The 70,646-nt window shown below is 38.9% G+C and overlaps 3 pseudogenes; all 3 read right to left on the reverse strand.

Annotated features, from left to right (window-relative positions):
- Position 1: 1 nt before the first annotated feature.
- On the reverse strand, positions 2-14,020 carry LOC140694327 (olfactory receptor 9G19-like; annotated as a pseudogene).
- Positions 14,021-24,240: 10,220 nt separating this feature from the next.
- LOC140694535 (olfactory receptor 5G9-like) lies at positions 24,241-25,248 on the reverse strand (annotated as a pseudogene).
- Positions 25,249-39,147: 13,899 nt separating this feature from the next.
- On the reverse strand, positions 39,148-40,097 carry LOC140694328 (olfactory receptor 5G3-like; annotated as a pseudogene).
- Between the last annotated feature and the right edge of the window lie 30,549 nt (positions 40,098-70,646).

A 70,646-nucleotide genomic window follows, 5' to 3' on the forward strand; every position in this document is an offset into this window, starting at 1 on the left:
CTCAGGGCATCTTTAACATCTTTATTCTTAAGCTGCAGATCAAGGGATTCAACATGGGAATCACCACCATGTAGAACACCAACACCACTTTATCCCTTTCCAGGGCATAGCTAGTACTTGGCCGGGAGTGAATGAAGAGAATGGAACCATAGTACAAGGTGACAGCTGTCAAGTGAGAGCCACAGGTGGAGAAGGCCTTGAGGTGGCCTTGGGTGGGGCGGATCTTCAGGATGGCAGCAATGATGAAGAGATAGCAGGCCAGGATAAGCACAGAGGGAGTGATGACATTGGAGGCAAGCATAAAATAGAGCACCACCTGGTCACTCTCCTCCACATCACTAGCCAACTTGACAAGTGGAGGCAAATCACAGAAAAAATCATCAATGAGGTTGTCCCCACTGAAGCTCAGGGCAAATGTTTCACTGGTGATGATGGCTGAGTTCAGAAAGCCACAAAAGTATGAAGCTACAATGAGACTGGCACATAACCATGGGGACATCACCTGGGAATAAAGCGAGGGGTTGGAGATGGCCACAAAGTGGTCATAAGCCATGGCGACCAACAGATGACACTCACTGTAGGTGAGACCAGCTGAGAAGAAGAACTGAGCTGCACAGCCAGCAAAGGAGATGCTTTTGTCATCAGAAATGCAGGTTATCAGGATTTTGGGGGCATAGACGAAAGCATACCAGAGATCCAGGAATGAAAGTTTCCAATGAATAAATACATGGGCATATGGAGCTCAGAATCCGCACAGATCAGAGAAATCAGGATGATATTCCCTAAGAGACTGAAGATGTAAATGATGAGGAAAATGCCAAAGAGAGCTCTCTGTAACCAGAGATCTGTCGTGAACCCTAAAAGCATGAACTCCTTCACTGTGGTGAAGTTTCTCTCGTCCGCTGATTTTGGGTCTCTTTGGTTCCTTCCTGTGAAAAGATTAGTCAACAAATCATGATTTAAGATACAGCGATGTCAGCTCCCCATCATCTGTCATTGTAGATCACTGAAGAACTCAACTGATGTGCAGACACATTGTTCATTATAGGACATGTTTATACTGAGCTGGGTGTCATTTTTGTCAGATAACTGAGGATTATTCTATGCTGTCTTGAAAGATATAGTCATTATGCACAGAACATAGTATGTGTCAAACATGTATTTTTAATCTAATTGTCCTCCTTTTGAGAGATGGTGACTTGTTCATCTTCTCTTCTGTTTGCACTTAGGGTGATTAGGGACCATGTGGAAGATAGGAAAAAGGGACTTTGTTTTCTCTTCACATCCTTGAATCTTTTGTCTTTACTAGAGAATTACATGGAGAAACATACTTTTATTATTCTAACCATATTCTGGAATATCCTTCGAAGTGCATTTACTATAATTTTCTTGAAGACAACACTTATATTTTATTCAATATTTTCTCCACAAAGTCAAGAAGACAGCTATACATAAAGTCAAAAAAAATGTGTAACTTGAGAATAGAGTTTCTTATATTATAGGAATTTGAGACCATAGTCACCAGTATGACACTCAAATGTATGCTGAAAGGAAGCAAAAATATTAATCCATGGGTAATTGTGTTCAAAATGTGGTTGAATTGCTGATAGAATCAGAGGTTTAAAATAAAATAAAATAAAATAAAATAAAATAAACTGGCCAAACTGAATGATTTAGGGGAATATGGTAGGCTGTATATGATCCATAAAGATATTCAAGTTCTTTTTTTAAATTGAAGTACAGTTGATTTACAAAGTTATATTAATTTAAGATGTACAACATAGTGATTCAGTATTTTTACAGTTTGTACTCTATCTAAAGTTATGACAAGACATTTGCTATAATTCTCTGTGCTGTATAATATATCCTTGTTGATAATCTATTTTATACGTAGTAATTTGTATCTCAGTCTCATAACCCTAATTTGCCCCTCCTCCTTCCTTTTCCCTGTTGGTAACCACCAGCTTGTTTCCTGTACCTGTGAGTCTATTTCTGTTTTGCATATATATTCACTTGTATTATTTTTTAAATTCCACATATAAGTGATCTCATACAGTATTTGAATGTCTCTGTCTGAGTTAGTTCACTAAGCATAATATTCTCTAGGTCCATCTACATTGCCACAAATGGCAGAATTTCATTCTTTTTTATGGTTGAGTAGTAGTCCATTGTGTGTGTGTGTGTGTGTGTGTGTGTGTGTGTGTGTGTGAGCATGCGCACACGTGAGCATGTGTATACATCTTTATCGATTCATCTGTTGATGGGCACTTAGGGTGTTTCCACACCATGGCTAAACAATGCTGCTGTGAACACTGGGGTGCATGTATTTTTTCAAGTCCATATTTTCCTAATTCCTGGAACCTAGGGCTGTTACTTAATGGAGAGAGTTATTAAGTTAAAAAATAAGAGTTTTCAGAAAAGAATATTATCAGGGTGAGCCCTGAATACAACTGTAAATGTCCCTGTAAGCAGGAGGGAGAGGGAGTTCTGACTTCAGACGCCAGAGAAGGAAGCAGTATGACCACAGACGCAGAGATTTGGTGACTCAACCATGAGGAATGCCAGCCCCCACAGAAAGCTTGAGAGGGAAGAGAAGGGTTCTCCTGTAGAGCCTCTGGGTAGAGTGTGATCCTGCCAACACCTTGGTTTTAGCCCCTGATACTGAGTTCTGACTTCCAGAACTGTGAGGGAATACATTTTTGTTGCTTTAAGCCACCAAGTTTATGGCAGTTTGTTAATACAGGATGTATGGAATTCAACCTCTAACCATCTTCTTTCCTTCAAAATTAGAAGCAGGAGACTGGACTGCTGCCTGCAATGGAGGAAGGAAGCACCATCTCTGCTTGTCTATGTCACAACCCACAGGGACCGTCCAGCCACCCAGCACAATCCAAAAAGGAGTAAATTACAATTGTCAGGGTTTTGAATATAACATTTCTGCTATTAGATCCAAGGCTTTCAAAATCTCTTATGCTTGGGGAGAAAGAAAATATTCTTTTTAAGTGATAGACTTAAAAGTAAGCTAGAAAAATAAAGGATTGCTCTCTTGGAACTTATCTGTTTGATGGATGGATGGAATCTACAACTTTTAGCTTTAAAATAAATGCCAATGCTACATTTATTATCAAAGTAGAAATGATTCGTAATAAGCAAAAGAAGACTGGAATAAGTAACGTTTCAAAACCTTAGACTTTCAAGGCTGTCAGGGGCTAAGATCTTTTTTCATGCAGCACATTCTTAGAGGCAGCTTAAGATCAGGAGTCAATAGACCCGGGTTCTCATCTGAGTCAGCTGCTGTCAATTTTAAATAAAATTATAACCTCTAAAACTTTATTTCCTCACCTACCTTGCTTAGTTCAGTGAGACTTACATGAGATCACCAATGTGATTTTGCACTTTGAAAACTGGAAGTTAAAACTACATGTTGCATTCTGTATAACTTCATGATTTCTTCATCTCTGTAACCTATCATTCAGTTCTATATACTTTACAACTGTATTCTTTAATGCATGGCTTTTGTGCAAGCTGGGAAAACGCTGAGCTCACTTGCAGAACTGCAATTGGGAATGTAAACTGCAAAATATATTTCTTCCCTAATCTCTCTCATTTTCCTCTACAGGTATTAAAACATGAAATAGACATACATGTGAATGTCTACATATATGGCATCTCTATCAATGCTTTTACAAATAAAAATGGGTTGAAGATATCTTAATGCTAGACACAGGGCACGATAAATGGCACAAATTTTAAAAATGGAAAAAGAGAAACAAGCTCCAGACATAGCGTGGAGGCAAGGATAAAACTTACTTACACACCATCAGGTCCTGCCCACTGCTCTGGGCAAGCCACGAATCTGACCCAAAACTTTCGAGCAGCCCATATACACAGTTAGTAGCATCCAAAAGACAAGCAAATCAACCAAAAGGTTGCTGTTCTTGCTACCAACTTCAAAATCATTTCTCCCAAAGATCCTTGTACAGAGAATGATTACAGTGTAATGAATAAGCTAATATATTGAATAGTAGTCTTATATATGTAGACACCAAAAACCAGAGTTTTCTTGAGATACCTTGACTTGTCATTCATTCACAGATTTAAAGCTGGCTGCATGCCTTGTTAGATTCAAGAGACACTCAGAGATCTCCCCACAGAATATCTCTCCTCTTCATCTCTGAAACATCTCCCTTCATCAGGAGAACTTTGTAAGATGGAGATGCTTCTAGGAGTGCTCATCCAAAAGGAGCTGATGTCTTAGTGATCTCTCAATTCTCTCCAGGCTTGAAGCACTTGCCGTCTGTGTCATTCTGTTCAATACTTTAATCAGATACTTCTTGAGTTATATATGAAGTATAATAGTACAGTATGACCCCAAGGACATAGCTATATATAAAATCTATCCATATCTATATTTTATATGCAGATCTGAGGTGTTAAAAAAGTGACCTATATAGACAGAAATACAACTACAGGGATATATTATATACTGAAATAGATACAGATACTTAAATAAATGCCAATAGAGACATAGAGATAAATAGATACAGATGAGTGGAGATAAAATTGTACTCCTTCTCTTAAAGAGCCCTGTCCCACTCATTTCTTCACATAGAAAAAGAAATATTTCAAAGTCATGAAAATATTCACCCATACAAATATTTCCGCACTCTGGGAACAAATGAGTTTGCGGCAAGATAACAGGAGGGGAAACGGGGCCACGCAGAGAGCTACACGTAACTACAGAGGGTTTGTGAGACTGAAAACATCTATCAAGTACACATCGAATTGTCTGTTTCACTGAAAAGGAGGATAAGAATGGAACAAAAGACATTCGGAGACATTTCAGCTTTCTCCATCAAAAATAATCACAGGAGAGAAAACCTTATTGTATTTCATGAAGTAGAAATATGTTATGGTTGGGTTATACTAAAACATGTTTTGTTTTTGTCCATATGGTGATTTATTGACCTTTTACACCAGGTTAATTATTAACGTAGTACTTACCTCATGAAGATGAACAGTTACTTCATTTGAATTTCAACTCAAGTTCAGATTTTTGCACAGTACCTTAGAATAAAAAGTGCCTTCTTTCAAACCACAAAAATCCTATTTCCAAAGGCAACAATACTGGGAGAAAACATAAAACCTGAGCAGGCCGCTGGGATATGCTGCTAAAAGCAAAGATCTCCGTGAGCTACTCTGGTGCCAAGTGACCAGTTATAATGCTTAGTTACCTTTCTGGAATGAAGTAGAGACAGATCATTCATCATGAATATAATTGGTCCAATTAACCTGTAAAGTCCTTGGCTTTGAGTTTCATTCATGCATTTGTGATAAAAGAGAATTCAGCAGATGGGAATAACCCACACAAGAGACACTCAGGAATTATTCGCAGCCCACAAGGGATAATGATAGTGATAATGATAAACCACACCACATCTCTCTCTGCTTCTAGGTCCAGGTGGAGAGCACAAGGGCTTCCCTGGGAGGGCATGTGCACACACCTGAGGTGCCGTGGGACTGTGCAAATTTTCGCTGCAAGGTCTGGGAAGTTTGCCAGGAAGGCAGACTAAGGAAGCTGAACAAAGATAGATAAACCATGAAATAATAGCAACAGAAGTCCACAGTCAATACAGCTGAGATGCAAGACTGTCCTTTACACACTGTAAAGGAAGGAGTCTAAAGCTTGGGGAGGCAGGAATGGTGGTGTAGTTTAAGCATGTGCAACCTATTCAACCATCAGCTAAAACTGTGATTCTGAAAACTTTTGACCTAAGCCACCCTACACTCTTAAAAAAATTACTGAAGACCCCAAAGAGATGTTGTTTATGTAGGTTTTATCAATCAATATTTACCATTTCATTCAGATATAAAAATAAGAAATGTTTTTATTAATTCATTTAAAATAAAGAATATACCCATTGCATGTTAACATAAAATAGATTAATAAATACAGATAACTATATTCCCATACCAAGAAAAATATGGTGAGCAGAGTTCTATATTTTTAATTATATTATATTATATTATATTATATTATATTATATTATAATTATATTTATAAATGTCTGGCTTTAACAAGACAGCTGAATTCATATATATGTTCTCAATTCAGTGTACAGTTTATCTTAGGACAACGCAGATGTTATGGACACCCACCCTCCATGGAGTCAAAAATCCACATGTAATTTATAGTCAGCCCTCCATATACACGGCGCCTTTGTATCTGCAGTTTCGCGTTGTGGATTCAAACAGGGGACTGGACTGTAGTATTTACTATTGAAAACAATTCACATAGAGATGGACCCACGCAGTTTGAACACCTGCTGTTCAAGGGTCAACTGTCTCAAGATACATTGTTTGGGTTGTTTGGGTTGAAGCATATGAAGAAAATTCAGCCTTAAACACACAGGCAATTAGAAAAGAGGAGAATATTTAAATCGTCTCCAGACAATTGTGATACTCTTTTCTGACACTATAACAAAACCCAAATAGTATTCTTCAAGTTAACTTCAATGTAAAATATACAGCCAGTATCTGTAAAATCACGGGTTCTGATGAAAATACTGAGCGTATGGACTCCATGAAAGTGTCAAGACCACCCCACCCCCCGCAGCAAGTTCCCTAATCTGCGCTCTGAGAACCCGTCATGAAATAAGCACAGGAAATGTGTGAGAGATGTAATTATAGATTTATGTAAAACGTACAGTGAGAGGAAAGTGAGAGAGTCAGCATCAGATTTATAAGGGAAATAAAATAGTGTAATGGTCTGGCAAGGTTTGTACAAAGGAAGAGAGATTAATTTGTGCTGAGACATCGTAAACACTGATTGACTAGTAAGCTGTTGCTTCTCAGCTTCAAGCCCACTCGCATACTGCGCTTCAGGATACTTTGACTGGGACATTGCAAACCGCTAGGCAGAGGGAGGCTGGAGGCCTGGAGAGGAGGAACAGACTTGCTCCTTTCTGCTTTCACTTTCTGTTCCATGAGTGTCACCCTAGAGATGCTTCTTCACCCCAATATAGCAATGTTGTTCCTGCAGTAGCATTTGATGCCAGCTTGCAGTCTTTCCAACACCTTGTTACAGCACCTCAAAGACACACACCTCAAATATATGGGACTCAAGATCATGTGGTAGGTGAGGAGGGGAGGGCCCCTGAACTTCCCTGAAGAGCTACAGTTTCTCTGAGGTAGGTGTGTTAGCTTTTCAGGCTCTTCAAATATTTTAAGTTTTAATAATCTCAACTTTTTCCCCTTTTTTTGCCCCAGCCCTACATGCTGTAGCTGCTTCCTAAAGTTGCTACTTCTTTCATACTCAAGTTTTCCTCTTGGTCTTTTCAGTGCTTCAGCCATTCAAATAGCAATTCTTTTCACTTAAATTTTCTCTGTCAATATAATTGCTGGGGTTTCTGTCTCCTGGTAAGACCCTCACTGATACAAAAAAAAATTTTTTCTTAACAAGAAAACCATAAATGCAGACTTGGAAGTATGCAAAAATTAACTCATGAATGAATGAATTATAATACATTGAGTCCATTTAATACATGAGTCCTTTTCCTCAAAACCCTTAAAGTTTATTGGAGAGAAGACTTGTTTCAAAACCTGCTCTCTTTTGTTAAAGTTCTTAGCACATTCTGTCTTTTATTCCCCTGATTGGCTCCCGCACAAATTAAATCCAGAAAGCCCTAACTTGAGGCAGGCGTGGTAATAATCATTCTTAATCTCATTTATCCTCCCTGGAATCCCATATCTACCACTATCTCCATGTACAGGTAGGAGACTGGTTTAGGAAGCTTAGATCACTTACCTGAGGCACCCAGATGGCAGGAGCCGGAACTGGGGATTGAAATTAGGCCCTCTGTCTGCAGACACTCCAGATAAAGGAAAACAAAATCTTCCTTGGAGATTGCTTTCATCGTTGCAATAACAAGTTGTAATAAAATATGAAAAATTTAAAAATGGAACTACATTTGCTTTCACGCCCCCAACTAAGAGGGATGCTGCTGGCAGGCTGATCCAGTACCCCACTTCACACACACCAGATAGACTATTCACATGAAGACAGCAGGTCTTGTCTGATTTTCTCCCAGAGGTTTATCTCGGATTTAACAGTTTTCAGTTTCTGTAACCCTTGCTGAACCTGCTGCAATGCATTATCTTGAAAGCGTCAGCTCCATCTGGCTGTCACCCTTTCATGTTTAGACTCTTGTGCCATCAGTGGACTTCTGGCCACTGGTTCCTCCTGCTTTCCATCCTGCCTCCACACAGCTACTCTGATGATTCTCCAAGAACTTATACCATATTTTCACTCTAGTATCTTAAGGTCTATCCTATTGGTTCCCCATTTTCTACAAAATTGAAACCGTTCTGTATATGGGTGAACTTAAGCTGTGTGCCTGTTTTAATTCAAGTTATTTCAGGGACCATAAGGAGAGACACAAGTGTGGGGGCATAAATGTAAATTTACACACAGAACCAAGGAGCTTCCTTGGGCAGCGCTCAGCCTCGGGGAAAAAGGAGTCCAGTTGTGCAGACTTCATCCAAGAGCATGGGGGCAGAGGTGATTGTGGAACATCGTGGACTAAGTCGTTATTCAGCCATCAAAGGGAAGGAAACCTTGCTATTGTGAAAACAAACGTGGAGGACACATTGCTGAATAGAAAGATTCTGAGGCAGAAAGAAAAATACTGCAGGAACTCACCTATGTGTTAAGTCAAAAAAGTCAAACTCCTAGAAGAGGGTAGGATGGTAGTTGCTGGGGCTGGGCAGTGGGAGAAATGGGGAAATGTTGGTCTAAGGGTACAAACTATCAGTTTTAAGATTAAGTTCTGGGGGTATAACCTACAATGTGGTGACTGTAGTAAATAATACTGTATTGTACACTTGAAATCACCTAAGTGCTCTTACACAAAAATATGGTAACTACATGAAGTGATGGATGTGCTAATCAGCTTAATGGTCACAATCATTTCACAATGCATATTAAAGCATCATGTTGTACATCTTAAATATATAAAATGTGTTTTGTTTGTAAATTTCAAAAGCATTGCCTTTTGATGGCGTATGCAAGGATTCGTATCTGAACCTTGGAAAGAAAAGGAAGAAACGATAGTATGTCGGTCAAAGTGCTGTATCTTAGAGCCTCTGTAAAATCTACAAATCTCTCCTGCATCATGACTTCAAGTCTTTCATCACGACAGGTGGGATAGGAGAGCACCAAATACAATTAGTGACATTGTGCACGAATGACATGTTTACAGATTTTACTTTTCTGTATAATTATTTATGTCCACATGTGCACAGTCAAAAAATACATTCCGACTTCATCCTAGCAAGGAAAGACACTTTCCTTGGAGAACTTTTGCCACCTTGTGGTGTGTAAGAATAACGCCATGTGCAGAGTATCTGTACAAGAGGCACCTTCCACCAGCCAGGCTCTGCCGCTCCAAATACTCACAGAATCCAAGTCCTCCCAAGCGTCCACGACCAAGAACCCCAACCTCGTAGCCCTTATCATGCTGAACAATTTACATGTATTTGCAGCTGTCTGTTTCCCTGCCTCTTCCCTAAACCACAACCCCCAGGAAAGCTGGGTCCAAATTTACCTTTGCTCACCAGTGCGTTATACCCCTGCCCTGGCCCGGCCCCCTGCATGGTACCCAGCATGGGAGCACATGATAAATTCATGCTGAGCGAGTGAGTTAGTTAATATGCTGAAACATATTCATCTCTGAGTTATTGTTTAAGTTAAAAAAAATGCCACAGTGTGTACAGTATCTTCCCATCTGCCAGGGTATGCAAAGATATATCCATACATATTCCTGTAAATGGATACAAATCCTCTGAGAGGAAACACAGAACTGTTTATACTGACCCATGTCATACAGGGAAGTGGGAGGTCTGGGCTGCAACCATCACTTCTTATCATGTACTCATTTGCATAACTTATTGGAATATTTACTGTGTGTATATTATTTTTAATATAAATGCATTAACAATAAAAATTATAGTGACTGCTGAATGTAGACAACAAATTACTCGTACAATTTTATGATGTGAAAGGGAGAAACTAAACCTCCCCATTCTTCTTTAATTTTTTTTACCTGTATATAGTTAAGGTGTATAACATGATGAGTGGCATACATATACACAGTGAGATAATTATTACAGTCCAGCTGATGAACATATCTATTTCCTCACATTATTATCATTTTTGGGGTGTGGTGAGAACACCTGAGATCCAACCTCTTCACAAATTTCCAGTATAATATGCAGAAACTATTAACTAGAGCCACCATGCCGTACATTCAATTTCTAGAACTTATTCATCCTTACACAACTGAAACCTTGCACCCTGTGACTAAGATCCCTCTATTTCCCCCATATCTCTGCCCCCGGTAACCTCTGTTCTAACCTCTACCCCTATGGATTTGACCTTTTTAGATTTCACATGTAAGTGAGATCATACATTATTTGTCTAAGTCTGGCTTATTTCACTTAAGATAATATTCTCCAGATTCATCCATGCTATTGCAAAACACAAGATCTCCCTCATTTTTAAAGCAAATTATATAGGCATAGATACATAGATATAATTATGATTTCTTTACCCATTTATCCATCAAGGACATTTAGATTATTCAAGGCATTGCTTTTATTTTCTTTGTGTACTGAGGAGTGGGATTGCTGGATCACATGGTAGCTCTGTTTTTAGAGGAAGCCCCATACTCTTCCATAATGCCTGCAACAATTTACATTCCCATCAAAAGTGCACAGGGTTTGCTTTTACCCACACTTAGACTACACTTATCTTTTGTCATTTTGGTAATAGTCATCCCAACAGGTTTGAGGTGATATCTCACTGTGGGTTTAATTTGCGTTTTCCTGATGACTAGTGATGCTGAGCATAGTTTTATACACCTATTGGTCATTTGTATGTCTTCTTTGGGAAAAAAAATGTCTATTCAAGTCTTCTGTCCATTTTTCAGTCGAGTTGTTTGTTTTTTGTTGTTATTGTTGTTTATTTATCTATTTATTTATTTATTTATTTATTTACTATTAAGATGTTTGAGTCCCTTAACTATTTTGAATATTAACTCCCTACCAGATCTATGATTTGCAAATATTTTCTCCCAACACATATGCTGTCTTTATATCATGTTGATTGTCTTCTTTGCTGTGCAGAAGCATCTTAATTGGCTATAGTTCATTTTAGCTTTTGTTTATTTTAGCTTTTGTTTTCTGGGCTTCGGTGCCATATTCAAAAAACCATTGCAAACACCAGTGTCAGGGATCTTTCCCCTACATTTTCTTCTAGTTTTTACAGTTTCAAGTCTTACATTTACATCTTTAATCCATTTTGAGTTGATTAGTGCATATGCTGTAAGACCGGGGTCCCCCATCTCTCCTTTGCATAATGACACATGCGTTTTTATTGCAACCTTCTCATTTTTATCTTAAACCTTAGCACCGTAATGTCTATTTGGACTTATGTCATCACTTCAGGACCCCCCTCCAAGCTAGTTTAAGGTTTGCTCTGTCACATGTTTGCTCTACTTAGTGTGTGTATGTGTGTGCATAGTATGCATGTGTGTATGTATCTGTCTACACATGCCTTGCATTGGCTAAACTACATTTTCTGCATTTTTTTAACTTTCAAGTCAGAAGCATCTGACCAATAAGTATAAATGTCACATATATCATTATGAAAATAATATTGCTGTGAGATAATAAGCCATATATGAATGTTGTATTCAGCTTTAGGGTTTGCATTTAATTTTAAAGTGTTCACCTCCTTTCACATTTATTTACACTATATTCCTATTTACCACGTGGGGAGGGGGCTTTTTTATATAACACCTCATTGTTAATAAGTCAATACCTGTTCTGTTTCTGGCACGTTCTTTTTGTGAATTAATTCTTTTTTTAATTTTGAAAGACATATATATTACATGTCTTAAAAAAGTAAAATATATTTGCATAGCTATGTCCATTAAGAATATTATATCAATCAAATATATTACAGAGGAGAGATTCATTTAAAATTCATTTGGATACAAAAGAGAACAATGTAGAGGTAATAGAGAACAAGGGTCATTATGTCATTATTCCCCTGAGTGCTCAAAACTATTCTCTTCCCTTTATTGGCTTCATCAGAAAGGACCAGGAAGCACTGACTTTCTTTTCAAAAGTTCTTCTTAAATGCTCTATCATAAATTTCTAAAATTCCACAAAGACATGATTATCTTTTTTTTGATGGCGTATGCCATCAAAAAAGTTCCTTTGGGAATAGTCATGAGTTAATCATAAAAACTTTCATATTCCCTTTCAGTGTGATTAGCTTTTTGAGTTTTCCTTCCTTCTTTCTTTCCTCTCTTGTTTTATGAACAGGTACCATGTACCCTACAAGGAATGATTGCTCTAAATATCAGGAGGGCCAGGTTCTTAACCAGACTGAGCTTCCAGCTAACCCCATGACTCTGAGCAGATCAATTCTCTACTTCTTAGCAGATCATCTCTAAGGTAGTTTTCACTTCTAACATCTCTGTGACTCAAAAACAAAAAACAAAAACAAAAACAAAAACAAACCCTATACATGAGTTTGGAACCTGAGCATTCAGTAGTTAACTCTTCAGAGAAATAATTAGAGCAAAAAGATGAAGTAAAATATGCCAGTGTGAGACTAAGGCTGCAAGACCCAACATTTTTACTGATCTTTCTAACAAGATGGCCTTGGGCATTATTAAGACTGATTGGGTGCTCAGAGATGGGCAATTAATAAACTAAAAAGAAATTATTTGCCTCACCCCTAAACAAGTTTCAGAGGAGCTAATTAATGAAGACACTTCAAAGTAAGAAAACTTCTTGGGTGATAATTGCTGTTCCGCATCAAAGTTAGCTCCTGGGGCCTGATACAAGTCAGACAACAAACCACTGGCCCTGGGGATAGGCAATGCCTTTGTAAATTGATGGAAGGCAGGAAAGCGGCTTTCTAACAGTATCAGCTCATTGATCACTATCCTGGCTTCTTGGATTAGATCTTTTTCCCTACAAAACAAACAACAGAAAACTTCATTCCAATTTAGAAAAAAGTGGCAAACCCAGAAGATTAAATTAATTGGAAAAATCAGAAGATGAAGACAAGGTCGTAATTCAAAATATTCCTATGTTGAAGAACATGTGTCTTGATCCGAAAGGGCTATATATTTCATTTTTTCCATTACATGACATTTCAGAAAAGGCAAAAAATCAGACAGAGAAAAAGATCAGTGATTGCCAGGGGTTCAGAGGACAATGGATATGCTGAGCAGGTGAAGCACAAGAGATGTTACCATGGAAAATTAGGTAAAGGATACATGTGATCTCTGTATTATTTCTTACTGTTGCATGTGAGTCTACAATTATCTCAAAATAAAAAGCTTAATTAAAACAGAACAAAACAAAGTAACGTGTGTCTAAATTGGAATACCGGCTCTTGATCTCAAGCAAGTTATTTAAACCTCTTGAGCATCAGTTTCTTCAACTGTAGCAACAGGTTAGATAATGGTGCCTGCAATGAAGAATTAAAGGAGGCAGTGTGTATACTGTGCCTGTATCACAGTAAGAACTCAATAAACATTCATCATCATTTTATTGTTTAATCATCACTCTTATTCTCACTCAGGCTGTTGCACTAGTTCCTCCCAGGTCCGCTCACCTCTACCCATTCTTCACCCCTGACCATTGTACACAAAGCCACCTCTCCGACTGGGTAGCCCTGCATGTTAGAAATGTTGACCTCTTCCTGGAAAAGGAATAATGTCCCAACTCCCCAAACTAATTAGACCATAATCTGACTCCATCTTTTTTGCCTTTCACACGCCACACTTTACGTCACAGTTCCTGTAATCCCGGTGACCCCTTACTTGTCATCATTATGCACTTCCATGTGCCAATCTTTCCACCTGGCACTCTCCTCACCTTTGCCGGATGTCCACATCCTACCGTCACTGCCAATCTCAAGGGTTACCTCCTCCACCATGGTTAGTCACCGCCTAGTCTGATATGAAGTTTCCTTGTTTCCTTCCTTCCCTCCTTACTTCCTTTGGGTCATCATCACTGTGTTTCCTTCTTATGACACTTACATTTCATGATGAATTTTAGTTATTTGTACATTAGCTGTGCTTTATTGGGTTGGGAATTTACTAAGGATAGAGACTATCTTTTTGGCTATTTTTGTTAAAAGTAAAAGCAAATGCCAACAAATGGTAAAGCAGTTTAGACTTCGTAAATGATCCTTAGTTTGTTCCTCAGAAATGGCTGTAATTCTGTTCTATAAATGAGAAAATGAGGCCTTCCTAGGAGCGAGGTAGCTTCTGGAGATCACAGATAAAATGAGTGACAAAGTTAAGTCTTAAACTCTACTCTGTGACTTCCTATGCAGTCATCTTCCCAAGCCAGTATTTTCTTAATCTTATGTGTACAAGGTCAAGGGTCCTGTATCAGTGTTGTCAACGGTCTCACTCCCTCAGGCTTCCCACATAAACACATATCTGCCAGGGGATTAGTTGGATCTCAATTTTACAAAATTATGCAAAAATTACAGGCATTTAACTTTCCCAGTCCTCTCCTCTCTCCCCACTTTCTGCTCCTTCCCTCTCCCCAAACACAGTCTTTCCCACCAGCGGGTCCACAGGCCCAGAACCTCCTAAGAGCCTGTAGAAGGACCTCATCATGACACTGGGGCCTCAAGGTTAAAACCAGGGAAGTAAAAATGTGGAGCAGAGTAGTGAATGTTTCTTTTACATGAGGAAATGATAATAAATTAAATATCTGAAGCCTGCACTCTGTCAAGGCAACATTTAAAACAATGTTATTGACTGATAATGAGTAATAAATAGATTAACCAGGCTTCTTCTCAAATTCCAGCCTAAACCAAAACTGAGTAAAAGGAGAGTTACTACCCTTGAAAAGGACAGTGGTGAATTAAGTAGACACTCTGAAGAGAATTTCAGGGTCCTTTTTAAGTAGATAGTATTAAAACACTCTCATTCTAGAAAGCTTAAACAATAATGAAACAGAGAGAAAAAGTTTTAAAGTCATATGTGATCTCATTATACGAATAAAACTGCTACTAATTTAGATGGCTCATTTTTCTTCTTTTTTTTTTTAATATTTCTTCCTTGTTTAGTGTTTTGAAAACAGGTATATAACATTTTATTTTTACTTCTTATTTAACCAGGTAACAAATAATACCTTCATGGTTTTGTAGACACTTGATTGAGACTGGTAATAGCCAAATCATATTTCTTTATAAAGGACATAATGCTCTAGTTCACTGGGCTTAAATGTTCAATAGAGGGAAATAACTATTTTAGTAGTTCATTTTCCCATCTGTCACTCGGAGCATCTGGGCCTGCAACTTTTACTTTCAAGGATGAAAGTCATAAAAAGACATTTTCAAATCATTATGAAGTTCCCCCCCCCCTTTTTTTTTTTTTACAAAAAATAGAGACTTGGATACTTCATTAAGGCAGAGTATGTTCCCTTAGTCTACATAAATCCTGTCAGTTTTTTTTTAATCATCATAAAATATGTACAACATAAAATTTATCATTTTAACCACTCAGGTGTATAATTCGGTGACATTAAGTAAATTCACTCTGCCCCACAACCACCATCCATCCCCAGAATTATTTTTTCACCATCCCAAACAAACGCTGCACCTGTCATCAATAACTCCATGCTATCCCTTCCCCCGCCCGGTGACCACAGCTCTCCTTGCTGTGTGTGTGAACTTGACTACTCTTAGTACCTCTTCTAAGTGGAGTCACACAGTATTTGTCCTGGCTTATTTCACTTAGCTTAATGTCTTAAACTCCATTTGTGATGTAGCACATGTCAGAATTGCATTCCTTTTAAGGTTGAATCATATTCCACTGTATGGATATATATTTGATTATCCATTTTTTGTCAGTGGGTATTTGGGCTGTTTCCACATTTTCGACTACAGTGAATAGTATCGCTATCAGTATCAGTCGCCTTTTTAGACATGCAAAGAGAGAGCAAGGATTTTCTGCTGAGATAAGGATGAATATGATCACAAAAATATTAGTCAATTATAAACATTCATTCAAAAAATAGTCTTAAGCAACTACTCTGTACCATAGGAATGATAGTGAACAAAAAGAGCTTTTCAATAGATGTACCATTTTCATTAGAATGAGAAATCCCAACATTGCATTTGTCAAAAAGAGAAAACAAAACAGCTTTAACATCATGTCTTTCAATTTAATGTCAGGTCTTTAAATATTTAAGTGATGTAAAAATTGAATTTTAAATTATTACTAAAAATTATTCTTCATGCTGTACACCAGAAATTAACACAACATTGGAAACATACTACAATTCAATTTAAAAAGAATTTTAATTATTCCTCAGACATTGTTCACAGTCATTTCAACCAAAAACCTAAGGTAAAACTGTTGGAAACAAACTCAAGTTTTCCATTCAAAATTTTGGAAAAAATTATTTATAGCTTTTATATAAATTCAAAACATCTTCCCCATCATTTTGTATATTGTTATTATATATTTTAAAATAATAAAATATCTGAACAAGTCCCATTTAGATACCTGAGTCTTCTTCCACTGTCTTCAGGGTGCTGAAGAGTTATCATTTTTTTCTTTTACTGTGACATGGACTATGTTGAGCACTGCCATGATTAATTTTATATGTTAATGTGGCTGAAACACAGTGCCCACATATGTGGTCAAACATTATTCTGGATGCTTCTGTGAGGGGGGTTTTGGATAAGATTAACATTTAAGTGAACTTGGAGTAAAATTAACTGCACTCCAGCATGTGGGTAGGACTCATACAATCAGGTGAAGGCTTGAATAGAATAAAAGACTGATCTTCCCTGAGCAAGAGGGAATCCTGCCGCAGATGGCTTCTTTCAGATCTGAACTACAACATCGGCTCCTCCTGGGTCTTTAGCCTGATGGTCAGATCAGACATGAACTGTCTCGTGGACTCTTCCCTGCACCTCCAGTCTGCCATCCACACTGCAGCTCCTGCAGCATCTCGAGTTAATGCCTTAAAGTAAACCTCATTCTACCTTTACACCCACCTCCTATTGGTTCTGTTTCTCTAGAGGACCCTGACAAACACAAACATCAGTGCTAATAGCAAACAACTAGTGCTCGTTACCTACCAAGGCACCATTCTGGTCGTTTTACAAAAATAACTATGTAACCATGGTTATCATCATCCCCACTCTATATATGTGGTTATAGAAGCTCAGAGAGGTTAAGTAACTTGCCCAGGTTCACACAGCTAGTAGGTGCCACAGACAAAACATGAACCCATGTTTGGCTATTATCTAATATTTCCTATACTGCCTCTCTAGAGCTAAATGAGAATACCACTTTTCAAACTGCAATTGAAGCCCTATTAATGGAAATATTCATAAAATCAGTTTAGTAGGTCATGACCAACATTGTTTAAAGGAATAGAATAGAATAAAATAAAGCAAGAGTCATCAGAGTTTTTCTATAAAGGGCTACTAGTAAATATTTTAGGACTTACTGGAATGCTGTCTCTGTGACAACTACCCAGCTCTGCCCTTGTCACCCCAAAGCAGCTATGGACAAGCATAAATCAGTGGCTCTGGTTTACATATTTTTGTCCCACAGAGGACATCCAGATACATTTTTGTTGTAATGACCGGAGTGAAGGAAGCTATAAGTGTCTAAAAACTAGAGGCTAGGTAGTGATTAAACATCTTACAATGCAAAGAATGGTGCCCACAGCCAGTTATCCAGCCCAAAATGTCAATAATGGTGCTGCTGAGAAACTCTAACGTAAAGATGGCTGTCTTCTAATAGAACTTTATTTATGGACACCCCAATTGGAACTCCAAATAATTTTCTTAGGTGATTATTCTGCTTTTGATTTCCATTTAAAAATGTGAAAGCCATTCTTAGCTTGCACGCTGTACACACGCAGGTGGTGGGCTGGATTTGTCCCACCAGCCATGGTCTGTCAGTTCCTGAATGGTTTTCAGCACAGTTTTACATCTTGTCAAAGCAAAGAACATTAAACATGACAGGAGTACATTCCATCAAGATTTCAAAAAAGTCAGATCAGCTCATACACAGCGAATCAGTAAGGCCTTGGTGCCTGGAAAGGGAGTCTTATCATCAAAGGAGTACCAGCATTGGCATCCCAGGACAGGAGGCATTTCATCTTTATGCTTAAAAACCAGGAGGTTTTTACTTCTGATCAGTGCACCCTTTTCTCTTATGGTTAACACAAATGTACAATGTATGTCTAACAGGCCACAAAGTAAGCTGCTCCAATTAGCATAAAGTTTAAGTTAAATCATGTATAAGCCAAAAAGACTTCTCCAAACCTCAGTATATGAAAATTTATGCCATCAGAATATAATCTATAAAAATATCGAATTATTGTGCTGTACATCTGAAACTAATGTAATACTGTAAGTCAACTATACTCAATAAAAAATAATTTGAAGAATATTCCTTCCTCATGACTTTCTCTTTTCAATTTCTAAGAAACAAAGAAAAATTTAGAAGACACGAGTAAAGAATATTGGCAAATCTTCTCTTTGTCACTCCTCAAAGTGCGATTAATTCTACCTCAAGTGGAAGGAAATATCTGTATCTCAACCACATCTTCCCTTTCCCTATGAGACAATGGTTTTCAAACTGTGACCTGGAACAGTATTTCCACCATGTGCATGTTACGAAGAGTTCTTCACAAGAGGCTCTACTTCCAAACAAGTTTGGGAAACACTAACTTCATCAAATATAAACAAGTTACTTAGTGTCAGATGTCTATGAACATTCTGTATGAGTCACCAAGGGGTGGGGCGGTGAAGCATGTAAGATGCAGTCTTCCTCAATTTATTTCATTATGATCTTTTTCTATGTCTATTAATTACTCTCAGAGTTGGGGGGCATGCTACTTTGGGAAGATTCACTAGTCCATGTGGTATCTTCTGCTCCCTCCGTCCCAATCACACAAAAGGCCAAAGAATGAAGAAGACTGACATATGATAGGCATTGATTATTGATTATTGATTATTAATGCCGATGACAGGCATTGATTATTGATTATCAATGCCTATCACAGGCATGATACTGCCTGTGATTAAGGCACTGGCTACAGTGGAGACCTGCCTATGAATCAGGGTAGCCCCCACAGCTCACTGGTTTCCTTAGAGGACACAATCCGCATAACGGATCAGCAGTTACCAACCCACTTGGCAGGCTGGGTTTCATTAAAGTCTATTTGGAGTATGTGACAGTGTCACAAGGAGCCGTCTGTGCCCAAAGTAAGTCAGTCAATAGAACAGGAGCAGTAGTCATGCAGATGTGGGTCTCTAGGCTGCAATGTCTGGGGGCAGCACGAGGCAATACAAGATCAATACAAATCCACGCATTCAGTGATTGTTATGATCCAGACGATGTGTAAAGTGCTTAATAATGCACTGCCTTCTGTAGTGTTTCAGAGAATCTCATCCCAAATGTGGCTTTATCATGGTATGTTGATCTTTGTTTCAAAAGAGTCTTTTATTAAACATCTTATTCTGAAAAACTCCCATTATCCAGAAAGTAAATAAAATAAAATAAAAAATACTTCTCAGAAACAATACTATAGGATAGATATTGTCCTTGGTTTACATGCAGAAAAACCACTTAAAAGCACGCAGATAATTCATGAGGGTTCCCATATTCCTATTCTCATCCCCTCCTCCAAGATACAGCGGAGAAGGGGGTTTCCATGCCTCTCTGGGTCTCACTGCTTTCCCTGCAAGCTGAGAGCACTATAAATTGTGGGACACAAACAGTGCTTAAAACCCAGTGCAGAGAGAGAAAAATAGCTTATGATATCTCTTATATTTGGAATCTAAAAACAAAAGCCAAACTTGTTTACAAAATAGAAACAGACTCACAGACATAGAAAACAAATTCATGTTACCAAAGGGGAAGGGGTGGGGGTGGGGGATAAATTAAGAGTTCAAGATTTGCAGATACTAACTAATATATACAAAATAGATAAACAAGAATTTCATACTGCATAGCACCGGGAACCATATTCAATATCTTGTAGTAACTTATGGTGGAAAAAAATTTGAAAACGGATATATGTATGTTCCTAAATGGCTGAAGTACTGTGCTGTACACTAGAAATTGACCCAATATGGTAAACTGACTGTACTTCAATAAAAATTTAAAAAAAGAAACCCAGTGCAGAATTATAGGATAAATTAACTAAGCTATTATTTCTAACAGTTTCATTATTTATACAAAGCAAACAAAAAGATCTTTATTCTGAAAACATTACCACAGAAATACAAAAAAAACCTCTGAGATTATGTACATTTTCTCAGTCAATGGAAATCTCACAGTATTGAAAATTTGTAAGGTATTTGTAAAGTACTGGTAATGAAGCATCAGGTAATAATACAGAAACCAACTTTTTATTTTACATGAAGCAATGTTTAGGGACTGTCACAGGTGGGAAAAAAATGCTTTAGTCAATGTCACCATTGTAAAATAGCCTCTATTTATTGAGAATTTGTTATAACAAGGCACATAACTAGGTGCCTGCCATTTACTCTCTGATTTAAATTATAACAGGATGCTCAGATGCTGTCTCGGAGTTTTTAGCAGAGGCCCCTGAATCATGGACAAAATACTCCGTGGCCGAACTTGCTGAATTTTCACACAGAGCATGTGGACACCCCCTCCCTAAGGCCATGGGAACGTCTCACCCTGGAGCCTCCAGGGTTGGCAGATCAGATCATTCACCTCTGACCTCTCTAACCCTAGGCAAGAGGAGGTTGTGGACAGGAGGTGAAGACAATTTAGGGAGGGTTTCTTTGGAGAGAATTGTCAATAGGCTACTCTTTTCCCTTTACAAGTCAAAGGACAGAGCCTGCTCTTGCAGACTTCGGAAGGACCAGAAGTGCCTGCAGTCCCTGTGAGTCAGAGATTGGCCTCATGGAAGAGGGAACATTTTGGGTTGTCTTAAAAAGGGACTGCCTCAAGTCAGCCTTCTGAAGGGGTGGGATAATCACAGCCCAGAGTCGGGGTCAGAAGCCAGAGATTTGCAGGGCTGTCCAGCCAGAGGAGGACCTGGCCTCACAGAGGACTGAAGGGCTGAACTCGGGGGTCACAGGTAGTTGGGGCGAGGGGCGCTCTGGCTCTGAGGAACCCACCAAAGCATCCTCTGAGAGAAAGAGCAAGTAATCGGGCATCTGTCATTAACGGATGCTGGCACCAGACTCCAACTTGGCCCGTCCACTTCTCCTGCCCTCTGGACCCTCTTCCTTCCACCCTGGCCTTTGATCGAGGACCAGCCACACACAGCAGTGAGTGTGGGAAAGGAGGCGCCACAATGACCCGAGAATTGGATTTGCCCCCTTTCACCACTCAGGCTCCAGAGCCCAGGATGAAGGAAGGGAGATGTTTCAATTTGGAAAAGGGTGTGTCATTGGACATTACAGGGGACTTGACGTTTTGATACTTGGAAAAGGAAATCATGTGTTTCTCCTGAGTGAAAGGAAAAGCTCTTGGACCTGTCTGTCATGTCAGGGAGCGGTAGGAAAGGCTGGAATAGCACAGCAGCATTTTGAAGGGGCAATAATGAAAGTGAGTAAGGCTGCCTCCTGCTTCTCTCCTGTGAACATCAGCTCCTTTACGAACCTGGTCACAAAGCTTCGGTGGCTTCGGCATTATTCTCCCTGGCTTGTCGGCTGGGTTAAAAGACAGCCCTAAACAACCAGGACCTACTGTCAAGCACATGGAACTAGATTCAACTCCTTTTAAGGACCTGTAATGGAAAAGAATCTGAAATGTATGTATGTGTGTGTGTGTGTGTGTGTATGTTTATGTATAACTGAATCGCTTCACTGTACACCTGAAACTAACACTGTAAATCGACTTCATTTCAATAAAAAATAAAATTAAAAAAAAAACCCTAAAATCATAAAACTCAAGTGAGAGATCTAGGATTCTTAATCCAGGATTAGAACGTGGGTGACTTCTCCACAACTCCAGCTCTTCCCTGCTCCATACTGCCTCCACTCCCCTTCCCATTACCACATTGCAAACTCCTGGAAAGGAAGAAATATTGAGGAATCTGAAACACTATGCATTTACCCTATAACATCTTGGTTTGAAAATGTTGCTGTTTCCACTAAGTGGTTTTCGCCTGAGTTGTTTTTATGTATCTGGTAGTTTGGTTACTTTTCCAACTTTGGAGAAGTTGCCATTTGTAGGAGCTTGTCCCATATGTGTCCCAGCAGAGCACACCTCTCTCATCACCAGGGCTCTGTGCCCTAGGGGTACCCCTCACGAGGGCTGTGAGGGTCTGTGGTGGGAGGACTGCGGGGGCAGCCTTGTAGGCTTGGGTGACCCCTAGTCCTGTTAGTTACCAAATCACTGGTTGGTGGAACATGGTCAGGAGGTGGTTGACTGTGGAATCCTTGGGGGCCCGGGGGCCTGTTCTGGATTACTGGTGGGTGGAGTCAGGGTCAAGGAGATCCCAGGGCTGTTGCCCACCCACTGGTAGTCCTGGGCTCATGGCAGCCTACTGGTGGGCAGAGCTGGGTCTTGGGGTCTGGTTGCAGGGCCCAGGGGTCCCAGAGCTGGTGTTGAATTCCTGGTGGGTGGGGTCAGTTCCTTACACAGTTGGCTGCAGGGGTCTGAGTGTCTTGAAGCTTGTGTTAGCCTTCTAGTGGGTGGGCCAGTGCCCAGCTGGTCCCTGGACAGGGTCTGGCCTACTAGTGTGTGGCCTGGGTCCACAGACTGTGAAGCTACAGTTTTCTCACAGCTGATGTCTGCCCACTGGTGTGTGAAGCTGGGTCCTAGGCTAGAGCAGGCTAACTGGTAAATGGGGCCAGCCCATCCAGTCCCAGGGCAGGGTCATTCACTTGAATAGATTTTATGAGGAGGCAGCAAGATATGTTTACAGTTTATGAAGAAATTCCACATGCCTTCTCTAGTTTAATCTTTACAGGGTCTTATGATAAGGTAGACATTATCAGTACTTCCATTTATCTTGTTATGGGCTTGAGGGGTACACCAAAAGGGTGGTGAACATTAGCACATCTTAGACCTGCTATCCTATAACCTCTGAGGACATTTCTATAGCATGACACTGTAATGTCATCTACAAATGCTGATGCATTTCCTCAGTGAAATGCTGTCTCTTTTTGGCCCCTTCATCCCAAAGTGAAAAGGCACAGTCAGACCAAGAGAGGTAAGATAGAAGGGGCACCCTTCCTGGGTCTCTAAGAGAATGGGGAGACCCTGGCAGGGTGACCACTCTCCCCGTTCAGTGGTGGTCCGTCACTGCACTCAGACCGGAAGGCTGCCCAGCACTCAACATGCACAGGAGTCAAAACCATCCAATTGAGCTGCAAGGATGCGGTTCCTCATGATGCTACAAATGTACTGACCTTACTAAGAACAGGCAGATCTAGACTGTGAGCCTACCTCCAGCCATGGCATTTCCCTGTACGTTCCTGACTGGGGAAGGACTTCATTGTCAGGGTTCAGAAGGTGCTGTCCTATGTACAACCAAGCCCCAAACCAGAGATGCTTAGTTAATCCTCTAAACTTCTACCAGAAAATTGAATCCTGAGAAAATACAGTCTTACCCCAATCGGTCAGAAGCTCTTTCAGGTATGAAATATATCAGAGATAAACACTAGGGCCTTTATTACTGTAAACAGGGCCCATCTGTCGGAGTTGAACACAGGCCCATCTTCAGTTCCTGACACACACATAGTCCTTTGCTCAAGGCCGTCCCCCAGAGTGGTGTGTACAGCCAAGAGCTTCATTCCACTTATGAGGTTAAACATAAAACCCCACACCATATTTTTGTACAGATGCCTATTGAAGGGAGCTAGATGTGCATGTAAAACCCAGCACAAAAAATTTTAAATTCCCATTTTTGGGAATTGGAACATTTGCCAAGGAGTCAACAGAAAAAGAAAATGTATTAGTGGGATGATTTAAACAATTAGTAACTGATATTAAATAATAACATTGTTTCAAAAATAATTGGACTGTGAGGTGTCTGAGAGAAACAAAATTAAGTGGGTGTGGGTTTGAACGGTAATAGAAGATCACATGCACGGTTTAATGAATCCACATCGAGAGACCAGATGAATGAATAAGTGGCTGGATGAATGGGTAAAGGGGTGCCACCAAGCCCCCACTCTCAGGTGGCCTGGAATCTTAGGAATCTACACAATTGGCCTGTGCTCTTTGATTCCTCCCCCAGTGTCCTCTGGAGATAAGAATCTAGGCCCTACAGAACTTCCTCTTTGTGACCATCCTGTGGATGGCACCTTTGACCTCCTTATTTCTCAAACTGTAGAAGAGTGGCTTCAACATGGGGATGACTGCAGTGTAAAACACCAACACCACTTCATTGAGATCCAGGGAGAAACTTGCACTAGGCCGCACACAAATGAAGAAGTGAGTACCATACAGGATGGAGACGGCCATCAGGTGAGATGGCAGTTGGAAAAGGCTTTGTGCCTCCCCTCGGCAGAGAGGAGCTTCAGGATGACATAGGAGACCAGGATGGTCAGGCTGCTGAAGACTCCCACAGCTCCTGCCACCACAAAGACGACTAACTTGTTGAGCCTGGTGTCAGTGCACATGAGGGAAAGCAGGGGGGACATATCACAGAAGAAATGATTGATGACATTGAGGCCACAAAAAGGGAGGTGAAATGCATTTGTTGTGTGCATCATAGTGTTCACGAACCCGATGGCATAGGCGCCAGCCACCAGCTGGATAAAGAGTCTCCGGGACATGGCAACAGAGTACAATAATGGGTTGCAGATGGCGACATAGTGCTCGTAGGCCATGGACGCCAGGAGAAAACACTCTGCCGCCACAAAGAACCCAAAGAACCACTGCTGCAAAGCACAGCCCAGGAAGGAGATGGCTTTCGTCTTCGCAGAGAAGTCGGCGAGCATCTTGGGGCTCACGGCTGAGGAGAAGCACATGTCCGCAAAGGACAGGTGGCTGAGGAAAAAGTACATGAGTGTGTGAAGGCGGGCATCGATCTGCAGCAGAGCAACCGTCCCCAAGTTTCCGGTTAGGTTGATGACGTAGAAACTCAGAAAGAGCAGGAAGAGAAGCACCTGCAGTTGGGGTTGTAATTCAAACCTCTGAAAACAAACTCAGTGACCCGCGTGTAGTTTTCACTGGCCATGACCGATGCTGGTTTCCACCACGGAGAGCAGACGCATCACAACAGACTGGGTGAGCGTATCTTCAAAAGGAGGACACAGGAGAGCATTGGAGAGGATATGACTTAGCTACACACTATGGCCAAGGAAATACAGGCAAGATAGAAGCCAGCGCAAAAGATCAGACCTGAAGCTACAAAATTTTAAGACTCTTATAGAAGAACCCTGTCAACGTATGGATGAGAAAGCGTCAGCCTAGAAGCTCGAGTCCCTGTAACTAACTGATAGCAGAGATAGTTCCAGAATAAACACCCAGTGTCTGCAGCTTCATTGAGTTCACCAGGCGGTCACACACCTGGTGAAGGGATGCAGGAGAGTGGAAATGAGGCAAGCTGGAGAAGAAGGAGCAGCCACTCCATTTCAGGCTGAATGCTGTGTGCTTGGTGATGATACAACCCAAGGCTAAGTGTATGTTCTCCATTGGCCCTGGAATCTACCTGTCTGACCCTGGGAACCCTGACTTTTCTTCATCTGTGGGGCAGGATTAATAATAGTAACAACTATGTTGTAAATTGTTGTGAGGATTAAATGAGATAATGCATGCAAAGCATGTAGCAGCATCCTATTAAGAACCAAAATAAGTGCAGAATAATTGCTCGTATTTTTGCCTTATGTAGTCCCTTTAATAATCCTGAAAACTAAATATCATTATTTCACCTTATTTTTTAACGCTATCTTTGATTTTTAATTTTATTATTTTTTTATTTATTTTACTTTGATGGGGGGAGGAAATTAAGCTTAGTAAGTAATTAATTTCTTTATTTTTTATTTATTTCTTTAATGGAGGTACTGAGGATTGAGCCCAGGACCTCGTGCATGCTAAGCACTCACTCTACCACTGAGCTTTACCCTCCCCCCCTTATTTCACTTTGCAAAAGAGGAAGACTGAAGATCAAGGCATGCTCATAATGCTAGCAAATGGCAGAAAAGGGCTTAGAACATGTATTGATCAAAACAGACTGTGCCCTTTCCTTTTTCACACTGTGGAAATGTTTCCTGTGTCTTCACAGATCCTGTCATCTCAAAGAGGTTCAAAATTCATTGCAGTATGAGTACAGGCAATGCATTTTTGGCTTCCTCTTCCTGGTGTTAGGTTCTAGCCAATGGTCATTGGTAGGAAGGCCACTGGATAATAGAGTGTCAAGCTTAACATCCCCTTTATGGAAACAGTACAGGGAAGAAGCCAGGAAAAGAGCCTATCTTATGCCACCTCTATATCATCCATATGTCCTTTTCCACCCACTATAAGGGTAACCTAGGTTACATCAGCTGATCTCTTTGAACCTGAGTTGCTGCATTCATTCAGTGTGGCTAAACCCTTGATCTCCCAGAATTCTCATCCACTTAGAATGAGAGGGTTGATGAGTGCTCAGAAAACTTCTTACACTTTACTTTTAACTTTTCTTTTTACTAGCCCATGAACATTGGAATTCAACAGCAGCCTTATGCTAGACAGTTCCCTTCACTTCTCTAACTTGAAATTGATCATTTGACTTTAGCAAGGCCTCCTCTGAGGGCAACTACTACAGCTAATATGCCATCCTTCACTTCAGGGGAATTAAAGAAAAAGATGGATTAGCCAGTTACACTGTCCACCCGTCACACGCACCTCTTGCTCAAGTCTCTTCAAGAGTCTGACAGCTCCTCCAGGATCAGCCACTATTGTCAGTGCTACTTCTCAGTCTTCCACTTGACAACTGCCCAGAGGTCCTCAATGCTTCCTTGTCAGTCTTGGTTCCTAAGCCTGTCCAAGCCTTCTATGCACATTTTAATGTGTCGGTTTTTCTTTGTCGCTTGGTGATTAGGATAGAATGCAGTGCTCCATACGGGGTGGAGGACACAATCAGATCTCCGGTCAGGAGCCCAAGGATAATATCAGCACAGCCCATGACAGCCTTGTCGGAGCAAGGACATCACCCGGTGGTTTAGATCGGGCTGTGAGCTGAATTCAGCGCTGCCTTCCCACGGACCTGCTGCTGCAGCTTCCCTGTCCCATTTCATACTTACTGATTATACTTTGACCCAGTTGCAGAACCTAAACATGTTTCCCCATGTCATCCCTCCTGAGACCTTCCTCAGTCATCAAACAATGTTGAGGATCATGCTGATCTTGGCCAGGAACCACAAAGATCACTTATTTCAATCCCACTTTCATTTATGTTCTCCCAGCTTGCTAAAAGTCAGGCAGAAAGAAGAACAGGTAATGATGCAGAAGGTCGCAACTTATGCTGTAAAGGGCTCCCTCTTCTCTAAAGATGGCACGAAGAACTAAAGCAAAAGCGAGCCAGTTTCCCAGGTTTCACCTTCCCTTAACGTGGCTACCTCCACACACACAAAAACGGGTCAGAATTTTCAATAGTCATTTAATTTTATTCTGTATTTTCTTCCAAAAAGAAAACATGGAAGACTCCACTGTAACATACATTCAGCATCTTCATCAATTAGCTAAAAGCCCCCTGAACTAGTTGCATCATTTTGTCTTTCTTGTTGCTATGGAAGATGCTCGCTCCCCAAAGTGTACTATATCCTGGGGATGAGCTGCTAAGGGAAAGCCCAATTAAAGTTTTGCTTCATAGCATAAGGAAGTCCCACGAGATCTATTTTCTGGTGATTTTATGTTTGTTTCTGCCTGGATATAGGCTCTCCATTTTCTCTAGTTCCAAGCTAAGCAAGGAGACTCTGTGGAATCCTTTGTAAATGAAAGCAGCAGAGACGGTGGTGCCACTAGAGGACATAGCTTTCCACGTCCTTCTTTCTTGTGCATTAATGGTTTGGGAACAAGGGCAAAGAATGTGGAAAATGGACTTTCCTCAAACACAGCATTCACCACACATTGCCAAAGAAGTTCAACTTCCTGAGACTTTGCCCAAACCACAAAAAGAGCTTTAGATGCATCAGGTAGTCTGTCAACTTCATTTGCTTAAAAAAATTTCACCTGAAGCTCACTGCTCTGTTTCGACATCCAGTGCACCGTTATCATCTTGGGATGTCCTTTAAACATAATTCTTCATGTGTGCACCATGGGTAAAAACATGCATAGAAGAGATGGGTGTGTCTGTGCCTGAGCAAGAAGAATGCGTGCTGTCAGTCAGCCTGAGCGCTCAGAGAAGGTAAGCCATCAGTAATCGATCATGAAAAACGCCCCCAAGCCAGGACATAAAAACAGGAAACACAAAGGAGTGGCACCATTTTTTTCCTCTCTTGCATTGGCCCACTCCCAATTCTCGGGGTGCATCACGCTCTTTATCTCCTGTTAGAAATTCATTATTTGGGGGGAGTGAATAAGAACCAAGGTAACTTTTATTCCCCTACTTTCGCTAACAGAAGGACCAGGCAAGGATTAACTTAAATTCCAGGGCTCACGGCTGGAAACTCAGATGTTTCAGATCATTTAGACTGATTAACCACATTGGCAGAAATGACACTTGGCAGCAGACAACAGAGGAGTCATCTGTGGCAGGAAATCTGTTAAGTGAAGACATTGGAGCATTTGTACTGCTTAGTCTTTTATTATCTTAATACTGATCACTGCTTCTCAAAATGTTTATCTATATTTATACAGGTGCCACCCAGACGAAAATGTAAGTATTTTTTTCTTGTACCATGGGAGAGAATTACAGCGGACACCCAGGGATTTATGGAAATACAGTTTAAGAAATAAGAACTTAACCAATAAAGTGATATGAAAAGTATTACTCAAATGGGAATTGTCAGAGTGAGGAATGTCAGGGAAAAGAAACCACAGATTGAATGAAGTGAGTCCCATTGACAATTTATATAGAAAATTTCCATTGACAAATTACCAGATTTTTATAAGGATTTTTTTTCAAATTTACATTTCATTGAAAAAATAGATTATTGATGTACATAAAACATTTCATTAGTAAATATACTGAGAAAAATTCCAAAAGTGGTAAGTGGGGCATAAAGGTCCAGGCATACTGACCTACTAAGTAAAAGACACTGTAGAACAGTAAGAGTTAGAACCGGGTGATGCTGGGACCTAAGTGGAAGACTGAATAAAACAGGTAGCAGTAAGATGTCATACATATGACAAGGGAGACAGTGGATGAAGGGGCTTGAGAACAAAGCAGGATTTATCTGACGTCTGTGTCTGCCACTTCCTGTGAGGCTTCAGGAAGTCACTGCCCTTTTAGGACCCTCAGTTTTCCTTGTCTCTTGAATGAGGACAATTCCTACCTTACAGAGTTATCTTAAAATCATCTTTTCAGGTCTTACAACACCACTTGCTACTTCAGAATTTTACCTCACCTCTTCTTAAAGAGTGTTTTAATAGCTCAACTGACAGTAGCATTTTACAATTACCATTATTATTAATATTCAAGTATTATTTCATGAAGAAAAAAGTGATTACTCTTTAGGTATTTTAAAATTCCTGAGTAATTAGATTAAAATACAAGTATGCAAAACCATAAAACATAAAAATAAATATTGGCCAAACACTCCAATCTATGGTCAATATGTATTTAAAGATGAAAATAGTAATAAAAAATTTTAAAAATACACAATTTTATTTATTAAAGTTGCAAAGGATAGACTAGAAAATATTTGTAGCTAATGTTAGAAAGTCTGTTATTATCATTATGGTGATGTAAGGAATTATAAGAATGTTGATGGAGTAAAAATCTCTGAACCATGTGTTTCCATGTGTGCCATAATTCTGTTATGTATAATAAGAAAAACATTTTCCTACTTTTTTATGCTTTAGTTTCACAAAATAAGAAAATGAAAATCAGAATGTTTGAAGAGATGAGGGATTTTAAATTTTTTTGCACCATGAACTTTAAAGAGTCTGTAAGACATTTCTTTTCCTGTAGAGAGGTCCAAACACACAAAACTTGTATACAGTTTCACAGCCCTTCAAAATCAGCTCTTAGACTTTCAAAAGCTTTTTTCCAAGCCTGCTATGTTCACAACTCTTTTGATTACAAAATGAAACGTTAGTGGACGATTTCAGTGTGATTGACGCGCTGATGCTGCCACCTAGTGGCAGAGTTTAACAACATCTTAAAAAGGAATGACGTCAGTCATTGCACAAGAAACGGTGCATACTCTTTATTTGAACAAGTGTATACTCACAGAGACCGTGCTAATAGGAGATGAATAAAGAGCAGAAGGGGGACAGCTAATTAAGAATGTGAAATAGTGCATCTCATGGTGCTGAAAGTATAACAAACTTTAACAAACTTTGACCCTCATGTTCAAAAATAATACGAAATATTTAAAACTAGGTTTTTAAGAATTTAGAGAATAAGGCCATTTTGAGGGGACCTTTATTAACATGAAATTGGAGCAGGACTAATACCAGCCTTAAAAGTTAATGATGTTTTTCATTAAACAGTCTACAAACAATAAATGCTGGAAAGGGTGTGGAGAAGCGGGAACCCTCCTACACTGTTGGTGGGAATGTAAATTGGTGTAAGCATTATGGAAAACAGTATGGAAGTTCCTGAAAAAAATAAAAATAGACTTACTATATGATCCAGCAATCCCACTCCTGGGCATATACCCAGAGAAAACTAGTTCTGAAAGACACATTCCTCCCAACGTTCACAGCTATTTACAACAGCCAAGATATGGAAACAATCTAGATGTTCATCGACAGATGACTGGATAAAGATGTGTGTATCTACAATGTAGTATTACTCAGCCATAAAAAAGCAATGAAATAACACATTTGCAGCACCATGAATGGCCTTAGCAATCATCATTCTAAGTGAAGGGAGTCAGACAGAGAAAGACAAATGTCATATGATGTCGCTTACATTTGGAAGCTTAAAAAAAGATACAAATTTTATTTACAAACCAAAAATAGGCACACAAACATAGAAAACAAACTGTGGTCACTGGGGTGGAAAAGCAGGGGGAGGGATAGATTAGGAGTTTGGGAATAACATATACACATTACTATATATGAAATAGATAAACAACAAGAACCTACTGTCTATATAGCACAGGGAAGCATATTCAATTTCTTGTAATGAGCATAATAGAATAGAAACTGAATATATGTGTGTGTGTGTGTGTGTGTGTGTATAACTGAATTGCTTTGCTGTATACCTGAAACTAACATTGTAAATTGGCTACACTTTAATAAAAAGAATAAAAAAGTTATGATGTTTTATCACATTCCCTCCAAAATGACCTCAGATGGATTTAACAAACTTCTAGTGTATAACGTCTTCAGTGTCACATATTGTCCTAGACCCCGATGATAAATAAGTTGTGTTTACCCGGGACATGTGATAAGGGAGGATTCTTCTCTTTCTAGGCTACTAAAATTTTATCAAATTAATCAGGAGCAGATGGTGTCCTATGCCTTCCTAAAATTTATAAATATGATCATATGGAATTTTTATTAACCTAAAAAATATCAAGAGGAAGAATAGAAATATCAGTCACAATCTCTTGGGCACTTATCTATAAAGTCTTACCTAATTTTATATTGATACAGTGCCCTTCATAACGTTATCCCCATCTCACAGATGACTACAAGAAATTTTTGGTTTGAAGTATCTGTAATGTCAGATATTGATTCTTACTTTGAATTTTGCAATATTGCATAACCTAAACATAATTGTGACATTCCCATTTGAATTCACTCTCCTTCTCTCTCCCTCTCTCTCTCTCACACACACAAACACTCTCTCTCTCACACACACACCACTAAGCATATTAAAAATAAATGGTTTTTTTTCATAGTCTTTCTCTTGTTGGTAGGGGATAGGAAAGTGTGAAAATGGTTTCTTTCTTGTTCCAGAACATCTTCTTTAAACCTTTCTCTCTCTTTCCTCAAAGTTCCATTTCAAATATGTTTATCTCCACCATCCACATCATGTCTGTGAAATTCATCCCTGGTTGAATAAATCTCTAGTTCATATATTGCACTGCTGTTAGTATTCTAATATATTGGTATTTCACAAATGATTGATCCATTTCTGTGTGGTTGGGCGTTTGAGTTTCTCTCAGTTTTTACATTTTGGGAATTTTTCTCCAAAGATCATCCAGTGAACACCATGTCCTTTGGTGTTCATGAGCACACATATCTCTTGGGAAGATACCTGACAGTAAAATTTCCTTATTAGAGGGTACATATATATTCATATTGACTGCTAATTCAAGGAATTTTCCAAAACCCATTATTTACACTCCCATTAGTAGTGCATGAGAGTCAGTATTTGTCATTTTAACCATCTCGGTGAGTGTGGAGTGGTATGTCATTGTGCCTTTAACCACCATTTCCCTGGTTTCTAGCGAGATTGAGCAACCTATTGCAGTATTTATAGGACATTTACATAACCACTTTTATGAACTGCCTGTTCAAGTGCCTTGCTCACATTTTTTGACTGGATTGCCTGTCTTTTTTTAAAAGTTAATACTTATCCATATATTCCAGGTGTATCAACTATATGCGTCGTAAATACATTTCCCTTGCTGTGGTTTACATGTTTATGCTCTTCAGTGTAAGCCTAAGTTCTCAATTTTAATGTGATTCAGAGAATCAGTATTATCTTTCATGTTTAGTATGTTTGTACCTTATTATTACTTTTTAAATTTGCAACCACCTGTAAAAGAGATATTCTCTAACATATTCTGGATGCTTTAATTCCTTGCCTTTCACATCTTGATCTCCAAATCATCTGGAGATGATCTTAGTGTGTATTGTGGGATGGGGGTAAATTCCACTTTTTTTCCATGCAGACATCCAATGGATCCAACATCATTTTTTAAAATCATTTTTTCTGTCCCCAGCATCAGCTTTGTCTTAAGTGAATATTGTTGAGAAAATGAAGATGCTAATTATACAGGAAGAAATCTGCTGTCAAACCAATTTACTCAAAGTATATCAGTATTTTCAAATGAAAACGTACTGAAATGAGCAGAAACTTTATCAGGATCAATTTGTGAATACTGCCTTCCCAAAGTACACTGCACGATAAAGCAGAAGTTATTGTCTTTGACAGCTTTACATCATTGTATTATTTTATTTTGGCAAGGAAGGGAGAAAATTAGGTTTATTTGCTTTTAACGGAGGTACTGGGGATTGAACCTAAGACCTCATGCATGCTAAGCATGTCTTTTAAAGAAAGCCTTCAGAGATGACAGTGTGGATCTCATTGAGTCTTAAGTTACAATGATACAAAAACATGATTTATCCCCCTCATGTCTTGGATGTGTTGCTATGTTCCAGTAAATAAAACACAGAAATATGGCTGAAAGAATATTGTAAGCGGAGAAAATAAAAATGTGAGGCCAAATTATGAGGTCATGGGCAATCCATTGATTCTTCATGGCTGTTTGGCTCATTGTCTGTAAAAATAGAATTAACTTCCTGCCTCTGACACAAAAATCAATAAATAACAATAGTAATAGTAACACTTTATTAAAGAACTGGAATGTATTCTACACTTCACATGCACAAATCATGGCAAAAGCCCAGCAAGTGACTATTATGAGCAAAAAGTATAGGGGATGTAAAACACCTTGGTAAAACACCTCCTCTAAACATGCAAGTAGTAGTAGAGAGTGCTATGGTTGCATGGTTCCTGAATAATTCACTTTTTTCAATTTTATTAATATACAATCGACATAAAATATTGTGTTAGCCCAAGGTGTATGACATTATGATTCAGTATTTATATATATTGCAACGCGATTACCCTAATAAGTTTATCAATTCCCTAACAGAGTTATAAATTTTATTTCTTGTGATGAGAACTATTAAGATCTACTCTCTTAGCAACTTGGAAATATACAATGCAGTATTGTTAACTATAGTCGCCACCGTATGTTACAGCCCCAGACATATTTATCCTATAAGTGGAAGTTTTTACATTTTGACCATAGTATACTTTTCAACAGTTTGTGTTTAATGAGTCAAGGCCAAGATCACAGACAATGAGAGCTCTCAACATGTTATAAGCAAAATAGAAGTACTTTAAAGTCACTGGTTATGATGATAACATTTACTCAGGATTTAACAAAGAACCTCTCATATCCTAGTCATAAATTTTTGTGTGTATATGAGTAACAATGCTTTTTAAAGTCTTGGGATTCAGTAATCTACTTATCTGAGTTTAAAGTTCTAAAGTTCATTTCTACTGAATAAGAAATAAGAAAAACAAAATGAGAAAATTGTACCCTAAAGACATTGTGTGACTTATCGATGACACAGAGTAATAAAGAGTGAATCTCAACACACAATTTGCAGTTTTTCCATCGTACATATATATTAGCTCTCACTCTGTAGTACAAATGATGTTCTAATTTATTTACCTTCTCAATCTATAATACAAATGTTGTCATAGTTCACTTACTCAAAAGAAATTTCTTCCTTTCAAATGTCCTTCTGAATGAGTCCTTGACCTCTTTGTTTCTTAGGCTGTAGGTAAGTGGGTTTAACATGAGAACCACAGCTGTGTAGAACACAGAACCCACTTTGTTAATATTCAGGGAGAAACTAGAACTCCAACGTTCATAGATAAAGAAGAGTGTCCCGTAAAGGATGGAGACAGGTGTCAGGTGTGAAGAGCAAGTGGAAAAGGCTTTCCACCTCCCATCAGCAGAACGGATCCTCAGGATAGCGATGACAATGTAAACATAGGAGACCAAGGTGATCACACCACTGAGTACTCCTAGAGCTCCAGCCAAGATGAAAAGCAAAAATTTACTGATCTGTGTGTCTGCACATGCCAGGGATAGAACAGGAAGGTCACAGAAGAAGTGATTGGTGATATTCGGACCACAGTGAGGCAGGTGAAAGGTGAAAGTTATGTGGATCATGGTGATTTTAAGACCCATGGCAGCATAAGGCCCTACCACCAGCTGCATACAGACTTGCTGGGACATGAGTGTGCACAACAAGGACTTACAGATGACCATATACTGATCATATGCCATGGAAGGCAGAAGGAAACACTCAGTCTTTACAGACCAAAAAGCCAGATCTGGGCAACACAACCAAAGAAAGAGAAGACTTTTTTCTCCACAAGGATGTCAGTCAACATTTTGGGACATATCACAGAAGAGAAGCAGACATCTGCAAAGGACAAGTGGCTGAGAAATAAGTGCATTTGTGTGTGGAGTTGAGAATTCATCCAAATGAGAGTCATTATCCCCATGTTTCTCAGAAAAGTGACAAGATAAACCAAGAGAAATACCATAAAAAGAAGAAGCTGGCGCTGGAAGTGATTTGTTAAGCCCACAAAAACAAACTCAATCACCAAAGTGCGATTTCCATTATCCACTTCTCTGATCTAATCTGTAAAGAGAAAGAGAGATTTTTCTTTGGAATCAATTCATACTTGGGCTTCTTATTTTTAAAAATAAATACAACTTCTATATTTTTACAATTCACAGAGTAGACTGACAGGTGACACTCCTGCCTCCGACCTCTAGGTGGTCATAACTACCTACTAACTATCTGTGTGATACTGAGTAAGTCGCTGAACCTCACTGGGCCTTTCAGTTTCTCCTTGATCAACACAGAATTTTTGAAGGGAATCAGATTTTTTAGGTGTAGGAGCTCCCTTTGGAGATTACCCAAGGCAAGTCCAGATTATTAACTGTGTTCAAAAGCCCCTGTTTTTGAACAGAGGATATTTTAAGACATATTTTATAGATAAGGTATTATGTGAATTTGATGAATTCAGGCTGATAGCTCTCACTTTCACCTTGGGTGACGGCTGTTAAGAATGTATCTTCCTTGTCAATTCCTTTAGATTCTAGAAAAGTAGTGTTGTATCTAAAGGATAACTTCTGAAGCCTAAGAAGGACTGCAAGCTCAGACAAAAGAAGCTGGTTTTTGAACAGGATTCAAAGGCCACAGCAGTGTCTGCTCTGTGATGCCTTCTCCAAAACACCTCCTGGTGTGTCCTTTTCATCCTGAAGATATTATTTTTCTTTCCCAGCTTCTGCTAATACTCCATTGGTTACAACACTGACTCAGTATTTAAGAACCAGTCTCTTACTATGGACTAAAAACTTCAATGGAGTTTGACAAGATTAATCAGTGTATATACTAACAATATGAGGAATGTAGGTGTTTTAGAGAATAATGACTGAGAATATCCTCAAATTAATGTTTGACACCAAATCTCAGATCCAGGAAGCTCAGAGAACACTAAGGAGGATAAATGTCAAAAACAAACAAACAACTATACCTAAGCTTAAAAATTTCAAAATACAAAAAAATTCAAAGATAAAGAAAAAACATCCTGAAGGAAGCCAGAAGCAAAAACAAAAACAAAAACAAAAACAAAAAAACAACATCTCTTGAGAAACCGTATCTCATTAAAGTTGATGCCCTCCTCCAAGGCACCAATACTGTATATCAGGGGATTTCAGTGTCTGGAGGCATTCATTGATGTAGAATTTCTCTGCTCCTCATATTGGGAGCCACCCTTTCATTCCAAAATATGGAGAACCACTTCTAGACCTATGAGATGAACAAAAAAATGTAACTCCATGTGAATTTCCATCACGCCTAATATGAAGAATCAGCTGGGAATATTCCTCACTAATAAAAACAAAGCAAGACCAAAAACATTATCCTAATATGCAACATGTTACACTTATGAAGGAAAAGAATGTGATGCTGCAGTAATGACAGGGTAATTAATCCTCCGAATGGAAGCCACGCTTAAGCAGTGCATGAAAAACAAGCAGAGTTATCCATGTAACCATGGTACAAAGAGTATTCTACACAGAAAAAACATCAGGGCATCAGAACAGCAGTAACTAGAGCTTCAGAGGACAGTTGGTTTTGCATATATTTGCACATATTTGCATATATTTAGAGAAGGACCTCAGAGCCATTGAGGAAATTTATAATTACCACTTGCTTCCTACTGTTCTTCTCCCAATCCCCTTTCAATGGATGTTAAATCATAAATGCTTAAGGAACAATTAAAAAGATAGAAGACACTTCGAGCATCATACTAGGAAGTGACCATCTGAAAAGGTGACCTGTGGTTTGAGACATGTTACACAGTGAAGATGCAAAATAGAGGCACTTTAAGGCAAAATTTGACTGGTAAAGAAACTGTTGCGTCCTTCTAGATAAAAATAGGAAAAATACCTTTTCCCTTTGTCACACCTATGCCCAAGTTTTAACAATTCTTAGTAAAATGGTGCTGGAAAATTTTACAAGACTGACAATTAGCGATGTTAGTTTTACATGGATACATTTAAGGTAATATTTACTGTTCCTTTCAAATCTCATCACACTTGCATTGTGTCACTTTTAGCATTCTGCTATCATTTCAAAGGTTTTAGTCAAGAGAAAGCATATCGCTATGTATAGATGTTATAAACTATGGGGGTGGAGGAAAATGCATATCTTTAGAGGGAAAAAGTGAGAGACTAAAGCACAGAGTGGCTGAGAACCTCTCCATTTTACTTAGGTTTTGAACAATATTTCAGTCACCAATGTTCAGAAGTGTTTCATGAAGTCAGAGAATGGTGGAATGTAGAAAGAGCCTTAAGAGAAGGCTACATGAATCCATCCTCCTCAATTTATCCATTTACTGATAAATTTATTCATTCAGTTTTGACACAGACTGTGGCTTTTCAAAAGTGAATCTTAATTAAAAAGGTAGGCATATTTGTTATAAAACAAGTTCAACAACCCAGATGAGGATGGAGCACCACCCCACCCTCCTGCTTCCCATGGGCATGCCACTGAAGTAACCAGTGTTCACAGTTCAGTCTGTAGCCTTCCATACTTCTCTCCATCATCTTGTATAATGTGCATGCCAATATATTCTACACAGTAGGTAGACTCTGCCCACACATTATTTTTACTAAGTGTAATCATTTTTGCAGATATTACTTTGACTTGGGAGTTTTTTCCATTCACCTACGATAGTATCAGGGAGTTTCTTCCAAACAAAAGCACAGATATCTAAAACATTCTTTTTATAATTAGCTGCACAATGATTCATAGGAAGAAGATTTGCTTCTCCTAATGATACAAAACTATACTGTTTCCTTTTATCCCCCTACAAATGATGCTGCAATATTTGTGTCTGATATTTACATTTCTATAGCATAAATTTCTGAATGTAAGCTAGCTAGGTCAAAGATCAAGTGCATTTTACTAGAAATCAGCAAATTAGTTTCTGAAAATGTACCCACTATAGCTAAGTATAGAATACCCAAATGGTGACCTTACCAGCATTGTAACCTAATCAGCTGAATGTTCACCAATCTGATAGATGGAAAAACAAAAACAAACAAACAAACAAAACCAGATTGCATTTTCATTTCATTTACTTAAGCAACTGAGAATTTGAGCAATTTTTGTATATATTTATGCTTTTGGCCATTTGTATTTCCAGTTATGTCATTGCCCATTCATCTGTTGGTTCATTTCTCTACTGTGTTTCATATATATGTATATACATGTTCCAACGCTTTCCTGTTGGGACACTAACTCATTGTGAGTCACTTGTTCTACAGCTGTTCTCTCACTTTCCATAGTTCAGCTTTTATCAAGGTCTATCAAACCTTTACAGATGGACTTTGTTGATCTTTCTCTTACAATGTTTGCTTTTCTGGGCTGGAATAAAATGTCTTCTCACCTGTAAGAAGACACAAATGTTCTCCTGGACTTCCTTCTGGCATCACTTACATTTCTACTTTCAACATGTATGTAAAATGTTTTATATTCCCCAACATTTTGCAAAGGAGCAGACTGAAGAAGAACAATATAAACAATATGTCTAGTATATGAATGACCTTGAAAACAGCAGACCCAGGAACTAAGGGGAATGTCTCATTCTCAGTACTGTCTTCTCTTGACCACACATAACTGAATTAACAAGAGTGGTGCAGCACAATTAGAATTCTATTTTATCTACTAAAAATTCTTTTTTCCTTTCAAACTTCCTACTGAATGCATCTTTCACCTCTTTGTTCCTCAAGCTGTAGATGAGTGGGTTCAACATGGGGGCTACCACAATATAAAACAGAGAAATCACTTTATTCATATCTGGGGAGGAACTTGAGCTAGGTCAGACATAAATAAAGAAACGAGTCCTATAGAGGATAGAGACAGCTGCCAGGTGAGAGTAGAGAAGGCTTTCCTCCTCCCATCAGCAGTCTGGATCCTCAGCATGGCCACCAGGATGCAAACATAGGAGACCATGATGATCAGGCCACTGAGAACTCCTATGGCTCCCACAAAGATGAAAAACACCAACTTACTGATCCAGGTGTCTGCACATGCTAGGGAAAGCAGTGCTGAAATATCACAGAAAAAGTGATTGATGATATTTGGACCACAGAATGGTAAGCAAAAAGTATGAATTGTGTATGTCATGGTGCTTAGAAGACCCACAGCATAAGGGCCCAGAACCAGCTGCACACAGACCTTCTGGGACATAATGAGGGTGTACAGCAAGGGCTTGCAGATGGCCAAATATTGATCATATGCCATGGAAGCCAAGAGCAAACACTCAGTTTCCACAAAAAGACCAAAGAACCACATCTGTGCAGCACAACCTATGAAAGAGATGTCTTTTTTTTCTACAAAGATATCACACTGCATCTTGGGGATAATGGAAGAAGAGGAAAATGTGTCTACAAAGGACAAGTGGCTGAGAAAGAAATACACAGGTGTGTGGAGTCTGGGATCGATCCATATGAGAGTGATCATCCCCAAATTACTCCCCAGGGTGACAAGACAGATAAAGAGAAAACTAACAAAGGGGACAATCTGCAGGTGGTGATGATCTGTGAGGCCCAAGAAAAGGAATTCAATCACTGCTGTCTATTTCTTATCTTCCATTGGTCATCTGTAATTTGTTAATAAGAAAGAGAAACATTTTATTATTTAAAAATATATCAATAAGAGTAACAAACAATATTTTATTCAATAACAGAACATCTTAAACAGACTTGTTACAGAAAAGTATTGAAATAATATCAAACTGGAAGATAATATTCCTAGATACTAGGTCAGGACAGTTGATGCAAAGATCCTGTGTCAACTTGGATATTCACCCTTGACCTCTGCTCTCTCTCATCAAGAGTCCAACTCTATTATCTAAAACTCCTTCAAGTTATAAGCTTGTACATGAACTGCTTCCCAAGTTTCATCTTACTGCATGATGGGATTAAAAAATAAAACATTGGAAGACCTTACTGGGAATACTGTAAAATTAATGATACTCAGATCTTAATGTATGACATCTGGGAAAGACTAACCAGGGGAGTTCTTGGTCTTACAGAATGATCAGTACCATTGTAATACTATTAAGACACAATTCACATGTGTGTTTTTCAGCCTGTTCCCTACTCCCAGTTGTAAAAAGATGTGGAAATGATAACACACACAAATGACAGAAGTTACTCATATAAAGTGATATGATGCCATAGAGGGAATGGGGAGGCTGTGCCTGTAAGATGAAGTGATCTGGTAAATGTTGGACAGCAACATGTCATGGAAATTGTGTACAAAACTAAGCACCCTTTGCACCAAAAATCACATGGAATTACTGTATGTGATTGCCCATATTTCATATAAACTACTTTTAGGGCACTTATCCTGAAATCTGTCAGGCAATATCAATTATAGTAATAATATATGTAAAATGTCAAATGCATAACAGCTTATGCAGAGAACACATTCAAGAATATGTTATTTCTGACTCACTAGCAAGGAAGAAAAAAATCAACTGTTTTAAATTCCTAAGGGAAGATCACTCTGTAGGATATTTTTTGTGAAAAGACACTTTCAAACAACACTTATTACCACTGAAATTAATGTCTTCTTTCAGTAAAATAGAAGCAATATATTACTCTTAAGTCAGACAAAGACAAATATCTTATGGTATCCCTTATATCTGGAGACTGAAAAATGATACAAATTAACTTATTTATAAGGCAGAAATAAACTCACAGATACAGAAAACAAACTGATAGTTACCAAAGGGGGAAATGGGAGGAGGAATTAAATTAGGAATTTGGGATCAACAGATACACACTACTATCTATAAAAGAGATAAACCACAAGGATCTGCCGTACAGCACAGAGTACTGTATTCAATACCTTGTAATTGCCTATAATAGAAAGGATCTGTAAAAGGAGAGCATATATGAAACTGAATCACATTGCTGTACACCCGAAACACTGTAAATAACTATACTTCAATTTAAAAAATTTAAATCAATATAACACTCTTGAATTTTATAGTAATTATATGTGGAGCTCAGTCTATGAAAAAATAGTGAATATATCTATTTGATGTATGATATTTATCATTATCATGATCATTTGCTTAGTGCTACATGGAGTATATTTTAAGCACAAAGAAAATTCTAGGCTTAGATATGAAGCCTTATCCATTGCATGAATGTTTTCCTTTTTACCCATCCAAATATGGCAGTATAGTTGTGTGGAGGTAGGGGGTTGTACAGACTGCTTCTGGTCTTTCGTTAAACCACTATTTATTTATTTAAATGTAAGTCATTTTCAGTCTTCTATTTTTAAAATGCAGGATTATCTCTATGTTACTTTCATAGCTAACATTCTTTGACCTTATAATTCTTTATGGACATCACAGTATCTCTATCTCAAAAAGAAATAAACAAGAAAATCAGTTCAGAAAAAAATCACCATATAGACCAGTTACTTACTCTCATAAGGATGTGAACAAAATGCCAGTCTGCTGTCTTTAGAGAACCTGGGCTGGGGAGGGGGATATTACATTCCTAAAGTGCAAACTCATCCTGCTGCTTCTCCATCATATTTCAAAAACTTCAGTATCCAAAATGCAATGTCGTCACTTCTCTAAGGATATCCTTTGTGTATCTCCATTAATTGCTTCAAGGGAAATAACCATTTTCTAGAAATAAGGACGGAATTTTCAACTTCCCTCACGGTGGCAAACTTTTTTAAGAATATTTCTTAGATTTTCTAGGTACTTGGCAAAGAAGGCAAAGCCCTCATCTTGAACATCTTGGCAGTAAAGAGATACTCTTTGACCTGCACATTGATTCACCTGTTGTACAGAATAAGGGAATTTTTCTTTTGGAGTTTTCAAAGATTTAGAGCCAGGTCCCCAAAGAACTAAAAGCTCAAGAGCTTATCCCTAGAGGGACAAAGTTAACATGGTCTCAGTGGCATTTGGATCAAGTGTTATTTACCAACTGTATCTTTTCTCAAAGAGAAGACTGCTAAGAAAACAACACGGTTTTTCCCACTTTAGGATCGTCCACCATCAAAAGAGTGCTCTCTTTCCTATGAGTGGGGAGTGATGCATTGAGAACCCAGCACCAACTGGGAGGACGTAGTTTGCTGCCTAGTTTCTGGATCCACATTGCCTGCAAACCTTAATTTCATCACTTACTGGCTGTGTCACTTTGAGCAAATTTTTAAATCTCTCTGTGCCTCATTCTTTTTATCTCCAAAATTAGACAGTATCTGATAAAAAAGAAAACATCAATTCAAAGTAGCATTTTCTTATCTCAAAGCAAAAAATGAAAAACAGTCACCAGACTCCTAAAGTATGACAGATGACTGTCAGCTTGAATATATGAGGAAATGTTCAAAGAAGAAAAGGTCTACAAAGATAAGTTTAATTTGGATAAGCTGAAGTTAGGGGAAAGGCATTCCAGGCAGTGCTAATAAGATGGACAGAAGCAAGGAAGCTAAGTCAAGGCAGTTGTTTGAGAGGGGAGGGTCACAAGAGAGAGAAGAAACGCAGAGTCTGGTGACAGAGGGTGAACTGTCTCAGTCACCAGCTTCTCTGAGAACCTAATTGTTTATCCCATCAAGAAGATCTGATAACTCATTCTGTCAACCCCCATAACACTTCATTGCTAGCTCATTTTTAACCCCTTTTAAGTATCGGTCTCGAAAGTTCATCAATAATTGGTGTTGTGTACATATTTGTTGAATTAGTGGAAAACAAATCCCCAAAACCTGTGTAATTCATAGTGGTTCATATTTAGTAGATAAAATTATGCTATCTACTTTTGACTAAAGATGTCAGGAAAAAAGTATTTATACCTGTTATTTGTCTTAAAACCACTTAAAAGCAATGAGAAAACAACAAAAACAGATTTTTAAAAATAGCACTTCATTAAGTCTACAAAAAAAGAAATACAGAAAATAACAGGAAGAAGGATTCCATTAACAAAACTATAGGCAGGTAACATGCTACTATGCAAAACACTAAAGACTCCACATGAAAAATAAAATACTTAGGAACAAACCTGACCAAGGAGGTAAAAGACTTATAAGCAGAGAACTATAAAATATTAAGAAAATTAAAGATGACTTAAAGAAATGGGAAGATATCCCATGCTCTTGACTGGAAGAATTAATATTGTTGAAATGGCCATACTACCCAAGGCAATAAGCAGATTCAGTGCAATTCCTGTAAAATTACCAATGACACTTTTCACAGAACAGGAATGAAATTTTTTTTTAATTTGTATGGAAACACAAAAGACGCCAAATAGCCAAAACAATCTAGAGAAAGAAGACCAGAGCTGGAGGAATCACACGCCCTGACTGAAAACTATACTGCAAAGCTACAGTAATCAAAACAGTATCTAACTGGCACAAAAACAGACACGTAGCTCAATGGAACAGAAGTCCAGAAATAAAACCATGCACTTATAGTTAATTAATCTGCAACAAAGGAAACAAGAATATATGATGAAGAAAAGACAGTCTCTTCAGTAAGTGGTGCTGGGAAAGCCGGACAGCTACCTATAAAAGAGTGAAATTAGAACATTCTCTAATGCCATATACGAACACTCAAAGTGGGTTAAAGACCTAAATGTGAGAAAGACCGGACACTATAAGATTCCTAGAGGAAAACACAGGCAGAACAGCTGCCTGCAAATCAATAAAACTAGAACACCCTCTCACACCATACACACACACACACAAAACTCAAAATGGCTTAAAGACTGAACAAGAGACAAGACTAAATGTGTAAGCCTCTGCACAGCAAAGGAGACCATAAAGGAAATGAAAGTACAATTTACAGAATGGAAGAAAATATTTACAAATGATGTGACTGACAAGGCCTTAATTTCCAGAGTATACAAAGAGCTCATACAACTCAATAACCAAGAGACAAACAACACAATCAAAATTCAGCAGAAGATCTAAATAGACATTTCTGCGGTGAAGACATACAAATGGCCAACAAGCACATGAAAAACTGCTCAGTATCACTAATTATCAGAGAAATGCAAATCAAAACTACCGTGAGGCATCACCTCACACAGGTCAGAATGGTTATCATTAAAAAAATCCACAAATGAGAAATGCTGGAGAGGGTGTGGAGAAAGGGGGACCCTCCTACCCTGTTGGTGGGAATGTAGTTTGATGCAGCTGTTATGGAAAACAAGATGGAGATTCCTTAAAAAGCTGAAAATAGATTTATCCTATGTCCAGCAATCCCACTCCTGGGCATATATCTCAGGGAACTCTAATTTGAAAAGACATCTGCACCCCAATGTTCATAGCAGCACTATTTACAATAGCCAAGACATGGAAGTAACCTAAATGTCCATCAACCGATGACTGGATAAAAAGTGGTGTGTATATGTATACACACACACACACACACACACACACACACATATACAACAGAATACTATCAGTCATTAAAAAAGAAAAAATAATGGTATTTGCACCAATAGGGATGGGACTAGAGCTCATCATAGTAAGTGAAGCAAGCTAGAAAGAGAAAGATAAATACCATATATCATTTTTATGGGACATCTTTAAAAACAGTATGCAAATGAGGTTATTTACAAGACAGAGACAGACTCACAGACATAGAAAACAAATTTATAGTCACCAGGGTGGAAAAAGGAGGGGAGAATGGAGACATAAACTGGGAGTTTAGGGTTTGCAGAGACCACTATACACAAATTAGATCAGCAACAAGGTCCTACTGTACAGCACAAGGAACTCTACACAACATCTTATAACAGCACATAATGAAAACGGATATGAAAAGGAATATATATATGCATAACTGAATCACTATTGTACACAAGAAATGAACACACATTATAAATTGACAGTACTTCAATTTAAAAAAATTTAAATATCTTCTTAAGAATGTTTGGAGTAGATGGGAAACAACGTTTATTTACATTTGGTAGTATGTACTTTAAATTTTGTACTACGTGCAATCATACTTTAAAAGTGTAAAAAAACACTGAAAATTATGTTGAAAGGAATATTTAATCAGATGAAGAGTTAGATATTCATATTATTTATTAACTGAAAAAAACAGAGTGAAAAATAATATGCATTGTATTATGATCTGACTAAGAAATTACTTCCAAATCTAATATTTACTTATGTCTTCACCTCTAAAACTAAAAATTTTACTTTCTTCCTATAGTGTTATCAAAAATAAATGGAACATGTAAGTGACCAGACATAAAACAAGAAGTTTACTTTTCTGGAAAGTGCAGGTGCATTTCAACAGGTATGATGCAGGTGTCAGTAGACTCAGAGGTCCTAGCTTGCAGACCTTCTAATTCTTGATGTCCCATGTCACATCACCATCTTTAATTCTTTGCTATGTAAGCCCTTTTGTGTCCAGTATCTACTCCCTGGTACACAGCCAAGTAGCAGTTATAAAGCTGACGCCAGTGACATGATAAATGAAACTAGACCGTTTCCTAATATTTCCAGCTGTTTATTCGAGACATATTTGTAGTTTCTCCTAAATTGGGGCAAAATTTAAAATGGGCCTTTATGACTTACTGGGCACTCCTGCCACACCTTTAGAATGTTTCTACATTTTTTAGCCAGCAAGAAGGTTTCAAAGTCACATCTGAGATAAATTTCAGGCACTACAGAAAGTGTAGGACACACTCTGCTTCCCACTTGTACACTGGTTAGCATGGCCGACTCCGTTTGTGCCCCACCCTTAACATTTCCATACAAACCAGCCAAATTTCACTGCCACCACCTGCATTTCTTTATTTCAGGATTTGTCTTTCCTCTACTTCTCCACCACCACCAAGATGTGCCAAAAAAATGAACATTCCCCAGGCACAGATTTCAACTAAAGACTGATACAAGGAAATAAGGAAGATGAGGCAAAAACTAATAAAGAACAGACAAAAAGAAAACAAAAAGCAAGACAACAGATTTAAGCCCAAGCATACCAATTATCACTCTATAAATGCTCTAAATAGCCCAATCAAAAGGTAAAATTTTTTATTGTGAATAAAGCAAGCTCAACAATATGACCCCAACAGAATCCTACTTTAAATATGAATGTAATAAGCCAAACAGAGAAAGACAAATATTGCATGATTTCAATATATATTGAACCTAGAAACGAACAAACAAACAAACAAACATAACATACCAAAACAGGAACAGACTCACAGATACAGAGAACAAACTCATGGTTCATCGGTTGGGTGAAACAGGTGGAGGGTATTAAGAGGGACATGCTTCTGGTTATAAAATAAATAAATGATGGGGCTGTAAAGCACAGCATTGGGGATACAGTCACTATAACACTGTAACTTTGTATGGCAGCAGACGGTAATTTGAAATAGTGTGGTCATCATCTAGTAATGTATTTAAATGTCAAATCACTATGTTGTCTACCTGAAACTCATGTGGTATCGTAGATTAATTACCCTTCAACAACAACAAAAAATAATCCACTGAATCAGCCTTCAGAAGCTGGTCAATGACAAGAAATGACCAACAGGTGGCAGTATATCCACATGCCAAGAGGTCAGCGGAACTGATTTCCAGTCTCTTCAAATGTTTTTCCTCTCCCTAGTCAAAAATAACAGAATATCCAAACTCAAGCATCAGTATCCTGACCACACCACAGTGTCTCCTGTGCCTGTGTAAGCTTCAGAGATCCCTAATTAGGAACTCTGCTACCAACTCAAAGCAGAATGTCTCAAAATGGTTTGTTCCTGATATCCTTATAGTTAATTAACTGATTTGCCAAAAGCAAAAACCACTTTTGAAGAAATTAGGGAGCATCACTGCATCTGAGATTTAGCTATTAATAATTTAATAATTCATGTTCAATTAATGGAGTCATTAAATTAAGAATTTATTCCTAGTATTTATCAAGTGAAAAAAATTAACTTATGTCCACAGATCTTCCTCTCCAAAAATAATTTTTTTTAATAAAAAGAATTGTCTATTATGAGAATAAAACTGTGAGTGGAAAATAATTGAGAACAACAACAAAAAAATCCAAAGTCACTTTTGAAAGATCTATCCTGTTTCATTGGACAAAAATAAGATTAAATTATTGCCTTTCTAAAGACAGAGTATACCCATTAGAAGAGATTTGCCAGTAATGTAAGCACAAAAAAAAAAAAGGAAAGAAAGAAAGAAGGCAAGCAAAGAAGAAAGAAACCACTCAAAAAAGAGAGGCTAAGGGTGAAAGTTCCTATCCACATGTATTATATGGGGTAAGAAATTGGAATATCATTCTTATGGCAGCTCAACCAGATGCCACTGAACATTCGAATTTTAGCCACAACTCCCTTACTCATTTCCATATCCAACAAGCAAGTTTCAAAGTGGTGTATGGCACCCTCCACACACATATGTAGCCATTCTCCAGGGAATCTGAACGAATGAGGCCGTGCGGGTTCTGCTGTCCGTGGAAACCACACGCCTGGTGCTGCAATCATAAGAGCTCTGCTTTAGTTTTGTGGAGACTTTCAGATATCATCCGTTGGTTCAAGTCAGAACCCATCAATCCAATTACCCTTGACATCAAGATTCTCTACTTGACAACCTAACTAGGTCCTGGACTAGAGCTGTCCAAAGTAAATATTTTTGTAAGATCTTTGGGCAGTTGCTCAGCTTCCTCTCATGACATTTCACATACATGGACAACGTTCAAATACTCACAAGTCCACTTTGGTGAATGTTCAGCTTACTTACACACACACTCACATTTGTCCTGCAGAGATGGAAAGAAATGGTCACCTGACCTCATCCTAGACTTGATGATGGCCAGTAACCTGCCATGTAGTCTCTTTCCCAGTCATATGGGCAATCAGACAGTTGGATGATTTGGTGTAATACAGTTTTAGGCCAAACAAATTGACCTCCAAAAATCTGGCAAATCACACTTTTTTCCCAATTCAAAGGTGACTTGTTAATCCTCCATGCCACACCTTCTTTCTTTCATTTGTCAAGACAGTGAAAGGTGATTATTTCACTGATTTCACACAAAGCACTTGCCTTCTAGTCAAGTGTATTTGGGTAATTTATTTGTCCATGGCCACATGAAATATTTAGCTGAAGGGCATTCCAGAGATTACAGACTTCAACTTCTTACTTTACAAATAAGGAAATACAGGTCTCACACAAGCAATATGACTCATGATCATGTAACCATTGGGTGGCAAGCTTCCAGGCTGACAGTAAGGGACATTGGTGTTGTGTTAAATGACCTCAATAAAAATAATATTGATATTTTATTCAGGGTAGAATTAACCCCAACTTAAACTAGATGAAAGTTCACTGACCTTTCCAGCTTCCAAAGTGGATCCATGGTCACAATAATCTGTGTGGCATCATTTTAAGTCTCTGTGAAAGCCCCCACTTAGGAATATATACAAACACCTGATCACCTGACTCGCCTACCATCTGGCAATGTCTGATATGCATGATTTCAACAGCATCACTTTGTAAGCTTAAGGCTTTATCACCTGATAGATTTGGAATGCAAACACACCTGGGAGGTATGTTACCAGCCAGTCAACACTCAGTAACTCTTCAAAATGAAAGAACTCTTTTCTACTAAACAGCTATTTCTTAATTCATTGATTTATTTGATTATGCATTTAATAAGTACCTATTTCTATAAGACTTGCCAAGAGTTGGTGGAATTTATGCAAATGAAAAAGAAAGGAGTGCTGTCTTCAGATTTCACAGTCTAGCAGAGGAAAGGGGGATTTAATAGTATGTGATGTGTCATAGAATCTAGGTATACAACCTTCTCTCCTCAGCTCCACAGCCCAGGCAAAGCATTTAGTCGTAGCCTATTTGCAAATATAAAATAAAGCTCAGAAGTGGTATGAATATAGCCTTGGGGGGGAAAAAAGAGTGGAGGATGAACTCCCCTTTCCAGGGAGCTGGGCCCAGAGATTAGACACCCTGTGAGCAACTCATCACAGAGAAGGCGGGGACCAGACAGAAGCAGCATAGGGCAAAGAAGTCAGAGATGGGACAGGGGAGAGGAAAAGGAAACTCTTCCAAAACAGAAAGCTGAGTGGCTCCTGGAAGTTGTAAGGGCCAGAAAATGAGAGGACAGAAGGAGAATATGCACTTTGAATTTGAATTTGATAGGCTGTCATTAAATGTGAAAAAGCCAGCTCCTTTCTTTGAAGAATTGACAAATTTTTTTTTCAAAAGCAAAATGTTCACAAAAGATGTATGAATGCCTATTAACATATGAGAAAGATGTTAAAAACAAATCTGCATTAAAATAAAAAGGCATCATTGATCTATCTAAGTGGCAAACATAGCAGGAGTCTCACAAAGAGCCTCTGTCCCCGCCCCAATTCCAGCCCTAAGAGGTTCACTGCTCCAACTAAGAGTTTCTGCTGCATGAATTTGTGGTTAACCTGCAGCCTCCACCATCCCAGTTAGAAATGACCTGCCAGGGATGCTTCTGGTACAAGTATAGACCCCAAGTGCTTAACATGAAGTTCACCTTTACATCATCAGTATGGGAATGATGGAGGTTTATAGAACTAAAAGACCCATTGTTATTTGGGGGTTTGTGAGGATGAACACAGCATATTTTAAGGTTTGTGGCCTTCAGACAAATCCTCCCCCCACCAAAGGTGTCGAGGTCCTCAGGAAATCGAGTCAGCCTCACCGCATACAGCCCACCTGCTACAGACTTACATCACACCGTCTGCACGAGGGTCCTCATGAGAGCCTAGCCATCTGCTTGTACTCCATGCAGATTTGTAGTTTTGTGTTTGTTGTGAACTCATGTAAAGGGATGGACCTTATTTTGGTGGGGAGGTCACTGTGATTTTTTAAAGTGTCCCTATTACAGCCATTATGGAAAACAGTATGGACAGTCCTTAAAGAAACTAAAAGTAGACTTACATATGATCCAGCCATCCCACTCTTGGGCATATATCTGGAGGAGACGCTACTTTAAAAAGATACATGCACCCCAATGTTCATAGCAGCACTATTTACAATAGCCAAGACATAGAAGCAACCTAAATGTCCATTCACAGATGACTGGGTAAAGAAGATGTGGTGTATATATATATATATATATATATATATATATATATATATATATATAAGTTCTACTCAGCCATAAAAAAATAAAATAGTTCCATTTGCAGCAACATGGATGGACCTGGAGATTGTCATACTAAATGGAGTAAGCCAGAAAGAGAAAACTATCACATGATATCACTAATATGTGTAATCTAAAAAAATGACACAAATGAACTTATTTACAAGACAGAAACAGACTCACATACATAGAAAACAAACTTATGGTTACTGGGAGGAGGCAGGGTGTGGAAGGATAAATTGGGAGTCCAGGATTTGTACATATAAACTCATATATATAAAACAGACAGACAGGGTCCTGCAGTATAGCATAAGGAACTGTATTCAATACTTTGTAATAGCTTGTAATGAAAAATAGTATGAAAAGGAATAGATATGTATAACTGAACCACTCTGCGGTACACCAGAAACTAACACAACATTGTAAAATGACTATACTTCATTTTTTTTAAATTTTAAAAATTAAAGGATAAAAGAAAAAAATTTAATGTTCCTATAAAGAAAGCCAATTTCTAATATTGGAGATAGAAATGAAGACTCTGACAAAGTAATAATTCTCAGACTGAAAGCAAAAGGTTTGCTTGAACGTGGAAGTGGAATATCAAGTTTGGTAATGAGTCCAAGGTGAATGGGTCCAAGTACGCTCTAGACAGAAATAAAAAAATTTAACAGGACTATTTCAGTATGTGTTCTCACTAGTGAAAAACATCACTCACCAAGTGAGAGAGACAACAGTAGCGAAAGCTGAGCAGGTGGTTGACTAGCCATGAGAAGATAAACACAGGTAACAAAAGCCTCTTGGTGAGAATGTACTGCAAGACAAAGCCAGGAACGTGCAAATACACATTCTTAAATCATAAGTGGTAAAGGAGCTGGTGAACCTGGTCAAACAAGGTTTACCATCAAGTAAAGGTTGGTGGAAGAATTTTAAGAATTGTTTTCTCCTTGTTTAATGTAAATTTAATTGAAGAAAGAACATTGGTTTTGGGTTTGGGGTTTTTCTTTTTTCTCAACTGAAAGCTGAAAAAGCTCTTTGTTGGGAAGGATGGACCAGAATAAATGCTCAACACACAAAACATACATGTATTAGATGAAAATGCTTTGGCACACAAAGATATCCAAGTTAAAATGAGCTTCTGGATTTAGCAGGTTAACACTGACTGACTGACTTATCTTTGGGGCAGAGCGGGACAATGCTGCAGACTTTATTATTAAGCTGGATTTGTTCCACCATCAAGAAAACCCCTGGCACTGAGAGATAACAATGAGAGCTTACCACAGGCGTACTGGCTGTACCAAAAAAAAAAAAAAAAAAAAAAAAAAAAGAAAGAAAGAAAAAGAAAAAGAAGCTTGGATAATGCCATGTAGAATAAATTTTAGAAATATATTTTTAGTAACTTTATAGATATTTTAGTCACATATTTATACAATTATTAATGTCCAAAGGAACCAAACCCTGAATGAAAAAGGAGAACACAAAGTTCTCAGAAAATGAAATATAAATGCAGCCCTAACACATGTGAAAGGTACTCATCCCTCTCATGAAAGGAAAAATGCAGATTAAGAGTGTACAGAAATATTTCTCACCTATGTGACTGGCAAAAATTCAGAAGTGTACCACTATGCCAGCTGCTGGGGATGCTGTAGAGAAGCAGGTACTGACTTACACTGCTGGCGAGTATGCAGGAGGTTTCAGTATCTAAGGAGTGCAACTTTGTAATATTTATCAAATTTATAAATGTCTTTACTCTTTAACTCTGGTTTTCTACTTCTGGGACTCGATCTGATAGATATTCCTGCATGTGCATAAAATTACTTTTGTCAGTTATTTGCTGAAGTACTGTTTGTGATAGAAAGTATTAGAAAGTACCCAAGTGTCCATCAGTGTGGGACGAATGGAATATAGTGCAATAAAAAATGAATGAAGAAGCTCTCTGTGTATTGATCTGGAAAGATACCCAGTATGTACCAATTAAAGCGAAATGAAGATCTAACAGCAAACTATGTTATGTTTATATAAGAAAGAGATGAGTGGGGGACCAGCAAATACATTCATAGCTATTTTTATATTAAAAAGACTCTGCATAGAGACTCAAGAAAAGTAACAGAAGTTGTTACAAATATGAGGCATTAGCAGGTTCAAGAAGGAGTAGATAGGACTAGAGGTAGGAATGAGGCCTGGAATAAGGTGCATCGTATTGATTTATGACCTGTATGAATATATGCTCTATAAAATAAATAAAACAAAGTCTAAGAGTCACTTAAATTTTGCAGTAAGTGTTTACTACACTTGATGATGGAAAATGTGAGGGACATAATGTGGAAATTCTTTTGCAGAGATCTTTGATCTTTAAGTGGTGATAGTCCCTGGATGGATTTTAAGGTGCCTGTGAAACCTTGAAATGAATATAAAATGTTGGCTCTCTTTGCCTATGTGCATATTTCTAGAGGAACTGTTCATAGCTTGTATCATGTTATTCAAAAGACCCCAGGACCCAAAACATTGTGATAAGTCATGAATTTGAGGATCCATAAAAGTCTCTAGACATTCTTCCTGAATATTAAGATGTTGCGTGCCTTGATGGTTATGAATATAAGTTCTGCATCCAAGAGAGCTGGGCTTTCCATCAAACGTTCCCACTTGCTAGTTGTGTATCTTGGGCACTTTATTTAAACTTTCAACCCTCAATTTTCTTATCTGCAATAGAAAGAAAGCAGCATAGCTACTCCAGCTGATATGGTGAGGATTAACTTAAATAATGCATGTGAAGGGCTCAGCAAAATGCCAGACACATAATAAGAGCTCGAGAATATTGCCTTTTAAAATCACTGAATGAAGTGCTAGCACTGTGACTCCTTAGGAAGCTCTGGAAGGACTCAGAATATGGGTGGAGTTTTGGACACGTTGAGCCTGAGGTGCCTGCAGGATACTGAGGTGGTGACATCCAGCAGGAAGTTGGATTTAAAGGTCTGGGGCGCTGGGGAAGGGCTCTGCTGTGTTACCAAGTTTTTGTTTCTGTCCACGCTCACTCCTGTGGTGCTCTCATCTCATCTCACTGTAGTATGTGGATGACTCCCAAATTTTTATGTCCAGGGGACCTCCTCCCTAACACAGACTCCAAATACCTACTGAACAAACATTCTAGGATATTGTATAGGCATCTCAAAATTAGTATGTCCCAAAACAGACCCTTGATCTTCCCCTCTTAACCCAATCCACCTACAGCCTTTGACACATTAATTAATAGTATTTCCATTTTTCTGGTGACTCAAGCCAAAACTTTTGAAGTCATCCCAATTTTCCTTCTTCTCTTCCACCCCACCTCAAATCCATTCATCAGTACTACTGGTTCTTCTACAAAATACTACACTCACATTCAATTATTTCTTACTCTTTTCTTTGCCACCACTCTGGCCCAAGATGCTAATAACTCTTTTGCTGGGACTATTGTGACCTGTCCTAACTGGTTTTCCTGCCTCCACTTCTCCTCCTAGAGCAGTGGGGTAGAGTCTCAGCACAGTGACCCAGTGATTCTCTAAGAAATCAGACCACGTCACTCTCCTCAAGATCCCGGCGGCTTCCATCTCACCTGACATACAACCAGAAGCCCTTTCCATGATCACGGCCCTAACCCTTCATCTCTCTAACCTCATTTTCATTTTGTATTCTCCTGACTCATTACTTTCCAGCCCAATGGACCTCCTTCCTATTCCTCCACAATATACCTAAAACAGCCCTACCTTCTACCTGAAATTCTCTTCCAGATATCCATGAGGCTCACTTTTTCACTTCCTTCAAGTTTTTGTTCAAATGTCATCTCCTCAGTGAGATGTGTTCTGACCAAAGCAACTTAAAACACAACTCCCCCACATCCTCCTTTACTGCTTTATTTTTTCCACTTAACATAGTTACTTCATTTCACTTAGTTATTTTATTATCTGACACCCATAATGAATATAAGTGTCATGAAGTTGGATATTTTGATTTTTTTCCCTCCTCCCAATTCCCACCCCATTGATTTTTTCCCAGTGCCTAGAATAGTGTCAGCACATCATAGACACTCAATATATATGCATTTTTATTTAGATTACTCTAATTTCTCATAGTGCATTCACTCTACCTCTGAATTTGAAAAGCATTTCCCTCAGGTAGGTCAAGAGACTTTGAGATTCATTAACTCTGGGTCAAAACCAGATGTTCCTTCCCAACAAATATCCAGCCACTACCTAGGAGCCAAAGGCCCTCACTGCTTGCCTAACTCAGAGAGACCACCTCACTGATACAGGGAACATTCTGAGAAGATATGTGGTGGGCAGAGAGGTTTTACAATCCTTTTTGCAGATTTGAGTCCACTGACCTGAGGCCTCCTTCAGATGACTTCTTAGGATGCTAATCGAATCCTCCAAGGAGAACTGGCTGCTCCCCATAAATCCCCTGACTAAGCAGAAGAATTTTCATCATTTCTCCTTCAGCGCAAGCCAGTCTGGGAAGAGATGTGATATGGTGGGATGGTGAGTAGAGAGTGTGCTCTTAGCCCTGACACTCGAAACAGTCTGAGGTCCATTTTGCTTTGAACACTTAGGGATACGGACCCTATCTATGGACTGAATCAGTCAGTACCCAGTGCCTTCCAGGCTCTCTGCACTTCTCGTAACCCAGGCCATCATCACCGACGAGACCACATTTAAGCCCTGAAAACCAAAGATCACAGCACCCTGCCTGGGCTGAGAGAGAATGAGCCAGGAAACTGCTAGCTGAGGAAGGTGGCAGGATGAGAAACAGCGAGGTTAGGAAGGTTCCCATGGAGACCAGGGAAGCCAGAAGACAGTACAATTTCCCAGACCTGAAGCCGAGACTCCTCCCATCTCATTCTCCAGAAAGTCTTCTATAGTCCCTCCCCAACCCCTCCAGAGGCCGATCTGGAGAGGAGCAGGGAGAAGAGGCACCTGAAAGACAGGACTCTTACACATGATCTTTTAACTGCATTCAACAGATGGAACTCAGCACCGTGGCTCCTACTACTGAGCAGCATATGGACCCATAAGAGCAGATCCACTGAAAAGGAAATACACGTATAGAAAAAAATGTTGCAATACAGATAATTTGCAGATCTAAGCACAATATAAGTGGGTTTCCCCCTGCTACATTTGTCATGGGCAATCCAACCCCACAGCCTGGATTTGTCAAGAGGATCCTGATGAATCCTTTGTAGGGGTCTTCTTGTCAGGCCAACCTCTCAAATCCCAGGGCACAGCACATTTCCTTAGCCACCATTCATTCATTCATTCATTCACTCATATTTCTTTTGAACACCACAGAAAACGAGGGCAGGTAAGGCAGAGCAACAAGAGTCAGTTGAGACAGAAAAGCTGGTGCCAGCAGATACCTGCTCTGTGACTTGGAGCAATCTCTTAAATTCTCTGAGTACAGCTTCCTGATCTGTAAGATAAGCATTACAGGCCCAACTTTGAACTACTGTCATTTGTATTAAATGAAATAAAAACAGAAGATATTGGTGCATTTCAAAGTGCTTTGTAAACCGAAGGCGCTGTTATTTAGGGATACCGAAAAGTAACCATCAGTTGATTGCCCACTGTATGCTACTGGATGGGTACAGTTTTGAACAAGACACATTCCCTATCTTGAGCTTTTATCAACATAAGGCAGTAAAGCTGCAGGTTTGCCTGGTTTACCCTGTGGATCCTGCTCTGGCTTATCAGACATCAGTTTGCTTCATGCTGGGAAAGAAGGTTCACACTGAGGAAGATCACAAGGTTTGAGTCCAGTCTCTGACCTTGAAATGAGTCACTTGATCATCTACAATTCCCTGAGCCAGGAAAGCAGCACCTGCACAAAACTCTATTTCCTCGCACCCTAGGTAGACAAGAAATATAACAGACACTCATGCACACTCACACGGGGGAAGTAAATTGGATCTCTCAGAAAGTGTATACCTCTCCAGACTCACATCTTGGACATCTCTGTTAAGCTCTTAAGTGCGAAGCAGAATCTTTCAAGATTCCTTTGCATAATGTTTGTAATATTATATATGACTCTCCCAGCTTGTGCACCTCATTAATTCAGTCTCTATACGTGTAGTGGGAAATTGAAGTCATTGACCAAATAATAAACACCTGAAAATTTGCTACTGAAGGGCCTGGAATTAGCCAGATAAGCTGGTGACATCAGGCAAAGTGACTAGAAAATAATGCATCTCTCCACCTCACTTTGCTAAAACTATACACCCACAGGTATATATGTGCATATAATGTTATAGAAGATGACATTATAACAGACATTTTAAATTTAGCATGAAGGCAAGCCTCTCATAGGTCCCACTGCACTTGGACGTGGGGAAAGGGAGTCCAGAGGAAGAAGCACGTGGATTGGAGTGAACTTAATTTATACCACCGCACACACGCTGTGTTCAGGGCCTAACTCCCTGATGCCACTCTAAATATTTCTCTAGAAAATCAGAAAACCAGGGTTTAAAAAAAAACTATTTGCATGAAGAAAATTTAAAAATATATAATTTTTTCTCTTCTGCTTCCCCAAGGTGAAATCAAGTTCAACGATATTACTTTTCCTAAGGAGAAAATAAAAAAAGGAAGAAAAAAACAGATACTAAACCTTTTCTCCAGAGACTTTGCAGCAGGAGAAGATAATTAGGCTCCATCTGTGATAAGATATGAAAACAAATTACGAGCAATTATCTGACACCAAGGCACATGCAGCTGCAAGGCGGCCTCCACTCTGAGCCTATATTTTTGAGAGGAGAGGGCTCGGTCATTGGTTTCCATCTGTAGTGGAGCAAACCACAGGGAGATTGTAACGAGGTTAGACGGACATGAGAAGTCTAATTAAATGTAATAGGTCGACCTAGGGAGCAGAAGAGTGGCCTTTATTTCCTAAAGGCTTTTCATTTTATTTAATTCTTACTCCAAATGCTACCTCAATGAGGTAAGTCTCCCTGTTAAGGTTAAACAAATAAATACGTGCTTCCAGTCTAGTATTTGGGTCATTAACATGGGGAGAAAATGCCCATGATAAATACATAGCCCAAGACAAAAAGAGCTAAAACCAGCTGAGCCTCTTCTATGCATCTCTCCTCGGGTACACTCATTCATTTGAAAACTGTGTCTCAGACCTGAGGCACATCTCTGGGTCCTTGAGATTCAGCTGTGATAGAAGCAGGCAATGCCCTCTTTCCCTGGTGTTTATAATGAAGGAGACACAAAATGTCAAATAAACAAGGAAGTTATAAAAACTTAGAGAAAGTTCAGCTAATGATAAGAAGTTATAAGGAAAACAAATCAAGAAATAGGCTTGATAAGTTATAAAGGAATCTTTCTTCAACTTCTGACCCCTCCTCTATGGGCTGGCTCTAAACTGGAGGAGTGGTGCACAACACAGTGATTCGACACTTCTGTACATTTAGAAATGATCACCATGGTACGTCTACTTACCTCCTGTCACCACCCAAAGAATCACATTATTATTGACTATATTCCCCACACTGTGCAAGTCATGTCACAGCTCATTTGTTTTGTAACTGGAAATCTGTACCTCAGTCTCCTTCACCTTTTTCCCTCCTCCCCTCACACTCCTCCCCTTGGGCAATGGCCTGTGTCCTGTATCCATGACTCTGTTTCTGTTTAGTTATGTTTGTTCATTTGTTTTGTTCTCTAGGTTCCACACATAAGTAAAATCATACAATATTTGTCCTTCTCTGTCTGACTTACTTCACTTCACACAGCATCCTCTAGGTCCACCCACGTTGTAGCAAATGGCAAGATTTCATTCCTTTCTATGGCTGAGTAATATTCCATTTTATGTATGTATGTATATATATATACATAATCCATTCATCTATCTATTGGTGGGCAGGTAGGTTGCTTCTATATCTTGGCTATTGTAAACTGGCATGCATGTATCTTTTTTGAATTAGTGTTTTTGTTTTCTTTGGATATATACCTAGAAGTAGAATTGCTGGTTCATGTGGTAGTTCTAAATTTTATTTTTTGAGGAACCTTCATACTATTTTCCATAGAGGTCAGATATTGAAGAAAGGTTCCTTTATAAAATACCTAAATGCTCTGCCCAAACTGAAGGGGGAAGATGAAGGGTCATTAGGACGTGGTTTGACAATAAACTGGCATCCAATAAAATGAGTCATAGCAGGATGACACTGTGCCAAAAACAGACAGAGCTTCCCCTATGAAACCAGCTGCAACCACAGCCAAACTCTACTCCAGCCACTTTCCAGCTGTGTGGCCCTGAGCAGGTTCCCATATATTCTGAATCTCACCTGCAAAATGAGGCAAAAGGTCAAGTTACGACTGCTTGAGAAATTGCAACGAACATTTTGGAAGCTAGTAGTTATGCAGTAAAAAGTAAAAACAGCTGCAAGAATCAGAAAATCACCTGCCGTGCTGAACGTACAGGCATGAGACTGCCTCTTGCGGCAGCAAACACTTCTTAGAAAACTGGGATTTGGGTCTTTCTCTTGTCACTTGAAGAGCTTGTTAGAACTTCAGAAAGCACCTTTAGCCCTTCATGAGAATTTTTTTTTTAGCAGACGCTGCAATTATCATCAGCTCTAATGATGATGCAAATGATACAAGAGTGTAAATAGCACATCCAAAAAAAAAAAAAGTCCACCTGGAATTAAAGACCTAAGGACATTTCTAATTAGGGTGAGAAAGAACAATCAGAGACAATGCTGAAGTGAGTCGCAAGGCCTGGCACTGTTAAGATGAGACGGGAGCTGGGGGGTTATTGTAAGGGGGCCTTGCACCCACCCACCTTGCCCCTCTGTCACAGAGAACCTATGACAGAGCAGACAGTGAACATCTCTGGGTCTTAGTTATCCACTGAGCCATTCACTCACTGTGTAATCAAACACTGAGCACTAGTCGGTGCCTGGTTGAAAACTGCCTAAGTGAAAAAAGGCATGATCCCTGCCTTCAAACAACTGATGGTCTAGTGGAGGAAAGAGACAACAATGGTGACAACAACACAAACATGATGCAACAAGAGTGTCAATCACACCGTGCCCGAGGGACAGTGGGAACACAAAGGAGTTTCAGCTTTATCAAGGTGCAGCATGGAAAAATCAGAGTGCTGCTTAAAAAACTGAGTTTTGAAGAATGAACAGGAGCCACCTCAAAAGACAAGGTGGTGTGTACAAGCGAAGGCAGAGTCCTCTCTGTGATGCCACACGCAGTCTGGTGCAGGAGTGTGGGACATGCAGAAGGGGAGGAGATGGTAAACCATGGTGAGCAGCAATCACACACTCTCCCTTTCCTGTGTCTCATTTAAGAATGCCTAGTAGGATGTTTGGCACATGTGTGCTCAGGTTTATTATGAAACCTCATGTTATTTGTAGACTTAATCTCCATAAATGATGGAGTAGAATGAAGTGCACTTTGTCTATGGTCAGGGAAGAAGACTGAAAACTTCTCAGAGCAAGGAAATCAAACATGGCTTCTTTTTATCTAAGAGCTGGAAGGAACCTCAGATACTATCCAATGCAGTGATTCTTAACTAAGCTGTGAAAAATTCTGTTTTCATTCAGATGCTTATAAATGCATGTATATATATGGATGACCACCTTATTATCTAGTTCTACCATACAATTGTGGTACTCAAGTATTGTGCTTGTGGTTTTGAACACCTTGACTCCAAATGATCAGGCAAAGTGATAACTTCTGACTTCTAATTCATACTCTTTGGGATCCCAGAGGCCTTGAGTTTTAGAACAACTGAACTTTAATGCCATCTCTCAGTGGGACATGAGGATTACCCAGAAGAGGGAAATGGCTTTGTAATGCATCCAGCTAGTCAGAAATGGGGACTAGAATCCCAGATGCCTGGATCAATGGTTGCTTTATCACAGTTTAGCCACCATCCCTCTGAATAGGCAGCCACCGGTCCCATGACTTTCAGGATCTCTAAGCCCAGACCCAAGTTCATAATTCACAGTGACATAGTTTACCTTCATGGTCAGAGTTTCAGCTTCCTGTTTACCTCGAACTAAGTCTGGGCCCTGTCTCTCTGAAAAGCAAGCAAAAAGGGTCAGGATACATGACTCCAACCTGGGAGTTTAGTTTCTTAAAAATCCACATTCTCTGACCTTGTCATATTACAGATTCGTGACCACACATAGTGGAGGGATTTGTCTTACATTCTGATGAGATGGTATCATGAAACCTCTGACCTGAAAGTTAAGTGTTAGTTTTTTGTTCATTGAAGGGAGGTGGCAACTGCTTTCCTACTAGGAAAATTTAAAAGCAGAGCAGGCAGTTTGTGCTATGCTTTACATACATTTGATAAACAGTGAAAGGAAAATTAATGCTACCTAAAACACACATTTAATGCAATAAAAAGTCTAATTAGAACTAGGAGATGGGTGAATCACAGGGTAAGGGAATCCATGAAATGCTAAAAAAGTCACCTAGGGAATTTTTGGAAAATGCAGAATCTAGAACCCCAGCTCAGACTAACTGAATCATAATTTCCACAGGCTGATACCCAGAACACAATGTTTACAAAAGCTCTCCAGATAACTCATGATTATCTAATCCACCCAAATGAACTTCTGCAATATTTTTCAAAGCAAAAGCTTCTAAGTTAAATGATGGAGTCAGCTATGGCAATCAATTATAATCCTACATGAGATATAAGAACTTCCAGAATCAAGGTAATTGGGACCTATTGTCCCTTCCCTGCCTTGAGGTGTTCCATCTTCTCAGGACCCTGCTTATTTATTCATTGAACAAATAATTATTAAATGCCCACTCTGCTAGACATGAAGACATAATAGTGAACACAATATAAATGGCCATTTTCTCATAGAATCTGTTGATCTCAGTCACTGGGGTACTACTAGAAGAGTTCCATACAGGAAATCTCCCTGAATTTATAAACTTGACTCTTTTTTCCAGGTATTTCCTTACTTTTCCCACTGGCTACAGACAAGCCTTTGGGCTTCCCAGTCCAAATGGTGGAAAGCTACCACTGTCAACAGCTCTTAAATTTTCATGTCCTCTGTTCAAGATAATAGCCAATTCCAAAAGAAGTTCACTGGCTCATCTAGGGCTCAGTAGCTCTCCTGAATCAGCCACTGTGCTTAGAGGTGAGGGATCACATTACAGAGACACAGTTGCTCCAGTGGGACTACATCATCAGAGGTTGGGGCCATCCCATTAGAAAGAGATGATGGACAGATAACTTGACACACTTTCACAACGCTTCTCTGAGGGCAATGCATGCACTTGAGCTCATGAGTGCTGGGCCATTCATTTGGGCTGCTTACTGTTTGAATTCTGGCTCTGTTCAGATAATTAAGTTATTATAGTCATTCTTTCATTACCCACTCATAAAACATTTATTAGGCATTGGCATGGTCCTGGTCCCGAGGATAAGATGATGAAAGAAGCACAGTGTTGTTCCTCTTGAAGCTCACAGTTTACTAAAGGGAGGCAAACATTTAGACCAATAATAACAACTTAGTGTGATAGCAAAATGTACCAAGTCCCAAGAAAACACAAAAAAGTTAGAGAAGTCATCACATATTTCTTTAAATGGGTCTTAATGCATACCCAGGAATTTTCCAGGCTAAGTAAAGTGAGGAGGCTCTCAAACAAATCATATGACAAAAACAAAGGTAAGATCTGCACAGGAGAAGGAAGCTTCACGGTAGCGCAGTGAAGTGTAGCTATGGCTAGAAAATTTGTCACGGTATAAGTGACTTCCCAGCCCTACTACTTACGAGCTATGCAAATACGGGCAAGTTATGAAAGTGCTCAGTACTTGTCTCATAGGATTGCTGTGAAGACTAAATTTTCTAATGCATGCAAAGTGTCTGGAAGAGGGCTGGCACATCTTGGGTAATTAATAAATGTTTTATTATTGTTACCATTATTATCATCATTATTTCAAACAAATGTGCTGCTCCTGGGTGTGTTTATTTTACTTGTCAGAGGAGAGCCCGTTTTGTTTACTGGCATGCCACAGAGATCGTTATTTGGACTTGGCCCAGGGTGCAAAGGATTAAGTTCAAAGATCACATGTGTTAGGTTGCTGACAAGGTCATGTGGCTCTCACAGGATCTGCAGAGGAAATCCCACCCCCCACAAAGCCACATGCTGCTTCTGCAGAGCTGTATACACCCATCCTGAGGTTCTAAATCTACTTTATTTTATAAAAGACTTTCATTGGCTATTCTGTCATTCAACTAGACTCCAACCTCATACTTTCAGAATAAGGTTCCAAAGCAAGAGCCAATCTTGGAGACCATAGTGCCACACCACAGGGTCAGCTGAATTTCAACTTTAGATGTAAAAGTAAAAAATTCATTGGACTTTCACTAAAGGGATGAGACCAATGTCCCCTTAGGTTTGGGTAAGAATTACAGAATTCTCTCTATTCTTCCCACTTCCCTCTGTGTCTGCAATCATTTACCGAACATAAGGACAGTGACATTTTGAACCAGAAAGTCATTCCCAGAGTCACTATCTTTGCTGATTTTATTCACATTTTCTCCTGACTTGGCCAAGGACTCCAACCTTTTCAGGTTTGCTTCTTCTGTACAGTTACTCTCTTCCTGCTAAAATCTGCCAGTCACTGTACAGATGATTGGAAATGCAGATATACAAGTTGTGGTCTCTGCCTCTTAGTAAGTGTCCTTGTGTGACAGCAAAGTCAGATGATTAAAAGAGACACAACACAACATAGTAAGAACCAGCACAAGGCTGGCACAAAATAGACGTCAAAAAAGCATGTGTTCAACTGAATTAAGTTTACTTACCCTGAGCCATATGAAACATGATATTTGACTGACTTGACATCCAAAAAATGACAATTACATATGATTCAACTTAATGTGGCTTCTGATGGGATTAAGCATTGGGTATTGTAGGAGTACAGGGAAATGGTTACATGGACCAAGGACATGCCTTTTTAAAATTGAACTGTTTTATAGATCAGAGAAGAATCTTGAAGAATAAATTCAGCTGCACAATCTCTCCATTTCCACTGCCACTTCTGTAACACCATCCATCATCACTTCCTACCTGGATTACTAGAAGAGCTTCTAACTGGTTTCTCCACTTTCATTCTTCTCTAATTTCTTTCTACATGGTCTCCAGATGAATGATCTCTGAAAATCTCAGATCAGATCATGTTTCTCAGTTACTTAAAACTTTTCACTGGTGACCAGTTTTACCCTAAATAAAATCCAAATCCCATCAAGGTAGCATGATCTTGTGTCTGTTACCTCTTTTACTCTCTGACTCTCTGACCATTATCTGACCCTCACTCAAAGAATGTAGGCACATTAGCCTTCATTTTCAGTTCCTCTACAATGCTTTCTGTTATATCTAGTGGCTCTGCCCCCAGAAGAAGATTTTTCATCTAAAGAATAATGAAAAGGTTATATAAGAGATCAGAACAAGATGGCCGAGTAGGAAGATCCTGGCCTCACCTTCTCCCACGGACACAACTACACATAGAGAAACTACCCTGAGAATGACTTGAAGACTAGCAGAAAAGGTTTTCCACAACTAAAGATAAAAAGAAAAAGCCATGCTGAGATGGGTAAGAGGGGTGGAGATGCAGTCTGGCTGGGACCCACAGTTCTGGTGCTGTGACCCACAGGCAGGAGGGATGTCAGAGCCTCAGAGTTCCTCTTTGGGGAGCAAGGGTGCCAAACCTCACACCAGGCACTCCAGCCTGGGAAACCTGAACCAGGAAGATAGCCTTCATAATGTCTGGCTTTGAAACCCAGTGGGGCTTAAATCTGGGGGAAATGGAGGACTGAAGGAAACAGAATCTGCTTTTAAAGGGTGCATGTAAAAACTCACTCACTTCAAGTCCCAGTTCAGAGGCAGCAGTTTGAAAAGCAAGTGGGTCATATGTGAAAAAACTAATTTTAGGGCATGTGACTGAAAAGCAGAGATCTGTTGGAACTTCCTCTGTGTACAGAGTAACTGCCAGGCACAAGTTTGGGTTTTGGTTGTTCATTTTTGGCTCATCCTCTACCTAACTGGCCTTGTGCTGGCAACACCATTTCTCACTCTTCCCATCTAACTTACTAGCACTGATTGCCCCACCCTGGGTTCACCAAAGGACCCAACCCAGATATCACTCATACAAAGCAGCCCTCCCACCTCACAAAGCTTGGTGGGCACCCTCAGCTGACACTGGAGCCCCTCCAAAGCAGCCCCTTCTGTCCCACCAGTCCTAGTGGATGCCATTATCCAGCACTGGAACCCCTGTAAAGCAGGCTCCTGAGCCCCACCAGTGCTGGCAGGCACTCTTGGCTGGCACCAGTGAACCCCTAAAGTGGCACTTGCCTTGGGGACTGGCCACACACACAAAAATAATCAATAGAGTTGCTGCCAGGCCTTACAGTCATTCACACAGGGGGGCCAGTCACACACACCAGCATGTCTATAGCTCCAACCAAAAGACACAGTGGAGCTGAATGGATAAAAAACAAGACCCATGTATATGTTACTTCCAAGAGACTCATTTTAGATGTAAAGACACATATAGACTGAAACTGAGGGGATGGGAAAAGACATTACATGCCAATCCAAATGAAATCTGGGTAGCACTACTTATACCAGACAAACACGTTTAAAATAAAGGCTGTAGCAGGACATGATGAAGAGCATTACATAATGAAAAGGGGATCAATCCAACAAAAAATACAACACTTGTAATTATGTATGCACCCAACATTGGAGCAACTAAACACACAAAGCAAACATTAACAGACATAAAGGGAGAAGCTGACATTAATACAGTGATAATAGGGGATTTTAACACCCCACTTACATCAATGAACAGATCATGCAGACAGGAAATCAATTTAAAAATATCACTGGTCTTAAAGAACACATTTTATCAGATGGAATATATAGATATAGATATATAAAGATATAGCTATATATATAAAAAGACCATTACTTCCAAAAACAGCATAGTACATGTACTTTTCAAGTACATATGGAATATTCTCCAGGATAGATCACATGTTAGGCCACAAAATAAGCTTCAGTGAATTTAAGAAAACTGAACTCATATCAAGCATCTTTTCTGACCACAATCCAATAAGACTAGAAATCAACTACAAGGGGAAAAAAAATCTGCAAAAAACACAAACACATGGAGGCTAAACAATATGCTACTAAGTAACCAATCACTAAAGAAATCAAAGAAGAGCTCAAAAAATACCTTGAGACAAATGAAAATGGAAACAAAAAGTTCCAAAATCTATGGCTGCAGCAGAGGCAGTTCCAAAAGGAAAGTTTATAGCAATACAAGCCTCCTAAGGGAATAGGAAAAATCTTAAATGAACAACCTAACCTTACATCTAAAGAGCGAACAAAACCAAAATTAGTAGAAGGAAAGAAATATTAAAGATCAGAGTGGAAATAAATGAAACAGACATTTAAAAATCAGACAAGATCAAGGAAACTAATAGCTGGATATTTGAAAAATAAGCAAAATTGACAAAACTTTAGCAAGACTCATCAAGGAAAGAAAAAAAAGAGAGAGAGAGAGAGGAGCCAAACAAATAAAATCAGAAAAGAAAGAGAAGTTACAACTGACACCACAGAAATATAAAGGATCAGAAGAGATTACTACAAACAATTTTACAATGATAAATGGATGACCTAGAAGAAATTGGTAAGTTCCTAGAAACATACAATCTCCCAAGAGTGAATCAGGAAGAAACAGAAAATCTGAACAGACTGATTACCAGTAATTAAATTGAGTTAGTAATCAAAAAACTCCCCAAAAACAAAAGTACAGGACCAGATGACCTCACAGATAAATTCAAACAAACATTTAAAGAAGAGTTAATCCTATCTTCAAAATATTCAAAAAAATTGAACCAACTGACACCACTGTACTAGATGATGAAGAGCAGAGACCACACCTTATTACATGAGAATAAGAACATATGGATTCTCCCAGAAATGACAACTAGCAACTGGCAGGCAGCTGGGCCCTTGATAAATCTTGTTGAATGAAGCATGGATCTCCGAAGGTGGCCTTCTATGAACATAACACTGTGTTGTGGACATGAACGGAAATGCACCGAGTCCCAGCCCTTGGGAGACAGATCATCTTGTGAGGGAGATGGTCATTCAAAGATCTAAACATATTACAGATAGAAAGGAAAGAAACAAGCATGTGCAGTGGGAGCAGAAAGAGGAATTTAACTCTAACAACTGGGGAAGGTTTTATCGAAAATTAACATCAATGTTAATTCCAAGATTTTATACATTCCTTTCTTTTCCTTGAAAAGCCAACTTGCTCTATTCCTTGAAAATTGACTTTTAAAAATAAGAAAGGAGACAAATATTTGTTTGGTTGCTTAGCATAAGCAGGAATTTCACATGTATTTCAGTTGTACAACAGCCCAGTGAGCAAGGGATTATAATCCTTATCAGATGAAGAAATGGGGTTCAGAGCTATTGAGTAACTTGCCAAGAGTCGTGCAACTCTTAAGTGGTGAAGGACGTTTTAGAACCCAAATCTGCCTGACTTCATAGGCATCCTCTCTCCACTCCACACTGGAAGATGTTGACAGTGGCAAGAAGAGCATCCTAAGCTGAGAGAAGCACCATCCCAAAGTCACGGAGGTGGGAAAGAACTCTGCATGTGTGGGAAATGGAACATCAACTGGCCTTGAGGTCAGACGAGGTCACCACTGTTCCCTGAAATAGGCTCCTGAATCTATCTGCAGGTTCATTTATTAATTTCTTCTTCATTTTTTTGGTCATTTTTTTAAATTGAAGTATAGTCAGTTACAATGTGTCAATTTCTGGTGTACAGCACAATGCCCCAGTCGTGTGTGTGTGTGTATACACACACACATATTCATTTTCATATTCTTTTTCATTAAACATTATTACAAGATATTGAATATAGTTCCCTGTGCTATACCAAAGAAATTTGTTTCTTTAATCTATTTTTATATATAGTGGTTAACATTTGGGAGCTTAAGATTTGCAAAGATTAATTTCTTCTTGACTTGCCAACTTTTCTAACAACAACTCTGTCTCTTCCAGGCTCAGAGTTCACTTCTGCAGCATGGCATGGGACACCTTTCCATATTCAAGAAGTCCAAGTGGAATTGCCTGCTGCACAGATTTGTGATGTAACATCTCAAAGTACAGAATGTAACGGGGGTATGATGGGATTCTGGAAAGTCATGTCATTAAGCAGTGATTTCCAAGTGTGTCTGATTGTGTAAAATAATGTTTGTTCACTCCCCACAAACAAATGTAAATATACTAACAATATAGATACTAGTTATATACACACTAATATGTAATATAACATTATATTATATATATGCTAAAATTAGAATTTTAAATTTTTAAGATGAAAAGGTTTATTTTTATTTAAGAACCTCTAATGTTTTTTCCTTACCCAATAAATTATTTGAGGCAATCCCTGGTACCCCATTAAGGAACCACGTCTCAGGAGATGTACCCTGTAAAGTCGTGAGTAGGAATATTCTTAGAAGGGCTCTGGACATTTATTGCTGGGAAACTAGGGGAATCCAGCAGACCTGACTAATCCTAGAAGGGTGGGGCTAAAATGAAATGAAGGAAAGGAGGCAGAAGAATAAGTAAAAGTAAAGAGGAAGAGAAAGAGTGGGCAAGGAAAGTCAAATGGCTCTGTTTAAGAGCTGAGAGTTCCTGTACTGTTGGTGGGAAAGTAGTTTGGTACAGCCATCATAGAAAACAGTATGGAGGTTCCTTAAAAAATTGAAAATAGACTTATCCTATGATCTAGCAATCCAACTCCCATGTATATATCTGGAGAAAAAAGAAACAGGCACCCCAGTGTTCACAGTTATTGCTTACAATAGCCAAGACATAGAAGCAACCTAAGTGTCCATCATGACTGGATAAGGAAGTTGTGAGATACATATATATATATATACACACACACATATATACACACATACACACACAATGGAATACTACTCAGCCATGAAAACAAATGAAATAATGCCATTTGCAGCAACATAGATGGACCTAGAGATCATCATACTAAGTTAAGTAAGCCAGAAAGAGAAAGATAAATATCATATGATATCACTTACATGTGGAATCTCAAAAAAAAATAAAAATAAAAAAGAAGGGATACAAATGAACTTATAACAGAAACAGACTCATAGACATAGAAAACCAGCTATGGTTACCGGGGGTGGGGAGGATACATTGGGAGTTTGGGATTTGCAGATACTAACTACTACATATAAAATAGATAAACAATAAGGTCTTACTGTATAGCAAGGGAACTATATTCAATACCTTGGTGTAGCCTATAATGATAAAGAATATGAAAATGAATATGTAACTGAATCACTCTGCTGTACACTAGAAATTAACACATGTAAATCAACTATACTTCAATAAAAAATAGTAAAAAAATTAAAGTTAAAATTAACAATAAAGCAGGCTAGGCTAAGTAAGCCAAGTGTATTAAATGTATTTTCTACTTAACTGATATTTTCAGTTAAAGATGGTTTGCTCAGGATGTAGCCCCATCATAAGCCCAGGAAGAGCTGTACAATGTTGTGTCTCATAAAGAGTTCTGCTGCTTAGCTTTAGAACCATTTGAAGAGGTTCTCATGTTGGCTATTGATTGATGGCTTAGAAATTTTGGAGTCTTATTGTCATCTTTGTCTGCCAGTTGAACATTTTTCAACTTTGATTTGGAAATTATGTGATAAATACTTATTTTCACCCTTTATATGGGCTTTATATTTATGTGTATGTTATCTATGCAAATAAAATTATATTTCCTTAAAACTGGTCTATCATCAATGTTTCCATCTTTCAGCATAAATTACTCTTGTGGTTTTTTATGTGATTACTGAGTCAAATATTCATTAACTAAAAGTGTATAAAAAGGAAAAAAAAAGAGAGAAAGATGTGAGGGTTGCAAAACCCAGACTGCTGCAAAAAGCAGACGGCGATGATGCCAGCTGGTCTCATCCCCCCAGACGTGTGCTCGAGGAGGGCAGGTACACTGTCCTGGGCACACTGCAGTGCGATGCCTCTCAGAGAGCCCAGCACACAGCAGACCTTCAGTAAGCATTTGTTGAATGAATGGATGAGTGAATGAATGAGTGAATGAATGAATAGATGAACCAAAAATCACACCCAGGTAAGAGTGCAGGACTGCTGAGAGTAGCTTTTAGCCCGAGCTCTGGTGATGCTCACTGGGTGACCTTGAGTAGGTCACATTCTATCTCTGGCTCTCAGTGTTCTCATCTGTAATATTACAAGTCAGACCAGATCTCTGCACTTCTATGACAGGCTAGGCTTTGGTGACTATGTACTGTGGCCCAGAAGTGGGGAAAATGCCTCTGAGCCTTGCACTAAGCCAAATCCCTGCATTCAAGCCAGGTCATTTTAGGAAAACTCATAAGCCCTGACTCAGAGCCTGTTTTCTCTTAACAAAGTGGCTCTATATTCAATTGGAAGATACTTAAATCACTGGCTTATCTCCCCTATTTCCAGTTGAGCAAATTGAGGTTTAAATAGATTAAGTCATGCAGAGTTGGATCTGGATTCATAGAAGAGGTTTGTCCCCCCAAATAGTTAGAACAAATAATACATTGTCATTTTACGTGACACGGGTCATTTAACCAGGAAAAAAAAAAGCCTGAAGAATATATATATATATATATATATATATATATATATTCCTGGTTATCTGGTTCCCCAACCTACAGTGACTTGGAAGTGGCCCAAAAATAAGAGAGCGAGGGGAACGCTGCAGCCAGGCCCACAGAGAGCAGTGAGCAGAAACCCGGACAGCAGAGGATGAAGGAGGCAGACAGGAACGCTCACTAGATGGGCGCCTGTGAGTGCCAGGTTCAGAAGTGACCCCATTAGGTGACGGTCTCATGTAATTCTCACACGGTGGGGATGATAGAGCCCCTATTTTCCAGCCAAGATGGCTGTTCTAAGGGGTTA

Source organism: Vicugna pacos, unplaced genomic scaffold (assembly GCF_048564905.1).
Source record: "Vicugna pacos unplaced genomic scaffold, VicPac4 scaffold_21, whole genome shotgun sequence".
Lineage (NCBI taxonomy): Eukaryota > Metazoa > Chordata > Mammalia > Artiodactyla > Camelidae > Vicugna > Vicugna pacos.